Source organism: Polistes canadensis, unplaced genomic scaffold (genome assembly GCF_001313835.1).
Source record: "Polistes canadensis isolate GaletaPanama2010 unplaced genomic scaffold, ASM131383v1 scaffold_4, whole genome shotgun sequence".
NCBI lineage: Eukaryota > Metazoa > Arthropoda > Insecta > Hymenoptera > Vespidae > Polistes > Polistes canadensis.
In genome coordinates this window covers 1,611,522-1,678,514 of record NW_014569551.1, presented here as the reverse complement: position 1 = coordinate 1,678,514, position 66,993 = coordinate 1,611,522, and the positions used below count along the sequence as shown (strand labels likewise).

General features: G+C 31.6%; 8 protein-coding genes and 1 long non-coding RNA gene across 9 annotated transcripts in view; 5 read left to right on the top strand and 4 right to left on the bottom strand.

Moving 5' to 3' along the window:
* Window positions 1–13,073: 13,073 nt before the first annotated feature.
* LOC106787426 (ATP synthase mitochondrial F1 complex assembly factor 1) lies at window positions 13,074–14,702 on the bottom strand. Its single transcript, XM_014749771.1, has 2 exons — window positions 14,217–14,702; window positions 13,074–14,024 (listed from the first exon to the last, which is right to left on the bottom strand). The coding sequence occupies exons 1-2, from the start codon at window positions 14,452–14,454 to the stop codon at window positions 13,423–13,425; spliced, it is 840 nt and encodes a 279-aa protein (XP_014605257.1). The 5' UTR covers window positions 14,455–14,702; the 3' UTR covers window positions 13,074–13,422.
* A 32-nt stretch (window positions 14,703–14,734) lies between these two features.
* Window positions 14,735–19,900, top strand: LOC106787403 (probable ATP-dependent RNA helicase DHX34). The gene is made up of 15 exons (XM_014749738.1): window positions 14,735–15,766; window positions 15,833–15,999; window positions 16,110–16,316; window positions 16,404–16,536; window positions 16,634–16,782; window positions 16,866–17,098; window positions 17,161–17,347; window positions 17,434–17,628; window positions 17,694–17,903; window positions 17,990–18,358; window positions 18,438–18,613; window positions 18,806–18,916; window positions 19,005–19,126; window positions 19,193–19,448; window positions 19,534–19,900. The coding sequence occupies exons 1-15, from the start codon at window positions 15,034–15,036 to the stop codon at window positions 19,820–19,822; spliced, it is 3,537 nt and encodes a 1,178-aa protein (XP_014605224.1). The 5' UTR covers window positions 14,735–15,033; the 3' UTR covers window positions 19,823–19,900.
* On the bottom strand, window positions 19,866–22,155 carry LOC106787410 (GPI mannosyltransferase 2). The gene is made up of 2 exons (XM_014749750.1): window positions 22,067–22,155; window positions 19,866–21,626 (listed from the first exon to the last, which is right to left on the bottom strand). The coding sequence occupies exon 2, from the start codon at window positions 21,459–21,461 to the stop codon at window positions 19,962–19,964; it is 1,500 nt and encodes a 499-aa protein (XP_014605236.1). The 5' UTR covers window positions 21,462–21,626; window positions 22,067–22,155; the 3' UTR covers window positions 19,866–19,961.
* LOC106787395 (dual oxidase 2-like) lies at window positions 21,826–30,090 on the top strand. The gene is made up of 26 exons (XM_014749725.1): window positions 21,826–21,909; window positions 22,006–22,353; window positions 22,449–22,615; window positions 22,726–22,972; window positions 24,130–24,357; window positions 24,481–24,564; window positions 24,739–24,830; window positions 24,909–25,205; window positions 25,284–25,456; window positions 25,564–25,685; window positions 25,760–25,978; window positions 26,073–26,189; window positions 26,257–26,396; window positions 26,480–26,731; window positions 26,823–26,963; window positions 27,021–27,196; window positions 27,287–27,795; window positions 27,933–28,163; window positions 28,277–28,370; window positions 28,439–28,649; window positions 28,748–28,868; window positions 28,948–29,177; window positions 29,272–29,430; window positions 29,505–29,660; window positions 29,753–29,881; window positions 29,962–30,090. Exons 1-26 carry the CDS (start codon window positions 21,894–21,896, stop codon window positions 30,088–30,090), a joined length of 4,788 nt encoding a protein of 1,595 aa, XP_014605211.1. The 5' UTR covers window positions 21,826–21,893.
* Window positions 22,971–24,107, bottom strand: LOC106787417 (pyruvate dehydrogenase E1 component subunit beta, mitochondrial-like). The gene has a single exon (XM_014749762.1). The coding sequence runs from the start codon at window positions 24,080–24,082 to the stop codon at window positions 23,009–23,011; it is 1,074 nt and encodes a 357-aa protein (XP_014605248.1). The 5' UTR covers window positions 24,083–24,107; the 3' UTR covers window positions 22,971–23,008.
* A 1,708-nt stretch (window positions 30,091–31,798) lies between the features above and the next one.
* On the bottom strand, window positions 31,799–34,565 carry LOC106787624 (MATH and LRR domain-containing protein PFE0570w). The gene is made up of 4 exons (XM_014750163.1): window positions 34,280–34,565; window positions 34,032–34,202; window positions 33,742–33,874; window positions 31,799–33,535 (listed from the first exon to the last, which is right to left on the bottom strand). Exons 1-4 carry the CDS (start codon window positions 34,313–34,315, stop codon window positions 31,872–31,874), a joined length of 2,004 nt encoding a protein of 667 aa, XP_014605649.1. The 5' UTR covers window positions 34,316–34,565; the 3' UTR covers window positions 31,799–31,871.
* Window positions 34,566–35,217: 652 nt separating this feature from the next.
* LOC106787629 (protein phosphatase 1H) lies at window positions 35,218–37,783 on the top strand. Its single transcript, XM_014750175.1, has 7 exons — window positions 35,218–35,461; window positions 35,564–35,973; window positions 36,076–36,333; window positions 36,418–36,635; window positions 36,714–36,984; window positions 37,069–37,328; window positions 37,411–37,783. Exons 2-7 carry the CDS (start codon window positions 35,788–35,790, stop codon window positions 37,667–37,669), a joined length of 1,452 nt encoding a protein of 483 aa, XP_014605661.1. The 5' UTR covers window positions 35,218–35,461; window positions 35,564–35,787; the 3' UTR covers window positions 37,670–37,783.
* An 8,936-nt stretch (window positions 37,784–46,719) lies between these two features.
* LOC106787637 (probable salivary secreted peptide) lies at window positions 46,720–47,525 on the top strand. Its single transcript, XM_014750187.1, has one exon. The coding sequence runs from the start codon at window positions 46,873–46,875 to the stop codon at window positions 47,263–47,265; it is 393 nt and encodes a 130-aa protein (XP_014605673.1). The 5' UTR covers window positions 46,720–46,872; the 3' UTR covers window positions 47,266–47,525.
* Window positions 47,526–57,295: 9,770 nt separating this feature from the next.
* The window catches only part of LOC106787384, a 463,752-nt gene continuing 454,054 nt past the window's right edge, over window positions 57,296–66,993 (top strand). The window contains exons 1-2 of the long non-coding RNA XR_001381771.1: window positions 57,296–59,549; window positions 63,050–63,229. This is a non-coding gene — a long non-coding RNA (uncharacterized LOC106787384). The remainder of the gene's footprint in view (window positions 59,550–63,049; window positions 63,230–66,993) is intronic.

Below are 66,993 nucleotides of genomic sequence, written 5' to 3'. Positions count from 1 at the left end.
TTTTTTTCTGAAGAAAACACATTAAAGGATCATTAATTTGATATAAACAATTTTCCAAAGAACGTGGAATTAGTGAAAAAAAAAAAAAAAAAAAACAAACAAAAACAAAAAATAATAAAGAAATCTTTCTTCAAAATCAAATTACTCATTGCGATACGTAAGACTCACGTTGTAAATCACGATTGTATTATTTTCTTAAGATAAATTTAAATATCCACGAATAAAATTCGACTGTTCTATCTACTGCGACAGATGATCATCTGTAATTATAAAAATGAAATTATATACTTTTTAAATCTCGATTTTCCTCTAATATACCTTTCTTATAAATTTAATTGTTTTTTTTTTTTTCTTTTTGTTAATAAGATTTAATCGAGACAGAAAGAAAACGAATAAATGTAAGTAAATTCTAAAATGAAAGATTATATTGTAATAATAATAATAATAATAATAAAAAAAGAGAAAAAAAGTATTAATTGTTAATCGTTGAAACGATATTAAAAGGAAACATAATATACAAAAGAATTGACAAAGAATTTATCTCTATTTACTGTAGCTTACAACAAGTCGTTTCTGTTATACGGACCGTTCGTAGTAGCCTCGTTGAAATACCTTCCGGCGTACCAGGATACGGTACGCCGGTACTCTAGGTATCCAATAGAACCAATATCGTTATTCTCTGCTATACTCCTTCAACTTAACTCTCTTTCTCTCTCTCTCCCTCTTTCTCTTTCTATTTCTTTCCCTGAAATATAGAAAGCAATTATTACGATGAAAGACAAACGGGAATACGTTGGTTCCACCCCCACCCCCACCCCGGTCCCCGTCCCCATCCCCTTTTCACTACGAGATCTTACATAATATTTTCAAATATCACAACTTATCTTGAAACTTAATCTTTCAATTTCTACTACCCTCCCCCAACCCCTCCCTTCGAATTTTCAATTTTCCCTAGTTTCGTTATATCAATGTGTATGTGTATGTTCTTAATAATAAAATATATGCATGGTGCTATAATAAAGAAAAAAGAAGAACAAGATAGATAGAAAAAGAGAAAAAAGGTACAAAAAATGTAATAACGTTTATATTTTAGTATAACAATAAAACGAACTAGTAGCGTACTCGTTAAACTTCCCTCGACGAATGTTATTGAAAATACGTTTGTAAAATGAAATCGTATATCCGGCATCATATTCATTAAATACGACAGAATATCTCTCCGAAAAAGGTGTTTCAGTTTGATCCTCCAATCTAAAATCTAATTCATATAATAAAAATACAAAAAACAAACAAAAAAAAAAAAAAAAAAAAAAAAAAAAAAAGAAAAAGAATCCTTACCGTTATCTAGAATTCTAGAATTATCCGTGCAAAAGAAAAAAAAAGAAAAAGTAAAAACAAAAATATGTCGCATATATTTTTATATTCTATTTCTTTCGTTAATTAATATTATATAATACATTTCCGGTAAACGTTGATTTTCGTTATAAACATTATCAAAGGTTTCACGCTAAGAAAGATACACATTAAATTCCGAGTATTTTTTCCACGATGCTTCACGGTAATTGGAGGTTCGAAATAGTTTCCTTTCTTTCTACCTTTTTCTGTTTCTTTCTTTCGTTTGTTACTCTTGATGAACGCAACTAATCCAAGTGAATTTCGTAGTAAACGAAAGGTTCAATTTTCAACTAATTCTCCTTTTGAGAAAAACGAAGCTTCTCTCTCTGTCTCTCTCTCTCTCTCTTGTTCTTTCTTTCTTTCTTTCTTTCTGAACGCGTCACCTTTTATTGTATTACTGAAGTAGAGCTATATTAGCGAAATGCTTTGTTGTTCTGACATGCGTCTATTACTTTAGAAAAAAAAAAAAAATTAAAAAAATAAAAAGAAAAATCCGAGATTGAAGAAAAAGATAAAGGAGAAAGAGAGAGAGAGAGAGAGAGAGAAAGAAAGAGAGAGCTCTTTTACCAGGACGAATGAAAAATTTTTATGCGTTCAGGTTTATTCGCATTTTTTTATTGTGCGTTAAATATTAAGAAAAAGAATAATTTGTAAGAAAATAAAAAAAAAAGAAAAACGCGTGTGTGAGACCTCGCACCCTTCACACGAGCTCGAAGTTAAACACTTCTTCGAGAATTTTTATAATATTGTTAATTTTATTAGAATGATTAGATTATTAATAATGTTGTTGTCTTTTCGTTTATACTCAGTTCGCTTTATAAAAATATTTTCATTTGTTTTCCGCATACGCGTATTAAAAACTATTAATATTTTGTATTTTATTTTATTGATATAATATGTTTCCCATTTTTAAAAGAAAAGATTGAATCGTAAAAAAGTGTGAAATAAATATTTCGATCGACTCCGATTCAATTGAATTTAATTTTTCTGTACAAATTTGATTCATTTGCTATCTATTATTGTTATTCTAATAAAACATGCTTTCTTTTATTTTTTGTTCAATCATCTCGTTATCAATTTTCGTGTCTTTAAAAAAACATTAAATTGTTTCTGCTGTCCGGTATTTCCCCTTAACATGTCAAGCAAGTATAAAGCTCCCCCCCCCGCCACCGATCGATATTTCCTGGTTTCTCATCCACTATTTAAATAACGCGCTTCCATCAAAAACCTTTCACTTTTTCGTGTCGCTTGAAGCATCATCGATAGATACCCCCTACCAAAAACGATTTCGTTTGAAGAAAAAAAAAAAGAAAGAAAAAGAAACTTTAATAATGCGTAAACATTATTAAAGAACTAACGTAAAAACAGGTGCGAAATGAAGAAAAAAACAAAGAATAAAGATAAATCAAAAAGAAGGAAGAAAATCTTAAATATTCTTGCATATAATACACACACACACACATATATATATATATATATATATATATATAATACAATACATAAACGAAAATATTGTAAAAAAAACGTTTTCTTTTTTGCTGCGAACAGCGCCTTTAGGCGTTCAACTATATAAACGCTTCTCCTGACCGAACAGCGCCTATAGGCGCCGTGCATTTGTTTTGCATTTTTTGCTATTAATAATTGCAAAATAATGGCCATTAAATTCGTTTGTCTTCGATGCATTAGCTGCATACGCTTCTTGTGCAGAAATTTTTTTTTTCGTTTAATCAAATAATTTTATTCATAATTGACTCGGCACACCGTTTTAAAAACGACCACTCACGTATCGTGTTATCCGTGCGAACAATCTTTTACTATCGTGCACGCACACATGTTGCGGAGAAAACAATTCTTTTCTGAGCATTCCGCAGCGAAAGGGTTAAAATTGCATACATCCGTCCATCCATGCATCTATGCATGCGTGCGTGCATGCATGCATACATGTTCGGAAAGATACGTACGCGTATTCACCACCAACTTCTATTGTGTAAGATAGTATAGGGAAAAAAACTTGGGTTAAGTTATAACGAAAGTGCTTTTACGCTTGATCGAATACTTTGAAATATTCCATACGATATGAATAAGGACATAATCTATCGAAAAAAAAGAAACAAAAAAAAAGTAATAACTAGATGGAGAGAGAAAACGAAAAAAAAAGGAGAGACCAGAGTCTTTTCAAAAATAATTTCGAAGATCCGCGTATCGCAAACGGGGGGTGGGGATTGGGAAAAGAATTAAAATACGTCAGAGAGATAGAACATCCCCCTTTTTTTCTTTATTGTCCCATTACCTTAACGTACGTGTAGAACGGTTTTTAGTTACAACGAAAGCGACGCGACGATGCCCCGTTAGTTCTTTTTTTAAAAAGAAAAAAGAAAAAAGAGAAAAAACTCGTCACGGTGATGAATTGTTTGATAGACTCTACTGCATTGCTATTCGGGGGTTGTTTTTTTTTTATTTTCGAATACTCTTACGAATATTAACGAAAATACAAAAGCTCGTATTAAAAGGGGAGGGGATAGAGAAGGGGGGAGGGAATGAATTTCCTACGAACAATTTTTATTCTATGAAATATCTTTTACGAAATATCTTTTGCGCAATATATCGTTTACGTTTTCTTTCCTTTTTCTTTTCTTTTCTTTTCTTTTCTTTTATTTTATTTTATTTTCATGGTAGACCAAATTCTATCGTCGTCGTAGTCGTAATAGTTAAATTGAATTCAACCTTAAACTAATCAAGCGCAACTTGATTCGTTAATAAATCAGAAACGAAAATGTTGCTTTCGATGATACGTTTTAAAAAAAAATAGGAACAAAAAGAATAATATTTCTTTTTTTATTTATTATTTCCATTTTCTAATATTTCGAGAAAATTAAAGGTTAACATATCTATTAATTAAAAAATTTAGACAAATTATTTGAAGTCTGGCAATGTTTTTACTGTTTAATTAATATGTAATTTGATTATATAAATTTTTTTTAGGCGTATTTTACCAAACTGATGTATACTTACAGGCTGCACATGGACTTACACCACTTTCAAAATTAGACAATTGTGAAAATCGTTTAATTTCAATTTTGAAAAATCAAATATCACTTAAAATATACTTCATTATAATCCAATTTTGTTTACAAATAATGACATGATATATAAAATAGAAATAGTATTTTAAATTTTAATGTTCTCCATTAGTGTTTTTCCTTATCTGTTTTTTCATTGCGTCTTTTTCAAAAATGAACTTACACCACTTTCAAAATAAATGGTCCATATAAAACAATATAAACTCGTATAAAATAATATAAACTCGTATAAAAAACAATATATATATATATATATATATATATATAAATTTTTTATATCAAAGAGTTATCATTATCGTATAGACGACGGTTATACGTAAACTGTCGCAAAAGTTTAATGTTAAACATTAATTCATAATGTTCGTTCTCTTGGAACGATCGTAAACGTTTAAATTGAATCGATAGAACGAGTAAACGAATAGTTCTTTCTCTCTGTTTTTAACGAGAGAAGTATCAATTCCGTGATATCCCCCTTTTCTTTCTGATATTTTCCTTTTGTTCTTTCCTACGAACGAAAGAACGAACGAATGAATGAAAGATAAGAGATTCCTCGAATAAAAGTTTTACTGCTCGTGTCTAGATCAACGTACTTTCCAACGAACCAATTACCGTTCCTCGTTTTCTAACGAAACTATCTCAGATCGAAGAATAAAGTGTCACGAGTTTATAAAACGAGAAACATATTACCTTTATTCCTATTATATATATATATATATATATATATATATATACACACACACACACTTTTATTTCTACCTATTAAATTCTCCAATTATTTTTCATTTCTTATATCATTCATACGATTATTTATTTATATTTAATATCAATTTTTTGTAAAACGATGAAACATGTAACTTATCTTATAAGAAATATACGAAAATGCTTTCCCATGTATTCCAATTATTTTTAATCGTTTGTCGTTGATATATCTTGTTATTTATTATTAATATTATATAATAAAACGTACAATCAAATAAGAGCCAATGTGTTAGAAGTTTTTCTTATATAATATGTACTTCTAATTATATCTAAATGCGGTCAACTTTGTATTAATTTATTTTTTGGTAGGGGAGGGGGCCAAATAGCTATTAATAAAATAAATGTAAAATAATAATATTATATTGATCAATAATATCAATCTTAAATTAATATTAAATTATTATTTTTAATAAACATGCACAACGAGTATCCCTTAAAATCGTACAGCGTAACACGTTTACTAAATTTAGAAATAAATACATTATTATTATTTAAAATACATTAATTATTATTTTTTTTTAAATACAGTAGTATTATTATATTAAACAATTTCGATCTGAATCTTTTTACGAGAGATAAAAATTATAAATATAAAGTTATCACTGGGTAGGAACGTTAAAAAATATGTATATTTGTTTAAACATATTCGTAAATATTAGTAAAGTATATTAAAATGTTCAACATACCTTGAATAATTGTTAATTAATCGAACGAAATATATATTGTAATTTAAAAGCATGGACTAGATGTTCGATGCACCGTCCTCTTCGAAATCCAATAGTAAACTGAATCATTGTCCTCCATGAAAGTCAGTTAAATTTATTTTCTCAATTGTTGTTTATATGACTTCCCGAAATTTACATATGTACATATGTATGTATAACGAAAATAATATTCGTAATAAATACATTTTAAGAGATTATATACTCATACTTATAATTATTTATTTTAACGTTATATTATATTTATATGTATGTGTATAACATAACTTTAATTTAAAATTAATAATAAACGTTAAAAACAAAATGTTAAAATAAGAAAAAGTATATAATTTCTATTTCTAGTACAATACCACGTATCAATTTTTCAACCCAACACCGAATAACATTATTAACGATATTTTTAATTAAATCATCCAAGAAAGTAATCTTTCTCTTCCTTTTTTTTTCTTTTTCATTGAAAAGAAATTGGTATCGTCAACGATAAATTAAAATAAAGTTTCATTTCATTTCTTCGCGAGTAACGAAAGATAAAATAATATTATTCGTATTACAATCATATCCAACAATTTATTCAATTATTTGATACAAATCAATATAGTATCTAAATAAAAAATGGTATTGATCTATCGTTGAACAAACTCATGCAAATATTCATTGTAATATATTTATAAAGTAATAATACGAAAGAGGAAAGAAAAACATAATAGAAAATTATATTTTTATATGATGTGTGCATCATGCATATAAAATATTTTTCATAATAACATCATTAATATTACTGTATATATATACATATGTATAATATGCGCTCTTGCGTGCATATGAGGTGTGTGTGTGTGTGCATTCATTCGTTTACAATTTTGCACATGATATACGCGAAAGTAATGTCGTACCGGTTCGTACCGTACGGTCTATCATCGAGATCGTATGTTACGCGGAGAATGACGAGAGACATAAACAATTTGAATTACAAATTCGTTCTCGATAACCCAATGAATGTTGCTCGATCGAAAGTTCGATTAACCTAAAAGTTTCAAAGTACTGCAAACATACTATATATATATATATATATATATATATATATAGAAACTCATTTGTCACTTCATAAAAACACGATAGTTTCGAAAAAAAAGGAAAGAAAACAAAAAAAAGAAAAGAAAGAAAAAAAAATTTGCTTTGATTAATCGCTCGTTATAATTATTATTGACAAATTGAAATAAAATTTATATACTAAATCCTTTCGTTTAATGAAACGTAACGTTAAAGGAAAGGGAAGATAAATATTCATTGAAGAAAAAGTGAAAGAATAATGGTGGACGCGTGTAGGGAACATTTTTACGATTCCTGTGTCAAATGATTTACGCGTAGTTGCATTCGCTTCATCAAATTTTCGCTAACATTGTATTATCCTATCTCCGGACGTTTTTTCTATTGCATTCAACTGTCTGAAACATTTGTGTAATTGGAACTTAGCCTAGATCTTTTTTTTCTTTCTTTTTTTTTTTTTTACACAATTACTACAAAGTCAGTCACGTTTAATATTTAAACAAATAGACAAGTATAGTTATTTCAGGGATATAGCTGATCGTTTCACGAATTAACGAATTTAGCAAAGTAACGTCAACATATATATATATATCAACTAAGAGATTAAATTTTCCCAATAGTTCGAATTCGATGTATATAACTCGCTTTGTTACCGAGAAATGTTCGGAAAATCCGCACGCACGGGAGGACTAAAATTCCTACGAAAGGATAACTCGTACAACCCCTCCTCCCTTCCTACCTGGATAGTAATATACTTGATGGTATATACCATTAAAGAGAGAAAGAGAAAGAGAGAAGTTCATTCCTAAGTTAATGCTCGGCCTGAACACAAATGGTTAGCAATACAAGTGGTGAGAGCAGGTATGCGACAGTGCGGTTTAGTTCAACAAAAACTAAATAGCTTTTGTAGCCTATAGATACACCTGCTGTGGTTCAATCGTATATATATATATATATATATATATATAGATACGTAGATATGTACTACGTAGGAAAGACTTAGAAAATAAAAAGAAAATAATTTGTATATTTAATTATATATATATATATATATATATATAACAAACAAAATGTGTTATTCAAGACAGACACGGTCTAACGCAAAACGTGAAATGTGCATATCCACAACGAATCTATTACAATCATCATGGTCTTTCCATAATTACTATTACCGTTAAATTTCGATTAACTAACAAACGGAGAGTTGACAAAACATCCATTTTTTTTTCAAATTCTACACAATTGTAGGGATCCATCAAGATCATACATTGTACGAATAATAAGACCCAATACTCTGTGTATTCTTATATTATTTTTGTGCTTGCAGTTTAATTCGATAAAAAGAAATTATAGAAAAAATATACGCGAATGGATAAAAAAAAAAAGTTTCGGAGCCTAACACGAGGTTGGGGGACGGGGAGGGAGGGGGAGGGTAGGGTAGGTAGACTGAAAAGTTTTGAACCTACTACGAGAAAGACTGAAAAGATTTGAACCTTCCAAGAAGAAGAGAGGCTGTAAAGTTTTGAATCGACCACCGCGGGGAGAGTTAAAAAGTTTTGAGCCTACCACGAGGAGGTGAATGAGTTGGCCATACTAACAATAAGATCTAGAAGAAAAAGCGATAAACCGTTGTTGGTTTACTTGAAAAGAATCCTTCGAGTATTGTAGGCTTTAGATAAATTCTTGAATGTTCGTACACGATTATAAACACAAAAATAAACTATTGTATATTCGTAACTTTTATGACTGGCTCGTAACAAACGGTTATCGTATTTTTTCGAGATAAATTATTTAGGATAACGAATTGAAGTGACGCCTATATTTTTTCTTTTTTTTTGCATCTCTAATGCAATCAAATTCATTCGAAAAATAGTCATACCTGAAGACCTATATTGCGTATAAATTTATTACTTTAGATCTTAACACATAGATGCATTCTGTTCATTATTCTGCATTCTGTTTTCTTATCGTCTAATAGGAACATATATGTACAAACGCAACGTTTATTTTACGTCTAAATTTGTTTTATTATTTTGCTATTGGTTTTTAATAAAATATATTCAAACACAATAACAGGAACGTATTAGAAATAGATTTATTTAATGATAATTTTGAAATCCTTTATTACGAACTATTGTGTACATTACTTATAATCGAAATTACGTCTCGAATTTTTTTTATCGTAATTTTGTTGCTATCGATCAAAATAGAATTTGCCCGAAATTTAACAAGAACACATATATAATGTTAAGGATTAATCCTTTTGATGAGAATTTCATAATCCCTTAGTGATGACGTAGCTCGTAATTTATCGTCAAAATTACGTCCGAATTTTGGATAATCTTACGTGTACGCAGTAAATTTATTAGAAACTCCGATGATTAATCCCCTTTACTCAAAGACCGAACAGATGATGCTAGCTATCGAATCTTGGTAGTTCAAGAATATGTACGCAAATACATCCTTAGAGCTCTTTCTCTCTCTCTCTCTAGTCAATTCAACTCAACTGAACCATTGGTTCTCTCATTCAATTCGAAATCTTTAAACAATGCTCAACGAAAGTGACGAAGGTAACGAGGGTTAACGCACTAAGAAAAGGAAAATAGTTTCGTCAAGAGGATTAACGAGACGTAATTTAAAAGCACCTAACTAGCAGAGAAAGGAATAATTAAAAGGCCGGGGAACAGAGAGAATGAGGGAAATTAGAGAATAAAGAAGATAAAGAAGAAGAAGAAGAAGAAGAAGAAAAAAGAAGAGAAAAGAAGAGAAAATAAAAGAAAAGAAAAAAAGGCTTGAAGAGAAAGAAAGAGAGAGAGAAGAAGAAAAAGAAGGTTTTTGTTGGTGAACAAAACCGACGAAGATTAATACCACCACTTTAGTGGTTAGTTCGTTAGGTTTGACGATTTACTTCAAAACTAAGGGATCTAAAGTCTGCAACAGCTTCGGCTTTGCGTACCTATCTACCTTTTGTCGTTAAATACTAAGACAAACTTCATTAAACTTTGGCTACTACTATCCTTATTACCAAATTACAAAAGGAAAATTAGTTGTTGAGCAAGGAAAATTTGATCTTTCAATCGATCAATCAATTACTATAGATCCTTATTTGTTTCACTCTTTTCTTATAATATCTTACCTTATCTCATCATATTTATTTAACATATTTAATATACGTTTTATCGATAAATATCTAACCCGTAGCGAATAATAATTCACAATTGATTTTCACTATGTACGATTAATAAATCTTGTTAAAACGTAGTAACATAAGTACGTGAGCTTCGAACATAGGGATAATATAATGTGTCGAGCGAATAACGATTTACAAATGGCCAGCAGCTCCAGCCGGCAACCAATAATATAGGAAAATTGGAAGAAGTTAATTACGATAACGAGGACGAACGAGCCAGCCATTCTAGAATGTTGCCAAGCGGGAAGAATAATGACGACAAAAACTGGAACGCTAGATGAGGAGAACTGATTTCCCCCGCCTTTTTAATACCTTCCTATAAAGGATACTGTTCAACGACACCCATCCCGAAAAGACAAATCTAAAAACGTCGTCGTATCTCCTTCTCCTCCTCCTCTTCCTTCTCCTTTTCCTTCTACTTCTCCTTCTCTTCCTCCTCCTCCTCCTCCTCCTCCTCCACCTCCTTCTACTTCTACTCTTTTTTTTATTTCTATTATTAACACTAAACCATATCATTATGACGAATCAAATGATATATCAATTTTCTATTCTAATTATATATATATATATATATCTTAAAATTTATTTAATTTATTATTCGAACCAAATTATATCAGCATTCGATAGTAATAACTATAACTTGAATAAAAAACCACGATAATGTTGAACAACTAGGATGTAAAGATGTGTATAAATAAACTGATAAGTTTAGTATTAATCAAACTAACCAATTAAGAAGCTTTTTTTTTTCTTACAACTTCAGATAGAAGATAGAGATAAAAGAAATAATATAACCGGGTGGCTCAAAGGGTAAGAATGAAAATAGCAAGGGGTAGTGAATGGAGAGAGAATCGAAGGCCGCAGCTTCCATTCTAGCTGTGGCCTTCGAGAACCCCAACCTCCGTGAAAATCAATGTTAGCCACTGTGGTCTCGCGCTACTAGCCGTTCAGATAACGTCTTCCCCTTCACTCGTCCTCCCTCGTTTTATTCTCTCATCCCTCTCTCTGTTTCTCTAAGAAAGTTCCTAAAAATACATCACCTAACTCGTGTATTTACTTACACCTCTAAACACATGTAGTATACAGCTATACATAGATGTACCTGGCACAATCTTTTTTAAACGTGTCACGTCGTATTCTTTCGACCTGTTAAGAACGACGTTCTTAAGAGTATCTATTATTAGATCATTAAATATAGCAACGCGAACCAAATAAACATTCAAAGACTTCTTTTTACAACTTTGCGAAGTGTCATAAGTGAGAAATAATCGAGTAATATTAGTACTAGTATTACTACTCCTTAAAGATATCCCATAAAAAGAGACAAACGAATATACGGTACCGGCATGGCGTACTTACAAACAACAAACCACCTGCTTGTCTACCCTCTATCGAGCCGAGTCCAACCGAAAACAACCGAACGAACCATCATCATCATCATTATTATCATCCATATTAAACGTAATACGAGACATTTTCTTCTCGTTGCATAGGAAAAAAGAAAAATATATATATATATAATGCATCAGTAAAAAGTAAATTTTTACAAAAATTTTTAGAAAACACAGCTAGCAGTATAATAAAGACACTACCACTGTCTTGCAATACTTTGTTGTATTTACATTGACATGAATAAAATATTTATTTTTTTTATTGTACTCTCACAAAAAACAATACTTATTATAAATAAACATAAGAATTTTTCTTATGTTTGCATCTATATCATATATATACATCATATTTTTCTTCCACTACCATCGTATTTTTTTTCCACCTACAATAACGATATTTGACGGGGATGTACTACAAACGATGCGTATAACGCGCTTAACGATCCCCTGTAAACTTCGAACATTTTGTTACTCCTTCCCTAACTATAACGCGATTAAATACATTTTTTTTTTTCTTCTTCTTCTTTTTCTACCCGTTTTTTTTCTTCTTTTTCTTTTTTTTTTCTTTTTTTTTTGTATTGCCACAGACCACGCGCGCGTATACGCTCTTCCTCGTACGAACAAATTATCCTTCGAAACGCTCGCTCTCGTATTTATTTTCCCTCCTCTTTTTTTTTTTTTTGCTCACTTGTCTCTCTACGTAAGTACATTGTGTGTTTTTTTCCTTTTTTGTTTTCACCTCAAATTGCAGAATAAAAAAAAAAAATTGACGCAACGCGAAAGCAATTTTATTCCCCATAACGAGATATCACGTTTTTACATCTCTCTCTTTTTTTATATTTTTAATCTGCTTTCATCTCCATTGTGTATTAATTGAGATAATGTACGTATATAAAATGTATATATATATATAATAGATATAATTGATATAATTTAATAATCTTTCTCTCTCTCTCTCTCTCATTCTCATTCTCATTCTCATTCGTTCACTCACTCACTCACTCACTCACTCTTTCTATTTCAAGCGGGAACGATAACTCAAAATTAGTGCTTCATTCAGTAGATTAAAATAAATAATCCTTTTAATAAGCGAAATTCGACGTAATGTCCGTCATAAATCGCTATTGAATTCTTAATGATACAACGATAGTATAACGTATGACATATTATTATTTTCAATTGTTCTTCTTGGTTCATCTAGCATAGCATGTATATTTCTTTTTTATTATATTCTTTTAATATCTTTAAATCTAAAATCTTTAATTTTAAAAATTTCTTTTTTTTATTTATTTATTTTAAAATCTTAAAAAGAAACAATTAAAGAATTTCTCATTGTTTAATGACTTTATTTCCAATAACAATTACTACTCTTTCAAGAAATATTAGTGAATTCAAAATTAAAATTGAAAAAGTAATATCGAAAGAAGAACAAAAATTTAGTTACAATCGTTAAACCAGGAAAAAGTGCAAAAGAAATATAAAGAACATGTTACGTCCAAGATTTCTATTGTTTATTTGGACATTTATCGGTCTTGCTTGATAATTGTATGATTAATAAAACAAAAAAAATAATTAAAAATACAATACAAACCTTTGCGATGATCCCTATGAATTTTTTTCTTAATTCGACGAAATGTGTTAAAGAAATCAAGAATTTACAAGATATCAGACTTATCTGTTACTACAGGTCTCCAATGTGTTAATAATGAAAACATCATTATTTTATATTAACTTAACTTCTTGAACAATATTTAATATATCTTTTATACTTGCTCTAATAAAAATATACATAAAACATGACTACTCTTGTGTAAAACACCAACTATGTACAAAAACGTTTAAAAAGATATTTTTTCCAACTGATTTATAAGATCGTTGTACTTGAAATTATTAGGATTATTATTAAACGTTTCCAATAATTCCAGCCTCTGTGAATTTTTACCAATGTAATATAACTGTAGTTCATTGGTTAAACACTGTGCCTCTTGACAATTTAAGAAATTTAAATCGAATTCACCACGCATCAATACTATTCCCATGCTATCCTTGAATTCTGTATAATGCGTTAGGGTTAAACACTCTGGTGCATTCTCCTTGTGAGTCTGATACCATAACAGGGACGTCATGTAAACTTTATTCCCTTGGAATTGACTTAAGAAAAATTCGTAGCCCTGTTTCCTTGGTAATGGTAAGAGAAATAAAGGATATTTACTTCCATAACCAAGTATCTTTTCATATTGCTCCGATTCTATTATCGCACAAATATAATCTTTCTGCTTATGATACTCCATCCAAATTTCACCAATTTCTTCTTTAGTTTTTCCCTTTATCATCTCTATGTTCATAATATCACTGAGACATGCTTCTTTGATAGGTGATGGTTGTAACACTTCTGTTTTGGCTTTAGCTTGATATAAATTACGCTCTTGTTCTTGTGTTTCTACAATACAGAAAGATACAAAAGACCTACATGTGAAATAAATTAATCCATTAAAATAATAGATAGGTGGTAACATGCTTAAACCAGAATGTCTGTGTGATGAATTAAAATTATTTTGTCATATCTCAACGAACACTATTTGCGATAACAAAAATAGAAATAATTAAAACTACATGAAAGTAGATACGTTACCTTTTTTCTTTTGTATTTTTTTCTCTTGTTCTCCGATACGTTCTTCTAATAATTCTGGATTTATCATTTGAAGTTTTGCTATTTTCTTCGCATACTTATCAAAGTAAGGATTACTTTTCAAGTTTTCTAAAACTCGATCTGTCTTAGTTCGAGATGCCATGAATGTAAAGGATAATGCTACTTTATTTGCTGTAATAAATCGAGAATAACGAAATATTGATGAAAACCATAAGCTCATAATCAACAAATGTTAAACTATTTTTTTCTTATTCAAACTATTTTTAAATATATTAGGCCACGTGTTTATGTAGACAACGCGAACGATCGGAAAAATAAGCGCATATTAATTAGACGAGCGAAGCGTATTAATTAATTTACTTGTCTTAATTAAATTAATTTATATTTCTCGCGTGCATAAATTCGTAAATTATTTTACACGTAAAGGTTTATAACCTACACAAGCTTATGTACCGACTGACACTGTTATGCGTTATGAGGACCACTGTCGTTCACATTTCATTCACGCGCGTCGCTGAAGTCACACGTGTTCGAAAAAAAATGGTGGATAGTTTTAAAGTGACTTTTATATCATTTTTATTTACTTGAATATATAATCAATCTTAAAATTCGTACGTCATTAATTGTATACTCGATGTTATCAATACTTCTGTAATCTGTATATACTTTTGCAAAAATTTATGTGAATCAAGATATATATGTGAAAAAAAAGAACTATAAAAGTATCACAGTTTGTATACCATTTGAAAATATGCATTTTAATAATTATTTCAATTTAAAATCTATTTATTAAAAAATCATGTCGTCTAGTCATCACTCTAATCGCGTTAAAAATGATTCGGACTATAATATAAAAAAAAAAAGATATCACGAAAGAGATGACAATAATGTTGAAAGTAAAAAACACAAGCACAGCTCGTTTGGTCATTCGACCTCGCAAGGATATAAAAATAATGATGAATATAAACAAATGGATTTAACTAATGACCAATATAAGTCCCAACACGATCATAAACATTTTTCTTTTAGCAAATACACAAACGAATTGAATAAAGTATTTACAGCAAATGCTAACTTAATTTCTGATACAAATGACTTTTGGAAATTTGTTCATAAATATGAAATGATAGAAAAAAGAATGAGTAATGCGAATGATGCAGGACCGGTCTATGATTTGAATACGCTTGGGGTACCAAAAGTATATCACAAAGCACACTGTATAAATTTTAAATTAAATTTAACTTTTGGAGAATTGTTTGCCAGAGTTCCTGAAACTAAAGCATTGACTAAAGAACAATTATTAAAATTTAAATATATCATTAATTTATATTTAGATTTTAAACAAAAAGAAAAATTTACTAAATTAAAGAAACTTCGAGAAACGCAGGCCAATCTACCGGTTGCTCAGTATAAGAATGAAATTATTGAAACAATTAAAAAAGAAAGAGTTGTTATTATTGCTGGTGATACTGGTTGCGGAAAGTCAACGCAAGTTCCACAATATTTATATTCTGCTGGTTTCAACAAAATTGGTAAGATATTTTATTTACATTTTTTTATTAAACATTGCACAGAATAATCAATATATTCATTTTTAGTTTGTACACAACCTAGAAGAATAGGGTGTATATCTTTGGCAAAGCGTGTTGCTTTTGAAACATTGACTGAAAATCATAATGAAGTTGGTTATCAGATTCGCTTTGAAAAACAAAAAACGCAAGAAACTAAAATAACTTTTATTACAGAGGGTTTACTTTTAAGACAGGTACAAATTATTCTGATCGGAATGATAATGTATTATAATATACTATAACGTATAATAACGTATTAATCATTTTTTCATATATACAAATTAGAGATTTACTAACTCTGTAGGTATCTGGTGAATCTGGATTATTACCATACGACATTGTTGTATTGGATGAAGTACATGAACGCAATTTACATGGTGACTTCCTATTAGGCGTCATGAAATGTATTATACATCAAGAATCTAATATAAAATTGATACTGATGTCTGCTACCATCAACATACAATTGTTTAGCGATTATTTTTCCAAGGAGAATGCTAAAGTGATACAGGTTAAACAATATAAATATATATTTGTAACATAAAACAATAGTAACGCATACTTATCGTTCATTCAAATTATTCATTGGGATATTTAGGTTCCTGGAAGATTATATCCCATTCAATTATTGTTCCGACCTATTACAATAGAAGATATTAAATATAAGAATAATAGATTTAATCCCAGTCCCTATGTACAAATAATGCAAATGATTGATCATAAATATCCAGGTAAAGATATATTTTATCTAAAAATAATATTACAATTTTTACAAAAATTTTTTGTACAAAAATTATTATTATTAATAATGATTTCATTTATTTTCAGCCGATGAAAAAGGTGATTTATTAATATTTTTGAGCGGAATGAAAGAAATTACTGCAGTCGTAGATGCTGCCAAGGAATATAGCGTGAAAAAAAATAATTGGATTGTTTTACCATTACATAGCTCACTCTCTATTGCTGATCAAGATAAAGTATAAAATGAGATAAAATTTTAAACAAATTTTATAATATTAATTATCGAAAGTATCTCAGAAATGAAATATATATTTTTCAGGTATTCGACTATGCTCCAGATGGAGTGAGAAAATGTATTGTATCTACAAATATTGCTGAAACTTCTATTACCATAGATGGAATTAGATTTGTAGTCGACAGCGGTAAAGTCAAAGAGATGAGTTATGATCCTTTGTGTAAAATGGAACGTCTTAAGGAATTCTGGATCAGTAAGGCTAGTGCAGAACAGAGGAAAGGTCGTGCTGGTAGAACTGGACCTGGTGTATGTTACAGGTATGTTAACATTTCTAAACGGTGTATACTAACAAAAATATTGTAATAACAATTATCTACAGACTTTATTCCGAAGAAGAATACACGGCTCTTGAAGAATATACAACACCTGAGATCCAACGTGTTCCTTTAGACTCTTTACTGTTACAAATGATTGCTATGGGATTACCAGATGCAAGAAAATTTCCATTCATAGAACCTCCGCCATCGGAAAGCGTAGAAAATTCAATATTATCGTTAAAAGAACACGTAAATAATCCATACTTTTAGCCGATTATAAATTTGAATCAACGTTTATCTATTATATGAATTAGCTATCTCCTTTTTCATTTTAGAGAGCATTAACGAATGATGAAAAATTAACATCTATTGGTCAAACATTATCACGTCTCCCAGTTGATATTAGAATAGGAAAGATGTTATTAATGGGTTCTATTTTTCATCAAGTTGAACCAGTATTATCGCTTGCCGCTGCTTTAAGCATACAAACTCCTTTTACCAATAGAGCCTATAAAGATATAGAATGTGAGGTAAGAATGTTAAATTATTTATAATTATTATAGTTGTTTTTAATTATACTTAAAAATTGTTAAAGACGTCTAGGAAAAAGTTAGAATCTGACCATGGTGATCCTATAACGTTATTAAATGCATTTAGAGAATGGTTGGAAGTTAAACAACAAAGTACACACGAATCTAGAGGAAGTGGAAATAACAGTAGAAAATGGTGTAAAAGAAGAGGCTTAGAGGAACAAAGATTTTATGAAATGATCAAATTACGAACGCAATTTAAAGAATTACTTCAAGTTAGTTTAAATAATCCATCAATATTTGACTGGTACATTTCATATCTCAAAAATTAATTGATGAAATCGTTTATTGCGATATACAGGATTGCGGTCTATTAAAAAGTTTAGCTGAACCAAATTCTTCTATGACCAGTGCCGAACGAGCAATACGACATGGTGAATTAAAACTTTTAAAATCACTTAAACAAACCTATAAACAAAGTGCGCCTAGGAAACGTAAACAATTAAAAGTAGACACATTTGATATACAACTAGAAGATAATGATAATAACGATGATGAAATAGACATAAAAGATGTTGAATTTCGGATGAAAAATGATGCAAATCAAGTTCAAAATCTTTTAACTGCGGCTACTGCGTGTAGTTATAAAGATTTAATGATGTTAAAATTAATACTTTGTAGTGGTTTGTATCCACAATTCGCATGTGCTGATGAATTCAATTATTGCAAGGTAAAAAATATTACTTTTTGTAAATTAATGTAACTTATCTATTTATATTATTATTGCCATTTATATTAAAATGTTTCAGTCTACAAGCGAGCAGCTGTTTCATACAAAAACTAAACCATATGTTGCATTACATCCAATGAGTTTCTTTGGTAATTATCCACAAGTTCTGCAACTTGAGGAACATGATATAATATCGATACCGAATTTTAAAAGCAAAACTCCTGTTAGTTCTAAGCATCAATTATTAACATATTTGTAAGTATTTTTTCTATTAAACAATATAAATATAAATGATATTAATTATACAGTGGGTGATTGGTTAATGAAAAAAAATTCGAGTAACAAACATTATCTTTAAATGGATTTTGTTTGTTAACCAATCACCTATTGTATTTTTATTTTTATCTAATTATTTATTAAATATTATATATTATATATAACACACAGATCTCTACTAGAAACTACAAAACCTTATTTGGTAAACACACTTAGAATGCCTGCTGCACAAACATTGTTATTGTTCGCGCAAGAAATTGATACTAATGCTACTTTTTCAATGTAAGTCCATACAAAATTATTGCTAGATTGCATCGATCCATTGATAAATCTGTTACAAACGTATAAATATATTTATTTGAAATTTTAGGATAGTGTGCGATGCATGGCTGCTATTAGAATTTCCTGTGCCTGATACCGGACAAACATTATTGATGAAATCTACTGGGCTACGTCACAAGTGGGAATTTCTTTTAAATGAAAGATTGAAAGGTATAATAAAAAAATAAAGCTGAAAAGAATTTGAAAAAGAATACTAATTGATCCGTTATTTTTTAGAATCAGGGACTGCAAACAATATGTCTAACATTAGTGATATAGAATATGAACTTACTCAAGAATTAATTGACTATATGCATACAACAGTTCCATACGTTATAAAGCGTCTTTTACCTGCTGATTTAAAGATAATATACGTTGGGAATGACGAAAATGCTGTACATATTGATCCTAACCCTTTTAAACTTGATTTCAAGCCCGTATTTAATTCAATAAAAGGAGGAGTGCACTTGACTGAGAATATTACATATAATTGGTATGAAAATATTGGTACAAAATTTGTGCACACACATTGATCAGTTGTAATATAATTTAATAATATTTTTAATTTGGTAATATAGTATAAAGGAAACTGATTGGAGTGACAAAATAGCTGTTGATATGTGTGAAACTACCTGGACTTGTCAACGATGCAATCTAGAAACTATTTTCACTAGTATTGAAAAACTTCAACATCAAAGTACTTGTATGCAATCATCGGTGAAAGAAACTACTAATAAAATAGAACACGTAAAGGTAAAACCCAACAGTCAGACTTACAATTGTCCTGAATGTTCAAAAGCTTTACATCTCACGCCTATCGAAATATTGAAGCATAAGAGACAACATATAAAAGCAAACATGCCGTGAATAGCATGTTATATTGTTAATAAATTGATTTTCAATTTTGTTTCTGCAGAAAAAACAAAAAATATAGATATATAATTATATATATTTGTACATTTTTCTATATATAAATAATATACAAAGATTTCAAATAAAATGTAAATCATGTCCATGGTAAGAAATTTACGAACATAAAACATCCTATGATTGTATATCCTAAAAAATATAATAATATAAGTTTATCTCTTATGGTATAGTTTTGTTTAAATAAAAATAATATTTTCGAATTAAAAAGTAAATTTTGTTCACGTTTGGATATCGAATCACTTGCACTATCGAACTTTAGTACACGAGATAAAGATAATGCACAATACCAATAAACAAGAGGACTAGCAGAACATAATAAACGTGTGCTTACTTGAATATGTACAAAACAAATACAAAATATTGTTAAAAATATTCCATGTATTACGAATACAAACATCTCCGCTGGATATTTTTTTTCTATTTTATTTTTTTCATACTTTATATTTACAAGTCCTAAGGAAAAGAATTGCATTTTATGTTCCGAATAAAATTCTATGATACATTTGATCATAATGTATAATATCGGTAAAGCTAAAATAAAATTAGGAATCTGCTTTAATTTGTAATAATTTAAAAAACCAATATTCCAGTATTTTTCTTGTACGTATGAGTAAGCCATGGGTATTTGTGCATGGCACCATGTAGAAGAAGTACTATTGTATTGCAATATTAAATTATTTTTTGTAGCATAATCTACAATATGAGTTGGTAATATCGGCATATTTAATTCGCTTTTACAAAATGTCGTATAATTATATATTTGTAAGACAATGAATGGAATGAAAGATAAAATGACTATTATCAACAATTGAAACATACTTATAATTAGTATGAATCTTTTCTTTACAATTAAATTACATAATTTTATAATGGAAATATGATCTTTTTTCGAACTGATTTCTAACGTCAACGTATTAAATATACTTCTAAATCTAAAATATATTAAAAAACCGACATTTACAATGCCATTCGATCTTACAAGAGTAGATAATCCTAAGGGAACAACTGTAAATATATTATTTTGTATACTTTCTAGCATGGTATAAAAAGTGAAATATGCAAAAATAGTTTCGGTATATGCGGCAGAAAAAAATATACTGGCCGGGTTTATGCAATATAATATCGCTGCTTTATATGCTATATTAGTATTTTTTAATACTAATTTACTGAGGTCAAAAAAAATAGATACCGATTTAATGAAACATAAATAATTAATTAGTATAGCTGCAAGGATCAAAGAACTGTGAACGTTAAATATAAAAAATATCTTTCTTATTATTATCGCAGTAATTCGAATAATTCCAGGATATAATGGATAAAAAGCAAGCATGTTTTCATAAGTATATCCATACTTTGCTATGTGTATGAAATATTCTGCATCCCATTTTATTAAACCGTCGAATAAAAACCTAATTGTAATGTCATAATTAGAAACATGTTCGTGAATATCAGGAGGACTTTTAAAAGCATCTGCATTGTGATCGGGAAATATAATATTAAAAAGGAATTGTAAAATTAGTAGTGACGTCCGTGAAATTATAGCAAAGCATAGAATCTTCTTCTTCGCTGCGTGCATTTTTCAATTATCTGTAATGCTCGTATAATATTTAACAAGTTGTACTTCTTTCTTCTCTAATTTATATTATATTCAAATTGAATGATCATAAAAATACTTAAATTCTACGTTAAAAAACTTCGATGATTCATATCTTGTGGTTTTCCTGCTTTCCTTTATCATATTCTAAAAGAATTCAAAATTGCATTGTATAAGTAAATCATTCCTTTTAGTAGTCGTTTTTATTATCCTCTAGTTAATTTCATTAAAATATTATAAAACTATAACAAACACAAATAAATAAGATTTAACAAATTAGTTAAAATATTCTATTAAAGTATATTAAAAAAAATGATTTTTTTACTATTATATTTGCCCGTTTTAACTGTTCAATTAAATTTAAATAATGAAGAAACTGTAACTGTAACTGAAACTCCTGTTTTGACAACGCCTATGAAAAAACCAATAAGTAAGTAGAAATAATTCATTATAATTTAAATGTAATACGCATATAAAGAATTTGTATATATGTTTTTTGTTACTTTAATTATATACTTGTTATCAGCTCCTTTTGACAAACCTGACTTGAGTAAAAATAAAGAAAATTTAATTCAATGGCTACTTACTGGATATTGGGAGCCAGATGAACATATTAAACACCCGTTCAAGTACCGTGACCCAGGTTCAATTGAATATCCTGGATATGATGGATGGTACAATAATATTGGTCGACCAGAAGTTGGCGCAGTCGACACACAACTTTTAAGAAGATTGCCTGCAGCTTATAAAGATGGAGTATATAAACCTAATTTGAAAAGTAGACCAAATCCATTGGATATAAGTAGAGAATTATTAAGTGGAGAAATTGGATCTGAATCTGTAAGAAAAAGAAATGTATTGCAAGTATTTTTTGGTATGTGAATAAATCTTTTAACAATCATGTGAATAGTGATGATTATTAAATTAAATATAAATATGAATAGGATAACTGATTAACATATTATGTAGGTCAACAAGTTGTGGAAGAAATATTGGATGCCCAAAGACCAGCATGTCCTCCTGAATATATTAACATAGAAATGACAAAACCTGAAGGTAAAATTAAGCAAATGCCTGTACTGCGTACACGTTATGACCAATCTACAGGTACTTCTCCAAATAATCCACGGCAACAGGTTCAGTTATTTTAAACTTTTATTAAAAAAAAAAACAAAATAATAATAACACTTGATAAATAATTTGTTGAATTGTTATTTTATTTATATAAAATTTTGTTATTCTGTAGTTAAATGAAATAACACCATATATAGATGGAGGATTAATTTATGGTACTACTAAAGCATGGTCAAATATATTAAGGACATATGCTAATGGAACTATTGATACAAATGGTTTACTTGCAACCTCTAAAGATTCGTATCAGTATCCAGAAATAAACACAATTAGATTACCAATGGCAAATCCACCACCTCCGATCAGACATGATAAATACGTTTCCCGACATTATACGGAGAATGTTAATAGATACTTCAGTAAGTATAATTTTACTTGCACGATGATGAAAATATTCAAATTTTTAATCCACAAACTTTCTTAGCAAATTTAGCAATATGATGATCTTTTGGGGTACATTCGTATTCAATTGGTTCTGAATAAGGCATCGGAACGTCTATTCCAGTACAACGAATTGCTGGTGCATCCAGTTCAAAGAAAATAGGATTTTCCATAATAGTCGCAACTATTTCAGAACCTACTCCGCACCTAGGCCAACCTAATTCGACTGTCATTACTCTATGTGTTTTACTGATAGATTTAAAAATCATTTCCCAATCAAGAGGTCTAAGAGAGCGTAGATTAATAACTTCAGCCTCAATTCCCTGTCCTGCTAAAATATCGGCTGCTTGCATAGTATATACTGTCGCTTGACCATGAGTAATTAACGTAATATGCTTTCCAGATTTTTCTATTTTTGCTTTACCTATTGGTATAACAAAATCTTTGTCCATAGCTTGATCCGATAGAGGAAATTCAAAATTATAAAGAATTTCACTTTCCAAAATTAAGACAGGATCTGGATCCCTTACAGCAGCTTTCAAACTACCTCTATAATCTTCGCAACTTGTAGGAGACATAACTTTTAAGCCAGGAACACTCATATACCAAGCTCCAAAACATTGTGAATGCTGAGCCGCTAATCCTTTAGCATTACCATTTGGACCACGAAATACTATAGATACAGGATATCTTCCTGCACTCATATAACAACTTTTAGCAGCTGCATTTATTATTCGATCCATGGCTTGCATAGAAAAATTAAATGTCATAAATTCACAAATTGGTTTTAATCCAGCTAATGCAGCTCCAATGGTTATACCACAGAAACCTGCCTCGGTTATTGGTGTATCAATTAATCTTTTATCTCCATACTTTTTCCAAAGTCCTCGTGTTATTTTATATGCTCCATCAAATTCTGCAACTTCTTCTCCCATAATAAATACTTTTTCATCTCGTTCTAATTCTTCGTCAAGAGCCAAATTCAATGCGTCTCTTACAGTCATTTTGGTAATGGATCTAAGAGATCTTTTTTGTACGAAATGAGATATTGATAATAGTGATCGTCTCAAGAAATAAATGGTTAACATTTTTAAGGAAATATTTAATAATTTGTGTGCATTAATCTTTGTTTTAGAATTAGGAAATCCAAGGGGGAATGAAAATCCGTTTCTTTTGACATTTGGAATAATTTGGTTCAGATGGCACAACTATATTGCGAGATTCATAAAGAGTCAACATAAAAATTGGACGAGTGAAAAAATTTACAATGAAGCTCGTAAATGGGTAATTGCGACGCAACAGCATATAATTACCAATGAATGGATAAAAGAGTGGCTAGGAAAGAAATTACCACCATACGAACGTAAGAATAAAAATACCAATGATCACTATTAAAACAAAATCTGAATGATATGTTACACAAAACGATTATCTTATATATTTAAAATTAAAAAGAGCTTTATCAAATGTTATATATTTATTATAGGCTATGATCCTAATATCGATCCACAAATAGATCAGTTTTTTCAAGCTGCTGCCTTTCGTTATGGCCACACTTTAGTACCAGCTGGTAGGTTCAAAAAATTATACACGAAATAATGAATTTAATTCATGGCCTACTTAAAAAGAAATAATTGAAATTCTATTTAAAAACACAAGTTGTGATATTTAATTTTATGAATGTATTTATATATGTGTATTTAAACATATAAATTGCATTAATCACACATTCGCATCAAAACAGGTGTTTATTTACGAAATTATGCAAGACATGAATGTAAGTTAGAACTTAATGCACGAGCTATTAGAACATGTAACAATTATTGGATGCCAAAGGTATTGCTCTATAAAAAATCAATTTGTTATCAATTTGTTATATACCAATTTCTTATTTTATTAAAAGTTATTTTCTAGAATTCTTTGTTCCAAAATGAATCAAAATTAAATATTCGTCTCAATATCGATCAGTTAATAATGGGTATGGCTGTGCAATTAAGTGAAAAAGAAGATCATAAAATAATAGAAGATTTACGCGGTCATTTATTTGGACCACTTGAATTTTCAAGAAGAGATTTAATGGCCCTCAATATACAAAGAGGCAGAGATCATGGATTACCTGATTATAATACTGCACGGGTTGAATATAATTTAACTAAAATTAAAAACATTGAAGATTTTAAAACTTTGACATTACATAAGATTAACCCACAGGTACGATAAAAAATTTGTAAATCTCTATTTTCTTCTATATGTTACTAAATAATCTTTCGTATGTTGTCCGGATATTAGATTACCAAATTATTTAAATTATACAATAACTCTGTCGATAATATTGACGTTTGGGTCGGTGGAATATTAGAAACTCGTGATAATCCCGGAGAATTATTTCAAAAAATTATCACCGATCAATTTGTGCGTATACGCGCAGGAGATAGATTTTGGTATAAGAATAAAAAAAATGGGTACGTACAATACTTTTTACACTACATTACAACAATTCTTTAAATCTATGTATTTTGGAAAAAAATAATTAATTAATTATACAGATGTAATATATTCTACTGTTTAGTTTATTTACACAAAGTGAAATACATAGATTAGAAAAGTTATCATTCTATGATATGTTGATATCTGTAACCGATATGGAGTACGATGATATTCCACAAAATCCTTTTTTAATTCCTGCCGATGGTACGTAAAACATTCGCCTATACTATATAGATATCAAAATATAACTTTTTGTAAAATACGTTATTTTTTTTCAGATAATTATATAAGCAAAATCTGTAAAGGTGTATTGAGAAATGATTGTTGTAACTTGATAAAGAAACAAAATAACATTAACGAAAACAAATGTTATTGTGCTCCATCGGTTAATGTAACAAACGTCGAAAAATGTACTAATTTAAAAACCTATGATTACTTTAACAATAGCGAAATATCTTTTGTACTTACATTTACAGGATTAACTGGAATTTTTTTCGGTATATATTATGAAAATTATTATATTATTATAAAAATAATTAATATTATATTCCATATATCCTTATATGACTAAAATAATAATTTCCCATATAGGAATAGTTATATTTCTTCTTTACAAGTTACATTTTAAACAAAAGAAACAAATAAATTATCAATCCAAATGCCGTATAACACTTCTTGTGAGAGAAAGTAAAAGGCCGATATGTACAGGTAAGATATTTATTAAATAACTATTTTCTCATAATATTATTTTATGTTAATAATCGTATTTTCACAGCTACCGAATGGCAGGGCCGAAGATTGGAAACAAAACTTGTATTTGTTATTTTCGATAGAGAAAAAAAGCTACTTGAATTACAAAATGTTGTTGGAAAGATAACGAGGGTCATTGATTTTACGCATGACAACGTAGTAAAAGTACTTATGATTAATATTAAATCTTTTTATTAAAAATATATTTTTTATCTCGGATATATAGAAAAGATTGATCTTATTTTTAGATATATGTTCCATCTGACAGCAATCATATTATGATTCAAGTTCAACACAATTATGATTTAGTACTCAAATTTGATTCATTCCATTCAAAAACTTCATTTCTCAAAACATTTGAAAAATTTATTTCTGATATTTTTATAAAATCTTTGAAAAAAATTACAAATATTAATAGCGCGGAAATGTTGAAGAAAGCTACTACGAAGAAAGATCGTCAAGATAAATTAGAAAAATTTTTTCGTGTTGTCTTTGCACAGGTATAATTCTATAACGAATTAAAATTAAATTTTATTACATGAAATTCTTGATTTTCTTTTGTAACATTTTTTAATATTTACAACATTGCAGGCATTTCATATAGTGCATACTGAAGATGAAATATTGCAAATAGGTTCAAATATTGCAAAAGAAGTGATTTATACGGAATTGACTATTTCCGAATTTGCAGAATCATTAAGTATGCGACCGGATGCAGAATTTGTTAAAAAGGTAATAAATCATAAAATTTAATTATTATGCATCGTAATAACAATTTGATTTTTTTAGATATTTAATTTGGTCGATAAAGATAAAAATGGTTTTATATCGTTCCGTGAATTTGTTGATATGTTGGTAATATTCCTCAAAGGTAGTGCAGAAGAAAAGATGAAATTTATGTTTGATATGTATGATATAAATGGTACAGGAAGACTTACAAAAAAAGATTTTATGATGATGTTAAAGTAATGGTTTGATGCTATTTTTACTTTCTCTCTACTTTGCATGCATACGTGAATCCAAATAAACTCTTGATAATGTGTTTTTGTTGTTAGATCCTTTTTAGAAACTGTCAATACTGATGTAACAAATGATGAATTAGAAAATCTTCTTCATTCAATGATGAACCAAGTTAATATGGCTTCTAAAGAGACTATTAATTTAATAGATTTTAAATATCTACTTAGAGAATTTAATGATAAACTTAACTATATCGAATTAGAATTTAACGTTAATTCTGATGGAAAAACAAGGAAGTTACATGCAGGAATTGGAACTGTCAAATCATCGTTTGTAGGAGAAGTACAAAAAACAGTGGATAGCTTGTATATGGATCTGGATGACTTGGAATCAAGAGTTGAGGGTAAAATTACAAAAAAAAATATGGATTGGAAAAGGGAGAAGGAAACAATCGATAATCAAAAGATCGTAGATGATACCAACGAATATACAGATATTTATTGGTATCCAATAATGAAATATCTTGCCAATAAACGATTACAAATATTTTGGATGTCTCTGTACACTGAGATCTTACTTTTAATATTTATAGAACGCGCATACCGTAAGTATCTTCATTATTTTCATATTTTTTCTTATAACAATATGTAATACGTTCTATATCCCAAACATGAGAAACACTTAAAATTAATTAAAAATAAAAATCACTTTTAAATTAAAATCGTTCAAAATCATTTACAGATTATTCAATAGAACGAGAACATACAGGTTTGAGACAAATTTTAGGATATGGTTTAGCACTTACAAGAGGGGCAGCATCGGCTATGATGTTTGCATATTCATCACTTTTGATTATGACATGTCACAACATCAACACTTTACTAAGAGATACAATTTTACAATATTATATTCCTTTTGATTCTATGATCGACATGCATAAATATATCGCATATTGGGCTCTTATATTTACCGGTATGAATTTTATTATATATTTTTCTTTCATTGATAAAAAGTTTATATATATTGTTCATAAAATATATTTTAACTTCTGCTAATTTAGTTCAGTAATATATGTTATAATGTAGTATTACACGTCATTGGACACGGTTTCAATTTCTATCATATCTCAACACAAACAGCCGATGATCTGACATGTTTGTTCCCTAATTACTTTCATTCGTACGTATTTTATTTCTATATAACGTATGATAAAAAATGATCATATAAAAATAATTGTCTTTATTTAGAACCGACGAACTTCCAAAATTCCATTATTGGATGTTTCAAACATTAACAGGCATAACTGGTGTATTGTTGACTATACTGACTGGTATAATTTTTTTTTTTTCATTGCCTATTGTAAGAAGAAGACTTTATAGTTATTTTTCCTTCACTCATTCTTTATATCCAGTCTTTTATATCCTTATGATTCTACATGGTACAGGAAGATTAGTTCAAGTATTTATCATTTTTATAATATAAAATTAATTACTTGTGTGTGTTTGTTCCTTTTTTTTTAATTTAATAATTAATATAATTATTATGTTTAATAACAGGAACCATATTTCCATTATTTCTTTTTGGGTCCAGCAATACTATTTGTCCTAAACAAAATACTTACAATGACAAGGAAAACGATAGAAATACCAATATTAAAAGCAGGCATTCTACCCTCAGGTAAGACATTAAAATCCATATGAATAATTATTATTATAATTATATTTATGAATGTTATTGTACAATATATGATATATAGGTGTAACATGTATAACTTTTGCAAAACCTCAAAATTTTCAATACAAATGTGGACAATGGATAAGAATTGCATGTCCAGCATTAGGAACAAACGAATTTCATCCATTTACTCTTTCTTCTGCACCTCATGAACATAACTTAATGACACATATCAGAGCAGTTGGACCATGGACTAAAAATATTAGAAGTCGATTACAGTTTTCGATGTCCATTAATAAAACGTTACCAAAGGTAAAAATAATATGTTTTATTACGAAATTGATATAATCTAACAATATTCATTTTGCAATATATATATATATATATATTTGATATTTTGTTATAGATTCATATAGATGGGCCGTATGGCGAAGCCCATCAAGATTGGAATAAATATCACGTAGCGATAATGGTGGGAGCTGGAATAGGCGTAACACCTTTTGCATCTATATTAAAAGATATAGTTTTTAAATTTAATCACAATTTTCCTTTAGGTTGCAGAAAGGTAATAATAATTGATATACTTATTTAATCCTTTCGCTGTGATAGCAGTATTATAATAAAAGTTCATTTTTCTAGGTATACTTTATATGGGTAACAAGAACGCAAAAACAATTTGAATGGATGGTCGACATACTTAGAGAACTAGAAAAATCTGATATAAACAATTCTGTATCTGCACACATTTTTATTACTCAATTCTATCAAAAATTTGATTTGCGTACCATTTTATTGGTAAAACATATCTTTTAAATTAATAATTTTTAGATAATATGCATAATGACTTTTTATAGACATATGTTAATTTAAATTTTCATATCTTTCAGTATATATGCGAACGTCACTTTCAAAGAATATACAACAAGTCTCTTTTTACTGGTTTAATGGCAATCACACATTTTGGAAGACCTAAATTTTCTCAGTTTTTTCAATCAATTCAAAAATTACATCCTAATGTAAATACATATATAATAAACAAATTTTTTAAATATTAAATTATTATAATAATTTTATCTATAATTTTTGTTTGTTTTAGGTCAATAAAATTGGTGTATTTAGTTGTGGTTCGCCATCAATTGTTCATTCAATCGATAAGGCTTGTAAAGCACTTAATTTAAAAGAATGTAATCACACTTTGTTTCAACATAAATATAAAAGTTTTTAAATCTTTTTAATATATATTTAGATATATTATATATTATATATTATATATATATGATATAAAATAATATAACTTATCAATAAATGATGTAAAATCTAGTACTTATTTTAATATCTAATGTGTAGGAAAAATTCAATTCTATATCACTAAAAATAAAATAATTGATATTATATGAAAATTACCTGACCAAAGAGGAAGTAAACGAATCCCAGTAATCATGAATCTGTGATTATTAAATGTTATTAACTTGAATATACAAATATTCTCACTTTAATCACACCAATAAAACAATAACACATAACAGCAGCCATCTTTACACGTATTAATTGGTAGGAATGATTTAATATGTGAAATCGATATGGTAGGAATTGAGCTTATATCAGTTGGTAAATAGATTACTACTCTATTGATTTACTACTCTGTCGACAAATTTGGTTCGGTAACCAAAGAATACAGAAGTACATAGAAACTCACAAGTCCACTTTTCGCGTAACCACATTCAAAGAATACAGTATTCTTTGATAGTATAATATAATAATATATAAAATTGTGTCCTACGATTTAAAATAGACACGTCAAACTGTATTACTATTTTAAAATAATATTACGAATAATAAATTTATAATAAATTTGGTATCTATATAATTATTTTCTTATTAATTCATTTTGTCATGTGAAATACTTTGAATATTGATCTAAGTTCTTATCTTAAATTTTATTAATTAGGTGTATTATTCCCTTTATACACATGCGCAACGTTCGGAAAGTCATATAAACAACTTTCAATAAAAGTATTTTCACAGATGAGGAAGTGCCAGTCTCAAGGTGCATCTCAAGGAAGACGGTTGACAGAACATATCCTCGGAGCTTTTTAACAAAAAAAGACATTTCTATTGATTATTTAACAATTATTTTTATTCTTTAATACACTCTTCTTATATTTCAGATTGTTTTAACATATATGTATATTGGTTGAAATATTACATTACCTATTAACGTATTTTAAATAGAAAATAATTTTTATATATTTTTCTTTTTTATGTTTTTAGATGACTTTTTTAAACTTAATTTCGTTACTGAGCCAACATATATACATAAAATTTTCCGATACATACATTGTTTTATATCAGTTTTTTTTTAGATTTCGACGTAAACGTATTACTTGCGAATAGGTGAAACTCTTAGGGTGGGGCCTAAGAGTTAGATTTCTTAAAAAACATTCTCAGTTAAATAATTTTTTTTCGTTTCATTTCTTTCGGATGTGGACATCTTCAGGATGCACATCCCTCGTGGGTCTTCGGAAGCGGCTACCTCCTCGTGGTTAGACCCGGGCAATGGTATTTTACTTTCAGTGTAATGTTTAACATATTTTATATGCTATACATTCCATTGCAAGCGAAATCCAGCTAAAGACCGCTTACCATAAACATTATAATGATAATTATATTAATAATTTGACAAATAGTTTATATACTTTGAGAGTGAAAGGAGAGACGTTGACAAAAATACGGGATAAAAATAATCTAAGAGAATATACTGATCGTTAAAAATGAGTATATTAAATTAAAATCTTTAATATCGTAAACCAAATAACTTGGTTTTGTAATATACATTTACGAAATTACATTTTAATATATATACACTGTAACAAAAATAGTAATATCGTTTAAAAATGAAAAAGGGTATACATATATACATAATTATTATTATAAAATTATATGTCTGAGGGTATTTTATAATTTATTATAAAAAGAATTATATTTCTTATGAATTAAATGAATAATTTATATATCATTATTTACAGTAATTGCAGTAGATTTGTTTACATTTTCTTCATTTACAGAAGCCACTATTTTTTCATCTTTTGCATCTTCTACATTTTGTTCATTGCATGTATTTATATACTTATCTTTTTCTTGCATACTAACCGAATTATCGCTAACGTCACTACCTGCATTCACATTCGATTGCGTTGCTTGTTTCAAAGCTAAATATTCTTCAACCGAACCAGTTGGTTTTCTTTCTTCTTTATCGTTATTAACTTCTGTAACGCGAGATGGTGAAGAATTTAAATTTGGTGAATTAGTGAGTTTGGAAAGTCTTTGACGTTCTCTTAAACGTTTGCGGATTTCAGATTGTATTTTTGATTCTTTTATAACGTTTTGAACATCGTCTGTTTGATAGTAACGAGTCGCCCATGTTTCGGCTGATTTCAATTTCTGCGAATTGGATAAATTAGAGTCTATCACTTGAGAATTCTTTTGTTCCTTTGTAATATTATTATCTTTAATTTTATTTTTTTCTTTATCTTTATTTTTATTCTTATCATTGTCACAATTTTCCAAGTCATCCATATCATCAGAATAATTATCCAAATCGATTATTTCCTCAAAGTCAGCCAATTTATCCTCATCGGAAACAACCCTTTCTTTCGAGCGTAAACCAGATGGTACAGGTTCTTTCTCTACTTTCGATAGATTTTCTATTAATGTTTCTTTTTCTTCAAGCACGTTTATTATCTCTTCTTTCTTTTCTAAACATTCATTAGTTTTACTATCTGTATTTGAAGAATTTTCAGATCTTCCTTCACTTTTAGAATGTGACTTCTTTTTAACTTTTTTACGTTTTACAGAATTGTCAGCAACATTTGTAGACGATGATGCAGAGATATTTTTATTATGTGAAGTGTGAAGATTAGATCTTTCTTCGGTAACAATATTAGTTTTTTTATCGTTATCTTTTCCTTTAATTACTCTTGATTCTTTAACCCCTTGTTCTATAGAACTAGCTATTACATTTTTATTATCTAAACTGGTTGTATTTTCTATTTTACGTTCATTTTCTAATTTTTGATTAATTCTTGTTCCAACCTCATCATTTTCATCACTTTCGCTAGATAATAATTCAATGGTTGGTGTAGGTTGAACCACTAACACTACGTCTTCTTCTTCACCATCCATTCGCTGAGAACTTATAATTTTCTCTAATTGCCGTCGGCAATTTTCTTTTGCATTAATCTCATCAAGCCTTGTTTTGTTAACATGATTTTCTTCAACTGCACCATTACTTGCCAATGCCTTGGTTTCATTGGAACTTGGTATTATATCATCTTCTTTACGTATCAAAGCTCTTATCGCCCTCGCACGCATTTCTAATTCTAACAAATCTAACAAACTATCCGCTTCTTTTTCTTTACCTATTTCTTTCTCGTCTTCTTTCTTAATTTTTACTTCCTTATACTTATTATTGCTTCCATCTTTATTAGTAGTCTTTGTTTTTACCCTACCATTTCCTGTATCTTCCTTTTTATTATTACTTTGTGATTTAATTTTATTTGTAGTTTTGTGTTTTTTCACTTTTGTTTTTCCAGACATACTATCTTCTTTCTTAATATTATCATCCTCGGTAAGCCATTCCTCAGTGTCAGATATAATTTCTAAGGAAGGACCTAACATAATAAACATTGGTTAAATTTTAAACAATATTCAATCAATTAAATTTAATATTAATTCCCTGCACTGTAACAATGCGCGAGACCCATGATACACAATAGTTCAAACAAAAAAAACATGATAAATAGCATCAACTTTGGCACGAAGCTCTGCAGATTAAATTATAATGCAGGGTGTTAATTCATATGCAAGATTTAACTACCTGATTCATCTGATTCACTAGTGTCTGATGATTCCAACATTGGTTTTCCGTCCAGAATGCATAACACACGAGTTTTGGACATTCCACTTAACTCACTAGCACACCATTCCTCCAACTCTTCAAAATTCATTTTCTAGGATGTATATTTGTCAAATGTATTAAATTTAAAGAACTCTTATGTGATATCAACTATTGATCTTATATCATTATCAAATCTGATAAACCTTAATGCATCTTTTAAAAATGACTAAATATTTAAAAATGTATATTATTATAAGTATCAATTATACCTTCAATGCTTGTGGTAACATCATACGTATTTTTTCTGGTTTAACAGATTTAAAAAGTTGACGTGCTAATTCTCTACGGTTTGACAGATAATCTTTCATAGGTTTTAAGTCTCTTGCATCTATCTCCTCATCCGATGATACAGATGAAGAAGAATAAGATGAACTAAATTCCTGTAAAATAGTATTTTTATTTAAAAATTCGAAAATGTTTTTACTAATAATTGGTTTAAAAACATAACCTCACTAACTTCGCTGCTGTGTGAATTCTTCTTAGTTTTCGACATCTTTCACATTGGCATTTCTTTTGATATCAATTAAATATTAATTTAAATGTATTAAATTCTATTTAACAACAGATTCAATCTCTTGTGTAATTAATATTAACTTTTCTAATGTTGACAATTTTATACAGTAACATTATTTACTTTTTAACGATAAATTTATCAAATTTAGATACAAACATTAGATTGTGGCGTCCTCTATACACTCACTAAACTCACACATCTTATTACTGTCTGCCTACGCAACAAATCATATTCAAGCAGGCTGACAACCTAAACCCTAACCTACGCAGTATTAGTTGGCATCACTGCTTACACTAAACGCAGTTAACCAGAAAATTAGAAAACACTAGGCTTAGTATTGCGCGCAGCTTTAAACGAGACGTTGTTTTCATCATTTAATTATAAGTTGTGCTTAATTAGTGTGTGATATTAAACCATTAAGGAAGTTTTATGTTGTTACGTATACACGCATTATTATTAAGAGGTTATGTAAAGTTATATCTATGAAGATTCACCCACGGATGCAATGCCGGATTTTCTTTACAGAATTCTTATTGATATTGTAGGGAAAGTTTTAATTTACGTTGAAAGAACAGAAATCTATTATTGACACATAATAACTAACAGATTGTTAAACAGGAGTCTATTTATTTTTAATACACAAAATTTGTATGCCTACCTTATTAAAGACAAAAAGAAATATAATTTTTTGTTTTTTGTACAAAAATATGAAATTAATTTTATTTATGTTTATTTCGATAAATAAATTCAACGAATAATTTATGAAATAGGTAAAAAAGCTTACATGTACAACATTAATATATTTTTAATTGTTTCGATGAAAATATAAAATAAATTAATTTCCGTATAAATATGTTCTCTTCTCAGGTAATCTTAAAAATAAAGTTAAGTACGGTGTGCTGCTATTGGTCACTTGATTGCCGTGATTGGTCGTGTGATTAGTCACTCCGTTGCATCTTTTGGTTGTATGCGTTTAACTACCAATTTACAGATGGCGCTTTTACAAAGTGCATACTCGCTTACTCGTGTTAGAATCACTATCAAGTTATAACCTATCATATTGTTGACAATAGATTGTCAACAAAATGTCTATATTTTAAAATAATCTTATAATTATGTTTAACTGTGAGTATATATATAAAGTATTTTTTTTTCTAGATGTGAAAAATAAAATATAATATATAATTGTCTTTATCCATGATTAATATATTTACAAATTCTTGACAGGTGACAGCTAACCCGTCGCATCAAATATATTGTCTTGTGTGTATATTTAAAAAAAAACTTAAGAATCCCCGCATGATCACATCCCACGATCGGAAGTGCATTAAAACACTTTCGATGGTAGCGGCAAATATTTTGTTGAATATGAATCTTATATGACACAATACTTTATTAAATTAAAAGATTAGGAATTAAGATTCTTAAATAAATAAAAATACAAATTCAAAATGTTAAACCGATTTAAATCAGTATTGATGAATGCTGTAGGAGTAAGTGATCTTGACTTACAGTATCCAAATGAATCGAACAATGATGTGATGATAGATTATGGTAATTCTAATTTTGTGATAGAAGTAGAAAATAAACCTTATAGTCGACCTAGTTTCCTAGGACTTACAGCTGAAGAAACACAGGTATATTATTTTTTCAGTATATTTATCTTTACAATATACTTTTTTAATGATTATTATTTTATTTAGTACATATATACATATACTTACTAAATTTCATGTTAGGTCAGTGCTGACCATAGAGTAAGACCTATAATAGTTCCAAGGGATTTAAGCCGATTACCATGGTGCGCTGGCTATGCCGAATGTATAAATGCTGGAAAAAGTGTTTGGAACGAGGATCAAGCATCTGCAACCCGAGGAGACCTAAAGTTAACTGATCTGAATGCTTCATTGCCTTATGTTATGTTTTCTATGTTTGACGGTCATGCTGGATATCAAGTAGCTCTTACCGCAAGATTACATTTACACAGAATAATTCTTGTTAGTAGGGCACATTTATAAAGTACAATGTTTGTTTCTTAATATTTCATTGGCCATGAAAATATATAAAATTTGTTTTCTTAGGAAAGGCTGATCGCTATACCGAGTACTGTATTATTAAATGAAGATGAAGAAGAATTTATAAAAGGTAAAGATTTAGTTACAGGTGCTATTGAATTAGCTTACAGACAAATGGACCAAATGGTAGAAGCTCAAGCTCAAAATGGTGGTGGAGGCTGTACAGCTATTACTATTTTATTTCTTAATGGTAGATTATATGCAGCTGGTGCGGGTGATTCTAGGTTTGTAATTAACTTATGTACGCGTACATACATACATACATAGAGTACATTATATTTATTTTTATCTTTTTTTAACAGAGCAGTGCTCGTATTAGGAGATAGTCAACGTGCTCTTACTAGGGATCATACTCCTGATTCTGAATCCAATCGTGTAAGAGCTTTAGGACTTTTAAGAAGTCATGAGTTACTGAAAGGTCACTTTACACCATTAGAATTTAAAAGAAGGCCTTTACAGAAAGAATTGGGAACTATGGTCCTATATAGAGAACCTTACATGACCGGTTGGGCATATAAAACGTTATCGCATCCTGATTTAAAGTTACCTCTTATTTCTGGACATGGAAAACGAGTACGTGTCATTTTCACAATGCCTTATATAGCTTTTGTTATAATACGTATATAAGTATATTTAATTTAATAATTAAAATCACAGAGTAGAGTAATGGGTACTATAGGAGTAACAAGGGGTTTTGGTGATCATGGCTTAAAAGCAGCCAATACAGGTGTTAGTATCAAGCCGTTCTTATCCTCTCAGCCTGAAATACAATCCATAAAATTGGAAGATTGCAATCTTACAGAACGAGATTGCATAATCATTGCTACCGATGGATTATGGGATGTTGTTTCTGACACAACGGCAGCTACTATTCTTAGAAAAACACTTGCACCAGATACACCTTCTTTAGAATATAGGTAAACAAAAATTAGTAAATTAATCACACGAAAATAAAACTTGAAATCACGCAACCGAATATCTTATTGATTAATATCTTAGGCTTACAATGGGTGCTCAAGAATTAGTACAAGCTGCTAGAGGTCGATTAATGGGAAGAACATGGGTAGGAAAATCAGAAAATACTAATGAAAACGAAGATAAACTCTCTCTAATGGCTTCGGTTGACGATATAAGTGTAATGGTGGTACCATTGTATCCATATCTTTGCGAACATAAACAATGGTTAAAGTCAATTCAGCAGGAAAGAAAGTATTCTACTGATTCCTCACACATATCTATCAATAATTCGATACAATAATCATTATTAACTAAGTTATTAAAAGTGTGCATAAAAACATTAGTTTCTCTTAGAAAGAGTATAATCTTATGTATATGCAAATAATAGTTATTAGTAATAATTTATCATTGACAAGAAAAAAGATTTTCTTTGTATTTTCATATAATATATAAATTTAATTCATAATTTCATAAAAATGGTAAAAAAAAAGAGAATCCATTGAAAATAATTATTTATTATATATACTGCCACTATAAAATCTAAATATTTTAATTAGATTTTCTGTTTTTAAATATATGAAGTATAAAAACTATATTGTAGTGTTATATTAATCATATATAGGTATATATTTATTTAAAAGAACATTCCATTATTAATATGTTAATGTAGTTATATTTTTTTAACAATCTTCAATTGTAAAAGTAGATGAATCTCCTGAGTTTTTATTGTATGGTTTTATCTCTTGTATAGTTCTTTATCAAATTTTTTAAAATCGAAAAATTATACGAACGGTGGTAAGATTATAAAAATCGAAAAAAAATTTAGAAAATTACGTTTCTATTTTTGGATGGTATTAAATTATTATCAACGACGTTATATTATTATTTCTATATAATCATAGCACTTGTATTTGTAAACTGGTACAAATTGATCGATTTAGCTAATATTATTGATTAAATTGTACATAACAGAATCAAAGTGCATTGCTCTGAGCGTAGTATGTAACAATTATAGATTTTATTATCTTACTCTGTATAATATCTTTTTTTTAGCATATTACATTGTAATTATTGTATAAAATAAATCTAATGCACTTAAATCGGATATCATATTTAATTACGAACGTTTTCAGTGCATAAAGCTCATTATTAAAAGAATTCCTTGCTTTTCTATAGACAACGAATGCTGATTAATTCCATTTGATAAATTCTTCATTAGATTGACTTTATAAAGAATTTTTATCTCATGAAAACATGTTTTTTAGATCATAACTCTGACCACGATGCAAAGTTAAAATAACGAAGAATGAAAGTTCTTTAATTTTGAATAATGGATTTACGTTCCACCGTATTACTTTTTCCTCTGTAATACAGCCTGCAAAATCGTAATGACAATAATAATATTCACGCAAGCGTATTCGTAGAGAGAATTTACTTACATTATTCCTACGCCGAATAATGGAAGAGCCAGAGAAAATAGTAATGTGGTACGACCTATCAAATTTCGTGCGTGAAGAATCCAATTAAAAAATTTCTCGTATGGTGTTTCGCGTTGTTTACCATATATTAAAAATTTGTATTCTTGATTAATCATTTTATAAAAATTTATAAGCGAAGACATGTTTGCCACTCGAGATTGACGAAATTTCAGAACACACAATCATTTACATTTTTATCTGCAAAAAGCGTTAAACTAAAAGCAATTTATTTTAATTACAACGTTGAACATGGCGTAAGAAAACGCTTACAGTGATCTTTCCTCTTTCCTTTAATAGGAAAATATGTGTGGTGGTCTTGAGTGCCAAACTTAGCAAAAGTTTCTACGAGTCTCGTGAAAGTTCACGAGAGTAAGATTACGACGATTGATTTATTACTTCGAGCAAAAGGATGAGTAGAATGAAGAAGAAAGGTCTTGTTTTGTCGGTTAATGAAAACAAAAGTAGGTTACAAACATGTCACGATCGTAAAGCTCAATTTTCGATAGTATACGTAGCAGCTCTCTTCGCTTGCTTGATATCTAATTATTCTGTTGTGTAAATTTATATTCGAAATAACGCCGATATTGATTGCATTCGACAAAGGCAAAAGAAGATAACAATTTTATAGCTAATTGTAAGTCATAGGTGACACGTTAGCAATAAATTAATTTGAAAAATTTATTAACACTTAATGTATCTATTTCCACCGTAACGGATTAAATAACCCGTTTTCAAAAAGTCATATATTTCACGATGTATGTATAGTATAAAATATACTATTTATACAATAAAAATTTTTGATTCACAAAATAATACTGTAACTTGTAAGAAATTTTTCCAAATATTTTAAAAAGAGTCGTTTGACCTGTTGTAGGTTTAGTCTCGAGAAACGATGAATTCATCCCCTATTTTTGTCTTGCGCGAAAGCCATTTAAATCTCTCTAAAAACATCGTTTTAGTATCGTTTATCGAGCCGAATATACACATACTTAAAACATATTAACGAGAAGCTATTACCGACAAAAAATCTTTCACATCTCTATCAGGCAACTAACGACAACAAAAATAAGACGAAAAAGTCGCTTGATCCAGACATCTTTTTGCTCGCGATGAAGGTTAATTTATAAAATGCTTAGATCGATGTCCAGGCATTTTGCAAACGCAGTTTACTTCTTCCCTCGAAGTTACGTGTCAAAAAATGAAAGACGTCACTTTTTCAAACGGTGTCATATCGCGGAAACGTTTTTCATGACGAGTTATAACGGAACGATCAGTCACGGTCATCTAGGTGACTAACGCGAAGGGTTGCGGCGTACCTAATGCTTCCTTCCAGGCCAAGATGAAGAAGGGAAAAGAAAAGGAGGGTGGAAACGAGAGGAAAAGTCTTTAGGCCTTATCGGAACGATCGAGACGGAAGGCTGTTCATCACTCCAGCATAAAAGTGTCTAAAACAGCGTTTCAGTCGTACTAATTGTACCGAGCATAATTCTAAACCGATCTTGATGAACAAGTTCTTATTTGAAGGATGAAGGTTCAAACGTTTTATCGTTTTTTTTTTTTCAAATTTTTGAAAAGCTTTATTTGTACATATTACGCATAAACTAGAAACAATATTTTTGAAAGCAATTTTGTTAACAGAAGAGAAACCTTAAAGCTTCACCACTTACCTCAATATATCATCGTTAAGAAAGTTTCGACGGAATCCAGGTTCTAACACCTATGACCTTCTATCGATAAATCGTATATCGATGTGCCATTATCTGATAAAAAATCTTTCTACTTCTGTACTTTTTATTTCTTTATTAAAAAAAAGAATAAAGTTTGGCGATCTTTAAACGATTCATAAATAGTTTTAAACTCACGCAAAAGTTTCTCTTCGGTTTATTGTTATAAATAAGAGTAATCATAATGATCGTTGGATGCATTGTAACGTATTGCCTTTCTAAGATCTACTCTTATTGTTAGTTACCAAATTTCAAAGCGAACTTTCATCTATTACACAGTAGAATGAGACTACATTTTGACTGGGCTTCCTACATCCACAAGTTCTAAAGTTTCGTGAAAAGCTTAATGAGAAGATCTAACAGTGGTACCTCTCGCACCTTCTCCGAGGTTTACATCGCTGACTTCTCCTCGTTAGTCTACTGCCTGACTCGTGTCCGTTGTCAACTCTCTTAGCTTTCTCCAACCTAATGTCCTTCTCCTGGAAACTAACGCCTGGTTGCCGAACGTGATGCAATGGATAATGCGACAAGTTTGTTCCTGGTAAAATTATATGACCAACTCTCTCTCTCTTCTCTCTTTCTCTTTCTCTTTCTCTCTCTCAGTTTTCTCCTAATCTTTTATGTCCTACTGCAGATCCGTAGTTGTTATTTCAGTTGCGAGGAAAACCAGAATCCTCAGCGAATCTATTACAACAGTAATTGTTCCGTTCATCAACTAAAGACATCGAATAATTATTTCCTAATAGGAAATGAAAAACAGGATTGATTAAATGAATAAAAAGTGCAAAATTATCCTTCTTTCTTTCTTTTTCTTTTTTTATTCATTTCTTTCTCCTGTCTCGCATACTTCACAAGTTCTAGCTAGCTACCATTAACTTTATTTTTCTTTCAAGATAATGGTGGCTCGACTACGACGTCGGCAGATTATGAAACGAGTCGAGTGAACAGCACGAACAAGCAGGATTTTTAAAAAATGTGTATCCACTGAAAACGAAAAGACAGAAACGATTATCCGCATGTCGTCTCTATTCATATAAGGTTACACGTGTCTCTATCGGGAAAAAACGGCTTGCGCTAAATTAACGTCTTTTTTTGAGCAACCTTTATGCGATGTCACGAACATAGACTCCTGTGAATTCTTTAAAAAGTTATTCTCATATATTCCACACTGACAAAATGGAGATGAATTTCCAACGTAATACGAATCGCGAAATAAATTACCACACATCATTGACGACGGGTTAAAGCAACGTAATATTTTTCATATCCTCTATATATTCTTATATCTTTTCACGTGTAAAGATAAATGACACAAACCAGTAATTTCCAACTAAATTCGTTTTAACGTCGGAGATATATAATAAATTACGAACATAGATAATATTAAATTTTGCTTAAAGAGTAAGAAACAGAAGATCAACTGATACGCGTAACTTCATTTAAAATAAATTACGATGACTATCGAATCTCCTACGCGCTCCTCCATCTGGGAAATATTACTTCTCCTTAATATAATTTAACAACAACTTGATAACAAATAATTTTTATTAAAAATATTTGTTCTTATTACTAACATTATAGACATTATTTAAATGGTCGATCTTAGTTAACTCGTCCTATATTATTTATATGCCTAATTGCCAGCTGTTTCTAGATAAAGTTCTTAGAAAGATAAGAGTCAAGTGGTATTCCGTAATGGATTTAAATTATATCGCGATTGCTTTCGCGTCGATAATTTCGTGAAATATTTTTATCTTTTATTAATAATAAGAAACTCTTAATTTCAGTTTTGTTATTTTATATAATCTCGAAAATTTTACCCATGTTATTTCATATGTGTATATGTGTGCGTAAATTCTGTGTGATTCTCTTTCGAGAATCTTCGCATGATCGATCAGCCGTTCGTTCCACCGGTTAAAGTGACAAATAGCGTTAGGTGTTACCTAAGCTAGTTACAGATCCTTCGGTAAATATAGACGGACAAACGTTTCCTAATTGTAGTGGGAATTGTTTACGCTACGCTTGCCACTCCTTCCCATTTTCTCTCATTCCTTCTCTTTCTCTTCCTCTTCCTCTTCCTCTTCCTCTTTCACGATTATTCCATGTTTACCTACACCGTTTCTTGCCTGGCTCTGTCATCTCTTCCGGAAGAACGGAAGACGGTAGAGGCAAAATTCTTGGTATGGACTCGGGCTACAGGTTCTAATTAAGATCTTAATGTTTACCGTTGGAGTAAAAATCGTTGCCAGAGTCTCGATAAATTAGCGAACGAAAGAACAAGAAATAATAGTAGAAAAAAAAAAACGGTCGTTGAACGAGCTCATTTACCCCGAGCAGTCAGTTTTGATTATGAAAACAAATAAAATAGGGGTTTGTTAGGCTATAGCACCTTCAATTTTATGAGATCTGTTATGTCTACCAGGGTAACTAAAGAAAAGAAATGGAAAATTATTCGAGAGTGCCAATTAACTTTACTTGACGTTCATGATTCGTTATAAAGTGTCAGAACAAAAGAATATTTTGTTTAGGAGGAAGAGAGAATGAGATAGCTAGAGAGAGAGAGAGAGAGGAATGAAAAGTGAGTATATGAATTGCGGTAAAACGTAATAACGAATGTGTGAGTATTCAAGCGGTCAAAAGCGTAGAAGTTTGGGCTCATAATCGACTAACGGTCGATTGTTCGACTTTATCGTGAACGCAAGTGACATGTACGCATTCTACCTCGATCATGGTTACAGCAACTGTGGCACTCAGCTATGTGGTGGCGATCGAAGTGCCATAAACCAAAACTATCGTGCTCTTCCTCCTACTGATAACAGATTTCTATTCATAATGTATCCTCGACAAATAGCGAGCTTATGATGCTCGTGATTCGAGCTAAGCGTATTACCGATTAGCTATATTAAAACGAGGATACACGTATATGCATCATAGATAGACGCTTTTACAGAGTCATAACGTTTATTCGTATGTACTTACGTATATACATACGTATGTATATAGAAGATATTACGAATAAGTAAGTAAACTTGTAACTTTCATACATCATAATATAAATTCAGATTTTTAATCCGTCTAACACAAAAATCATCATTACTAACTAGATTATCTTGGATAAATTATATATTCAATTTTAATATTGTATTTTGACATTTCTCTATAGGTAATCCATTATAATATGGTACGATATTCATTATACTTATCGAAGTGATCTTCAATCGTATACGATATTCATTCGCACTCGTTCAGAATCTAATCTCATCGACATTTTGTCAAAAACTTTATCGAACGTTAATTTCTTTCTCTATCAACGTAGAAAATATTTGGTCGATGTTTAATTTATTTTTTCTCTCTATATTTTATATTTATCTGTTATAAAAGAGCGACGAATCACTTAAAAACTTAACATATCGACGATATTTATCTATCAGGTCAACTGTTAATATATGTTAATTCGTGAAAATAAGTTAAAGACTTTAAGTAATGGAGAAAACTAGTAACTGTCATTCCGAGTCTTCTAGGGACGGTCAGCAAGCTGCGGGGGCTGCGATGGAAGTTTTCTGTTCGTCTAATTGTCCTAACGAGTGACCTCGCAGTTCGGTTGCCCTTTCCTCTCACCCTTTTATTGCTTTCAGCCCTTTGCACGTGCTCGTTATTTTATGTGATAGAATTTAGACGATTAAATTTATTCGAAAGACATGTAGTAAATAAAAGATATACAAAACGTAATGGACGATATATCGGAAAAGGGTATCAATGGGGAGGATTGATTAATTAATTATTAGCGAGGAAATAACATCTTTGTATGTAATAGATATTGAAAGGTATGAGGAGTGGTATTAAACCGTAAGACAAAATTAGTCGCAATCCGCATTGTTCTTGGCATTTCGCCGACGGCTTGTCCGCCTAACGCGATGAAGGAAGAGCCAACTAAATTTTCCATTCCGGAATATCGTACCTTCTCGAGTGAGCTCGTTAAGCTCGTTGAAATCAAGTTACTATTCTGTCCAGTGTTTCCAAAGTATATCCGTGGATAATTAATTGTTAAAGCATTGAGATACGGCGATTGTGCGAGCGCATCTCCTTGTGGCCGCCGTGTTCGCGACAGGTGGCAGGAATCGAGTAGTCTGACCAGTCGAGAGCTTCGTCCATCGAATGAATAATGCGAGCGTTCTTGGTTTGTATGCACTGATCTTAGTTGGAAGAGACCAAGGGAAAGAGAAAAAGAACTATAAGAGAAAGGAAGAAAGAAAAACAGGAAGAACGAACAGAAAGAGAAGAGAGAATCAGTGGTCTTGCTCGAAGGACGATTTCCAAGTCGGCATTTCGTTAATTATACGCGTGGAATGACATATATACTTATTTCGAATAGCAAGAGATACCGAATACAGGCAAATATAGATACTCTCTATGGTTTCATAGGCATAAACTTCTCCCATATACCAAAGTTTCAAATCGGACCCAAGCGAGCTCCCATTCATCGTCCATCGGACTGCTTCGTAACATCAGCAGTCCCATTCACGACGGTGAAACGTGCTTTGCAGTAAATTAACGTTACGCCAGACGCGCGTCTGCTCATTGCCAAGTGATATACCCACACATTTGCGAGAATTGCGTACTACCTTGTTAATTGAAACCTCGTAAGACTAAGTTCTGCTTTCAAAATGATTTTACGACCAGAGGAGCTCGGCTCGTTTTATAAAAAGATAACACGCAAGTGAAACTTTGGATTAATGAAGGCTTATTGTTTGCCGCCTGAATAATAATTAATCGGAATTTGTAATCAGATCGTTGGATGATCCAAAGTTTGCTTTTCGCTTGCTACTTTTTTTTCGTTTATTTATTCGTTTACTTTTTATCCCATCTTCGTTTATATGTACTCCTTTTGTTATCGATAAATCTGTTCAAGTCTGATCAAATTTCATGCCTGTTAGAAGCGATATTGCGTTGACATGTATCCAGCAATTGACTTAATGATTCGAGGGAATCTAGTCTCGCTGCAAACCTAAGTGCATACACGAACTACATATTGAACGGTTACATGGTTAGCAAGCGGCTGAGCAAACTGCAGACAACGGTCTTGACAATGAGAAAGCTAATCTCTCTCAAGTAGTAAATGATAAATTCTTAGAGAAATCGTGTCTTATGAAAAATATGCAGTTTTCTTTTATTAATTTCGAAATAATTCAATTATTAATTTAAATTCATGATATATATAATCATGAACAAATACCTATTTCGTAAAAAAGATTTATAACGAGGAAATATTTCGTGTAACGTTAAATCTAATTAAATTCAATAAACCATTATAAGCTTGAATATTTAAGCTTGAAACGAAAAATGATAACAATGTCTGTATATATATATCGATTAAACTATGTAGTACGGTTATAGAGGGTTAATGTTCCCTGCTGAGTGCTTCGCACGTGTACGCGCACCTACACATATAAATCGATGATGGCACGTATATAGCAACCGAGAACGCCAGCAAGTATAGTAGGTATGTTTGTGATGAACAGTGTACACATAGCAAGGTCGTTGAATTAGATGGAGATGACTTGCTCATGAATTACGGAGGTCATCGTTTATTCTGAAATCGAGGTCAAACATCTAACTGATGATCCAAGTCCATCTTTGGCAATTATTATAACTTGGTTTTATTCGGAAGAAAATATTGAACGATTTTCAAGAAATTGATTTATTATTACGTTTCTCGCAATTCTAGGAAAGTAAGGAAATAAACATATCTAGTATAGATATCTCTCTTGTTTTGCACTTAACGAACATTGCAAATATTTGCTTCGTCGTATCAATAAATCTATAATCATTTTATTTTCTTATTACTTTTATATGAGTCAAATATTAAAAATAGAATTCTCAAGCGGGTACTGTTTTCCAGCTAACATTAGTAACGAAAAAAATGTTTTCTATACTTTCTTCGGTTAATCTTCTTATTTTTCTGTAAATTATTATTAATTGAGTACTTGTGAGGATTATCTGTTTTGATCTATATTATCTTTCGCTTTATCTTAAATTAGGTATTACTCATGTAATACTGAAAATATAACAATAGAAAAGATTGAAAACACTAGATTAACAGTATAATGTATCACAAGAGCATGGAGTTCTTCGAAAAAGAATTTCCAGAAATGTACTGTAAATCGATACAGATAACTCGCGATAACAGAGATAAGAAACTCTTGATGTGTATTTAAGCGGAGCGTTGACGTACTTTCAGCATAGTCGAGCTAATTCTTTCTTGAGTAAAGGTAGAACAGTGCTAGAATAAAGATAGAATCAAGATGTTTGCGCAAAAGTTTGTAATCTTCATGGCTGTGATGGTGGCCGCAGTAGTAGCGGTGGAATACGTTCCAAGAGCTTATTTCGAACCATTTGCCGCCAACAAAGCTCACAATCTTACCATTGGATACAGAGTACCAGGAGACAGGCTTGTCCTTAGATCAAACATCTCAAAAAAATCTTCATGGTTGCAAGTCGTGACTACTGAAACAACCCTTAACGTAAGCAGATACGATCGCATCACTATGGTCGGTGCATACGATCAAAAATCCGATGGTACGGGAGCTTACGCTAGTCTACTGAAGGGTGGCCCTGGATACGCAAACGTCACTTTGCGTTTCAAGAGTCAAAGGAATCATGGCATCAACTTCGTCGTCGAAGTTTACGCAAAATAATAAGAAGGACAGGATGTTACTGCTGGACCCGTAAATTTATGATGTCACTGCAACAGTACTATCTTTCAACGCATAATATTCTCTCGACAATTCTATATTCATAATATATAACAACATTTATATAACATTTTTCTGTTAATTGTATAACATCATTATTGAAATTGTCTGTTTCGTATTATGCGATATTGGAGAATAAATAATAAGAGCTAAGCTCTGATCATCTTACAATTTTAATTGGAAATAAATATCAATATACGTTTGATATCTTGACAAGATTAATTGGAAATAGCCCTTTTGTAAATTTATACGATCTTGTTGTAATTTATCCTCCTGAGATGGAAAATGCATCGGGGATTTCTGAATCTCTCCTTTTTTTTCTTTTCTTCCTTCCTTCTTTCCTTCCTTCGTTACTTTCGAGAAATGAGAGACATTTACGCTCTAGGTAGCATCGATAATAATGCGATTAACGCGAAAGGACAGAGATCCGGGAGAAAAACAGAACGAGAAGAATTCGCTAGTGGAATGCCTTTCTTGTACGCGCTAATGAAGGAGCCTGCTCCTTATTGAGTCTCTCAATAATTCCTTGCTATTTTTCTCTTCTCTTTTTTCATACTATTCTCTCTTTCTCTTATTTTCTATTTTTTGTTTTTCGTGCCTATCGAGTAAACACAACGAACTTGTTCCCCGTTCATGCTGTTTTTAAAAAAGAAAAAAAGAGTCGAGTTAGTGAGAGTGAGAAAGAGTGACCTTTCTTCGAAAAGGTTCACACAATATAATACAAGTTTTCATGTAACTATGTATATTCAGAATATTGAACACGAAGTAGGAAAAACCAGCTTGGAAATTGTTGCCATTCTGTGCTTGCTTTCATAGTGTCCAGTTGTAGAGCAATATTGTGAATCGTATCAAAATCATCAAAATTGTACAAGAAAATATCTTCGAGCTCGCCATACGACTTTTTTTTTATCTCAATCTAGTTATTTTATCTTTTTTCTTTCTCTCTCTCTCTCTCTCCCTTCTTACAGTACACCTACGGTCGCACGTAAAAACATTTGTTCTTATTTTCCATCTAAAAGGTAAACGAAAAATCTTATTCAATATAACAAATGGTATAAAGACTCTATAGATTTACATTGATTAAATTAAATTATTTTTTAACGTATTCTCAAGAGAAAAGTGATTAGAATTGGATCGAAAAATAAACATCGAGCGTTACTATCGAAATTGGTGTACATTGATTTATTTATCCATCCCTATCTCACTCATTCCTGCGATAAAAATATTGCATAGTTTGCATACTCACGACTACAATAATTCATAATTTTTTCTCTATTACTTTCTCTAAACAACACAATATATCTCTTATTTATCAGATTTATAAAAAACTTTATATCCATTATCTTAGCATTATAAGTAATAAGATAAATAAGATGGTAATCTTTTGAAATTTATAAGCAATACATTTCGAATATAGTTAATTGCAGTGATATATTTCGACAAATTTTGAAATTAAATTGCTTGGTCCGAAAATAGTTATTCAATATCATTGATTTATCGTTAATTCATAACTGTATAAAAATATAAAAGCCCGTTTTATGTTTATTCGTGATATATTTTCGATCTAAATCTGTATCGTTATCGATCTTTTTAAACATTGGTCGAGTATATCTGCGTATTAGTGATAATAATCTTTTAATGTTCATTAGAAATACATACATTCGATCACAGAAATATCTCTACAGTCATATTACTTAAATTAAATACACAGAGGACTCTACTTACTCTAAAAACACTTATTTGATTTTTATTATAGACTGTAGATACTATATACGAATATAGAAAGACTAAGTTCTGCTATTTGTGTTCTTTTTACATCGGAATATTCTAAACTAGACTTTTGAAGTTATTGTTAGAATTGATAATGACTTATCTAGAAACTCGTAAGAAGTTGAGAGTTACTTTTAAGTTTATTTTATTTTTTTCTTTAGACAGGTGGAAAGCCAGATCACATATCGCGCATACATTGATCCGAATATCGCAGGTATATTTTTCTTTTCTTTCTTCGTAATCATAAATCGAGGTACTTGTAGTTATATGTGAACAATAACACACATAAAGCATGTTATTTCTATCCATAGTATATACAGGTTTTCGAACTTTCTCAGTTATTGTCGCGTTCTATTCTTTGCAAACGTTACGAAGAGACGTAATAATATCCACGATCGTTTATTCTTAGTAAAGAGAAATTGAGGTCCAAGGTGCTATATGCGAGTGATAAAGTTTACAGATCGACTTGCCTTTGTGAATGGTAGCATGTGTTCTCATAGCTGAAATAGTAACGTCATTCATTATGCATCATAAGATTGTATAAAAATAAGAATTCTTCTATTACCGTGCTATGTTCCTCCGTTGACATTATTGTGACCTATGTCTACAACATTATCGATGTTACTAAAGTTCTATTTTAAAAGACGAATGAATTCTTAGACTTTATGATATTCTTATACTTTACTTTGATGAAATAGGTTATTATAATTATTTTTATATACATAGGTACTCTATTTCTTAATTTATTCTTTTCCAGAATGTGTGTATCAATATTTTATAGAAAATGATTTATTTAATAAGAGTTACAAATATTTCTAATTTTGTTTTTTTTTTTTTTATAGAGAGATACGAGAAACAAATTCATTGGATTTGATGATATATATTTCTAAAAATACAAAAGAGAAACAAAGTACCTCTTAAAAGGATAACTCGGGATGAGAAATTGCATACTCTTTGCGTTTGTTGGTAGTCATAGGAAAAGCCACGACTATAAAATATACTGCGGTCATAAAAAGAAAATTCAAGTCGTAGCAATTTGACCGAAAGTAGAAGGAAGATTTTCTGCGAAGAAAAAACGCGCAAAGAGTAACGCGTACGATCATAAACCCGTAACAACATGCATTCGTTCGGTTATCGTTTTTAAAGTCGTGATACCGAAAAATGTACATATCTATATATAATATTATACATACAGCTATGAAAACGATGCTGGATAAGTAGATTAACGTCCTGATGACGGAATCATGCAGGAATGTGAGATTAAAAAAGAACAGACACACTCGTGTTAAGTTTTGTACTCTTACGAAAGAATTGTACGTCAATTTTTATAACAGCGGCAGGTATTCGTTATTTGATAATTCGAAAAGTAACATAATCATTTCTATTTATTATTGTGAAAAAATAACTTTACTCTAACGACATTACCACCACCTTCTAACTTTTCTTATCTTTTTTTTTAACGCGTGAAGTAGACAATAAATACTCGACGTGTAATTTTGATGAAACATTTTGCATATTATTTGACACGAATGACGTTAATACAAATGCCATTCAAGATACGCCCGCAATGGTTTTCTAAACTTGAATCCCTAGTTAAATGTTTCATTGACATAAAAGTAATAGAAAGGGATAGAAGTATAGAAATAAGCGACAAGTACGAATATGAAGTGTGCATTATGCATCAACGATGAAATCGCAAGTATTACGCAGCAAAGTCCCGAGTAAAATGCTTTTAATGGATTGACTGTCTGACTTGCAAGTTCTGTTAGAACGTTAACATAGCATAACTCGCTTGGATTTTTGTCGAGTTCACTCCATATTGCTGGTCAAAATGTTCAATCTATCGTTCTCTTCTTGGATGAAATCGGGAACGTTTATTTTTACTTGTCGCTACGAGAGTGCTTCTTTTATAGATATATTTTGATAGAGAAGTACCATATATTGGTATAGTAGTGTATCGCTCATTGGTACTTATGGTATTGACGATCATGATCTTGTGAGAGTTCAGATATCAGATCCTCGATCCTTTGATGCTAATCCTGCCTGTTGATTGGCCGCAAATGCAAGATCAGAGACTGGACATTGACAGGGTTTCCACGTGGATCAACTGTGGCGACCATGTGGTCAGCTCGTTAACTGATATGAACTGTACATCCACATAGGGTAATTGACGTTTGTGTATATGTGATGAGCGTTTGCTAATATCCTTTGACAGGATTACTCGAGAAGGAACTGAATCGACATGATTATCGTATTGGAAAGAAAAGATCCCGACGTATTTGATCGAAGTTGCTTTAGGATGCATCTGTCGATGAAAATTACAATAGAAAAAAGTCTGATAGATTTGGACGTTCTATTTCGTACAGCGTGACCTTTCGTTTATGAAAAAAAAAAAAGAAAAAAAAAAAAAAGAGTTACATCCTTGATGAACTATGAGATTAATTATTTCTTCTACGATAATATGACATTAGCATATTAGCTGAATTGCAGTGTACGTTGCACTCTAGAAAATGGCGTGACATATCGGGCGAGACTCGAGAGAAGGCAAAGGACGCAAAGTGGTGGGCGTTTAGACAGGTAGATAAACTATGAACGATGGTAATAGCCGACGGAGGCATAAGGGTTTTACGTCAATGAATACTACCCTGACATTTCGGTGCCTTTGCGTCTATCGATTTCGTTCTACCTCGACATCTCGCGTAATTCCTAGTAGAATAAGAAGCTTACCGAGTATTGACATATCGCGACACTCTTGTCTCCTCTCATTATCGATTATTTCATTTCACCTTACCTTTCGTGATTGAATCGAAACGATTCTGCGAAAATAGATTGTACGCGGGTTACTCCCGATAATAATCAAATTTACATATCGAAGCGTCAAAATAATCTACATTATGATAGAATCGTTATAAAGATGTTCATACCGACGTTATATGCTATTTTTGTAAAGCGAGTTTCCCCTCGATACTCTGGAAGTTTACATCTGTCCGCAAAAAGGTTTAGAACGGATTGCGAATGACGTAGAAAACACGAGTATGTTTGCATACGAGAAACACGGAGGGACATTTCGGAGCCAACTCGTAGTTTCTCGTTCTGGTCAGTGGAAAAGGCTCGTATATGCCAGTTGGATAACTTATGTCACGGAGCGTGGGTATACGGAACGGTATCGATCCTAGCATTAAATATTTAATCGTAGAAAGAAAGTTCAATACACGTACGATGAGGACGGTTGTCTTCCCAAGATAGGCCTGTATTCTTGAAACGAATACTATTATAGGAACGAACTAGCACGTGACTATGCTTTGTTCGTTCGACGTTTACTAAGAGACAGAAAAACTTTTATTACTTATTGTTAGAATCGTACCTACGACTTTTGTTGACGTTCGAAACAGATAAAAAGAGTAAGTACTTTTCTCTTTAAGGACAAAAAAAAAACAAACAAATTTCGTGTTAATCTTAAAACGATTCCATTGTAGACATATAGATTTGCGCAGATAAATATTTACAAATCCCATTTTCGTCGAATAAAATAGAATTCAGCTATATAGTTATCTCGATTACTCTTCGCTAACGAGCTCACAGCTCGATTCCGGATCGAGTCGTTGAACCTAGCAGGGTAGTTGCGTTCGATCGTAAAAATTGATCTTGATGTGTCGCACTGTGATTGATTACCGTATCTCGTGTTGTAGCTATGCGCGTGTATCGCTTCTTTTTTGTTTAGGGTTACATACTAAGCGTTGGTATTCCCTTTTTTTTTTATTTCTCTCTTCACACGTTCAACTTGAGATTACTGAAAATATAAAACGTAGAAATCTCCCGGCCACAAAAAAGAAAAATATAATTGTAAGATTCGTGAGAAAAAATGGAGTCGCTGGACTGACTGGACCGGGACTCGAACACAGAATTTTTCGCTTTTCAGGTAACTGATCTATCCATTGAGCTATCCATCCAGTGCTCACGGATCAACTTTCTCACGAATCCATATTAATGTATAATATTTGGCATAGAGGCGTTAGATTCTGCATAACTTATACCGAAACGTGCTGATAAAACTGATAATATCGGAAATTCATGGATTTGATCTGATGCGAGAAGAAAAAAGCTTGATATTTTTCAGACACATGTTATGCAATTTTGAATGCACACGTCCGTATATTGCAAATCTCAAAATAAGCAGGAAATGTCTAGTCGATGTTTAAGAACGAACACGACGGAAGATTTAACACAAATAATGTCAGAATTATTCCTATTTTCGTTGATTTAATTTTTGAATGACGGAAATTCTCCGTGAAATCAGACCTCTGCTTTTATAACTAGTTATGCATGTTCCAGTTAATAATTACAGGAAATATCTAAGGCATATTTTGTTATGAATTTTCTTAAATATACCATTACGATCAGCTAACAATACCGTATTCATTGGGATCTAAACGAACAATCGTTAAAATTTCATCTCATGATATTACTTCGGAAGCGAACCGCGTATAAAATGTGCGTTCATTGCCGCGAATTTCACTTTGATTTTATTGATATCGACATTGACGTCAAAATCGTTATAACGAATCGCACGAAATTATCTACATATGGATATCTATTACATAGATAGTTATATCTGTGTATCTATATGTGTTTTTATCGTAACAGATGCAATTCTTTGATTTAATGTCGAACCGTGTATTTGTGAAATAGAGAGGCGACGGACGCGAGTTGGCGTTTCGAAATTAAATGGTTTAATTCTCCAGTAGAGTTATTTACGCGGTTGCTCATCATTTTTGTATAATATTGATGGGAAGTTACATTAACAAGAGAATAGATTTATATAAAAATATTGTTAATTAAATTATTATGAAGAAAATTATTGTATGAAAGCAGATTCCTCCAACATGGATTCCTCTGGTAATTGGAATAGGCTGGTGATGAGGAAAGCAAGGGTTTAATTAAAAAAGTAAATAAGAACGTTGTTGAGCCCCTCAATAGATCAGCTCACATTAGATAAAAGATTTACGTCATAAAAATCCTTGATTCATTATATAAGAATATAAGAATGAACAGTATCCAACCAAAATGTCAGACACGTGTCTCACTTCTCAATTACTTCGTCGCTTCTCAAAGTTTTACCTTTCTAGTATAAAGGGTTTATAGGTGGTACCTCTATCCTGTTCGTCCTGTCGTTTCGATACTTCCCTCAATGCGAACTCACTCTCTTGTCTTGTCTTACCACTTCCTAGGTACGCAGATTCCTCCATTCTGGAGTCTTCTGGTAATTGGGGTAAGGATGGATTGGATATAACACTTATGCGTTGAATTCGTCTTGCTGGCTACAAAGTGTCTTTGTGTGGCGATAACAATGAAATGATCCTGCTTCCAATCAAAGATATGTTCTTCTGAGTGTCTGGCAGAAGAATTGAGCGAACGCTTTTGGGTGCTGGCCTAATAGGCCTCGCTACAATTCCGTGAAGTGTAAAGATGCGGGGAAAATTAGCGTTTCAGAAAATTTTGGAAAAATTGACACACATGATTTTGAAATATACATTAAGAATATCGTAGAAGTATACTTTTAATAAATAACAATAATTTATCTGCCAACACATCTTATTTAATTTTACGCTCGTCAATGATCAAGACAATTTAAGCGAGTCGATGAAATTCATTATGAATGAAAGATTTAACGAGACTTTATGCTTAATGAGAGAAAGATAAAGAAAATGAGGACGATAAATAGGATGCTGATAGGATCTTTCGAGAGTCAGCGTAACCAGCAAGTTTTTTGCGTGGTTCCTCCGTGATCTTCCTTCTTTCGTGTTACACTTTTAAAAGTGTTTTTAGATAAGGAGACTTTAATATCCCAAGAGCTCGCGTTTTGCTGTTGGCTTTCCCGTATAGGCGTCATGCAATCCTCGGTGCTCCGATTCTACCAGATGTAATACTATTTATTTGTTAATTCGATGGAAAACAATTTTGAAAGAATGAAATACAATTTTAAAACGTAATCATTATTTAGGATTTTTAATCGAATCGAAATTAATTGAAAGTATATAAAGGACATGATAAATACTTAAGGATCTATTGTAAGAGAAATAAAGAAATCGGTTTTTGAATAAAGAAATGAATACTGGACGAGAGCGATGTGTGTGTCTCTTTAAAATATAGATACTAGAGAGATATCGCGCAACCTGGAATTGTAGTGCGCTGGCTGAAATTAAAACAGTAATGATTTTCCGGGCGTTAATTACGCGACACATGCACGAGTCTTGCAAACCCCCTAATGAGAGGGGTTGTGTCGCGCCGTCTAGCTCGCGAAAAATACTCTTTCTCCTTCCCCAACGCTCGTTGCGAAGTGAAGAATATTTCATACGTTCCTTTCTCTCACACACCCACACACACCCTCTCTCTCTCTCTCTCTCTCTCTCTCTCTCTCTTTCTATTTATATATCTAACTCTTTCTGTCTCTGCATTTTTTTGTGTATACCACCCGTGAAGAGTACTTAACATACAAATTTATCTCGCATACGTCTTAGAGACAAAAGGGACGAGGGTGTCGCTAGGAGACATTCCGGAAGCTTTAAAAAAGAAAACGTAGCTTGCTCTTTCGATCGTCCGAACTCGGAGAAAACGCAGGGAGAACGTGTCGAGATTACGCTTGGCGACAACAGATACGAATCGTGAAATTTGAAAAGGCTTTGTCGTGATCCGTTACGTTGGGTGCGGGTATAACCTACATTTATGGTGTGAGAGAGAGAGGTGCAAAGCTCTTTTGAGAGTACGCGAAAGTACAAAAAATGTGTGGATACAGCATACACCCACGCACGCACGCACGCACGCACGCACGCACATACAAGCCTACATACAGTTCTTGCACTCTCGCGTTTCGAAATAAATATGAAACTACAAAATTAAGGAATATGGATGAACGGGTCCTTTGATGTTACTGAATCGTTTTATAATATTTCTGAATATAAGGGAAAGTTTAACAGATAAATATTTTAATGCACTTTGTTTTCGAATATAATATAAAAAGCAAGAATCAAAAGGTGATATTTTTATTTGGTTATCCGTTATGAATACGTACGGGAATACATACCGCTATGAATATTTTCCAATTTATGCAAAACAGAATTGGGGTCGTTAAATAAACTATCAGTGTTTAAAATAAAAATATATTTACATATCTACATGTGTGTGTATTCCATAAAAACCAGTTGAAAGTTAGCTACATTTTCATGTCTATCATCAATTGTTTGACAAACTTTTCCTATGAATTGACCTCTTTCGATAACCGTCAGGTTTATTATACGTACTAACATCAAACAAGTGATAATACGGTGGTCACCCACTGTATAAAAACGATCTTTCTCCTTTGATCTCTTTCAAAAACCAAAAGTAACAAAATTCAAATACATACGGTTCCTATCAACCAATCATATATTTATCAGCAGATACTTACATATTTACGATTGGTAAAACGAAAGTAAGAATTTATTTTATCGAATGCGAAAAGGAAAAAAGCTGTCATTTAATGTCGTATACGCTTTGATTGGAGAGAAAAAGATCGAAAAAGATAAAAAGAGAGAGAGAGATGTATCTATACAAGGATTGGAAAGACAGACCAATTGGTGGAAAAAAAAAGAGGAAAAAATAGAGAAATATATATAGTATCTTAGCTTCGTCTAAGCGTATTTCGCGTCATGGAAGGAATCCTATCGCAACCCTATATTCGAAGGTGGCAGTGCGAGGGTTGAAGAAGAGACAGAAACAAGGAAGAAAAGAGAGAGAGGGAGAGAGAAGAAGGATAGGTATTCGTTCGTTCGCTTCCTCCTCACCGTACGGAAGTCTACGCTCGCAGGGGGTGCTTTTACCGGCTCGCGGATAGTACCGGTAAGTATATACTGGTGTGTGTGAGCGCTTGCGCGCGTCGCTATCTTTCTCTTTCTCTTTCTAGCACATAAACATGCGCCCGCGCGTTACGTGGTGGTGTGGTGGTGGTGGTGGTGCGACTACCCCAGACGAAGTGCAAGAGAGAGAAAGAGAAAGAGAAAGAGAGAGAGAGAGAGAGAGTGACAAAGCGGTACTGGTGGTGTACGTGCGAGAAAGAGAAAGAAAGAAAGGGAGAGAGTGAGTGAGAGTGAGAGAGAGAGAGAGAGAGATGAAAGGAGAAGAGCGTCGCGTGGGGAACGATCGCGGCTCGTCATTCGAAGCCCGCCAACGGACGAGCGAGCAACCACGGAACGGGACCCCGCGATCCTTTTTTGACACGACGAGAAAGGATAAGAGGAAGGAAAAAAGAGTTGCATAGCGTAAACACGCACGATACACGTGTAGAATTTTTTTCTTACGATTTAATACCATCGATATTAACACCCTCGTGAGTGAGTTTCAGAGTGAGAGGGGTACAGAGAGAGAAACAGTGCCATATCTCAATTCGTCGTCGTTAATTCAACAACAACAAAAACAACAACAACAACAACAACAGATCTTTGTTGCATTAATATTTTCCTTCGTCCCTCTGTTCGACGAAATTTAACCGAAAATCGTTGTTTTTGACATTTGACAACTTGGGTTACCAGTTTGCCTATTGATACGGATATCTTGTTTGTTGTTCGGCTGCTACTACATCGTCGAAAAAAGTGTGAAAACAGTGACGTAGAGGAGAAGAGAGAGATATTTTATTGATAGAAAAATACGAGGAGAGGTGTTGTCCGTAAGAGGAAAAGAAACATTAGAGGTTTTATTTATTTGTCACTCTGATGACAGTATACAGCGTTCTTTTTCTCTCTTACTCTCTATCTCTTTCTCTCCTTGTATGTATGTATCGAGCTCTTTAAAAGTAGTAAAGAAGTATAACAAGGTCTTTCGAAACGAAGGATAGAGAGAAAGTTAACGCAGCTGGTGGTGTTGTTAGAAAAAATCTTCACTACTTGCTTTCTCCCCGAGTCCTTATCGGCTGGTGAGAATCACAAAAGAGTTTAAACATCGACTGCTACTATTACTACTATTACTACTACTACTACTACTATTACTACTTATTTTTTTCGAAACGTATTGCCGACCAATCGGGCAAGGTATTTCACGTGCGTTTATCAGCGCCACCAACGAGGAAAATCGAGCAGTGCTTAAGGATCGTTCGAACGTGTCGTGTCGTGTGTTTTGAAAGATCTATTAAAAACGTGTTTACCGTCAATAAAAGAAGATTTTGTGTTCGTTCGTTCGTTCGTTAAGAAAAACTCGCCACGCGACGCGAACGCGAGTGCATCGTGTCAACCGATTCTTTTCATCGGGAAGATAAGAAACGAGAAAGAAAAAGAAAAAGAATACTATCCTCCAACAGGATACCTCAGAGCATTATCTCGCTATCAACTCAAATTCCAACGCTTGTGCAGTGATTCCATATTATTATTACGAATAACCAATCGATAATTCATACGCGATATTTCTTCCTCGACATTTCGTTAGAAATTTGAAGACAATCGGATTAACGGTAATCGCGCGACACCTGATTTTTCCATCACTTGGTTTGTGGTATTGTCCCAAGGATATTTTCATTTGATCACGTGTAATCAAAGTTTTGTGTGTCGTAGTTAAAACGAGAAAAAGTTTTGGCATATGGTATAATAATCGTGATAAACGACGAGTGACGTTTCGAATAATTATATAGTGGAAAAAGTGGAAGGAAGAAAGAAATAAAGAAAGAAATAATAAATCGTCGTGTTGTTGTTGTTCGAACAATAATATAATTATCATTGTTTATACAAGTACATCGAATTTCGTGTTAAATAACAGTTAAACGTGATCCTCGCGAGTGTGCCAACAATTTAGGAAAAGAAGATCTTGGATAAGATACGTCGTCTCTTCTTTTTATCTCTTTTTCTCTCTCTCTCTCACTGTCTCTCGCTCTGTCTCTCTCTCTTTCTCTCTCTCTTTTCTCTCTCTACCTCATCTTGATTCTTTTCGAAATATCAAGTGGGTATTTATTTACGCTTGGTGCACGCCGGTTTACAGAAGGAAACAACCGTAGCAATCGATTTGTAATCCGTTAAATCTACGTCCTTATTCACGTGTGTGCTTTTCTGTGTGCGTGTTGATCGTTTTGTCGTTCGATACATCGTTATAATTTCACGCTCGCTCGTTGTCCGTGTTAACGATCGATAGCTCGTTCGTAATTATCGTCGAGCCGCGCTAGCCGGAACATCTGGTGCACCTCTCCGTCTATCATCGTGTCTTCGAAAACACCGGCAACCGAACGCAACGTAAAGTGAACGAACGAACGAACGAGCGAGCGAACTAACGGGCATACATTTATTTTATTCGAATTTGCAAATTCAAGATTAACGCTTACCCTCGCCGAATTTCTAACGCGCTACGCGAGTGCAGTGTGCTACGAAATTAGACGCGAATCGGTTCGAATTCAGAAGTCATCGGGACGAATACCTGGACATTGTCTCATCGGTCACTCGCCAAAGGTAAGAATCTTTTTTCTATTATAAATATTATTTTTACAGGAATTTGGACTTTTTGAAGTTATACTTCTTTTGGCGCGTTTTGGAAAATGAATTTAGATGCGACCGATAAATCGACACCACGAAGTTATATATATATATTAATTCAAACCTTTATCAATGGTATTTAATATCTTCATTTTATTTTATCATATTATCGTTTTTTCGACAAATGTAGAGTATTATATTGGTACGCGAGATAATTGAAGTTATTTTTGAGGTTATTTTGGTTATGTTCGTTTTGGTTCGTACGTAAGTACACACACCAGTTTTTTTTTTTAATTAACACATTCCATGCCAAAAATTGATTTTCAATATTGTTGCGTATTAAATATTATCACACGCGTATTGTCTCGATCTAACACTTAAATCTCATATATATATATATATATATATATGATTTACACTTTATCTCTGTCCATTATGTACGTCAAATTAATACACATTGGTGTAGTATATACTAGTATACATCGGATAAAAATAAGAAATGAAGCTATACAGATAAAATGATTTTCTTCAAATCGTAATTAAATTCACATATAAAAATCGTAACAACAATTTCGAATTGTTCGAAACGAAAAGTTTAGATTGGGACACGTATGCGAATAATGCGGTATATAACGTGTTAATAAGAATTACTTATGTTTATACAGGATCTAGCGAAAATAAGTTTTCCATATAAATTTAAAAATGTTTCCGAACCTACGTTGATTTCCATAAATTATTTTTACTCTTTACGTATGAAAAATCCGTTTCTAACGGTTCAGCCGTGTATTTGTGTTGCATCCTATATATTAGAAAAAGTTCTACACTTGTATCTGTATTTGTTTTAATTTTATTTACTTTTAAATATCATGTTATATTATAGAAACACACCGGTTACATAAATAATCTTTTAATAATTATATATATATATTATATAAACATAGATTTGTTTCTTTTCCATGTATTTCTCACGTACAAGTTAAATTTCCCCAAGCAATTACTTCTCTCTTTTTCTCTCTCTCTCTCTCTCTCTCTCTCTCTCTCTCTCTCTGAGGGAAGATTAGCTCCTAAGGAAGGAGTTCGCGATGATGTCGTTAAATTAATCGTCTTCGTTCGACGTTACCGCCCTTACGAATTTGTATGTTCGTAACTATCTACTACATGATAGTAAAATGAATTGGTGTAAAGTGATTAGCGAGTCAAAACTATCGGTCCTACGCGTTATCGGGTAAGTTGCACAAACTCGATCGAAGGAGACCTTGATAACCGAAGGAGAAGTTTACGTTTTATCAAACGAGTTGAGGTACGACCATCTTAGGAAGTTAATTCCGTGAAACGACAGTGAGAAGTCCGCGAGAAACGAAGAAAATGAAACACGAACGAGAAAATGACGACGTGGTAGAAAAGGAAGAAGGATACTGGAAAGATCTCAGCACAGTATACCCTTAATGGTCTTTTTCTTTCACGGATATATACAGTTTTATGTTTCACGTTTGTCTCCTCCACGTCCTTTTCTCGAACGATTCTCTTTCATAAACGTACTTTTCACAACAAAGAAAACGATAAACTTTCCTGATCGTTCCCCTCTTGATAGAAATAAGCTTTGTATCGTGCTGGATAATATTATAAAGTGGAAATATTCGGTTAAAGAAAAATACGAGAGAAAATATTTCTACATTATTTCTATGTTATTTACTTTTTTTTTTACTAATTCTCGAAAATTCTCCAAATAAGCCGTTTAAGTAAAACAAATGACCATTAGGGAAATTCGCCGAAATGTTTTAGTTTAAAAAAGATGCAAAAAATAAAATAGGATTTTGTAAATGTGTCTATAAACGGGAGTAACGTATATATATATATATATATATATATATATATATATATAGAATAATTGTTATTATAACTGCTAATTATTTTGACTGAACGTTAAATGGTCCATATGTATGTTTATTATTTATAATGAATATGTATCTCTATCTAATATTAATATATTATATTTATGGATATAAATGAATATTATAATTCTATCATATAAACTTGTCTAACAATGAGTTCACTCTTCACACATGATTCCCTCAAATTTAATAGCATTTAAATCTGTTTAAGAATATATGATTAATTATTCATTTAATTTATAAAAAGTTTATTATTGTCTTATATATTTTAAATCGAAATAACGATAATTATTAAAAAATGTAGAATTCATTATTCTTTCGTATTTTCATTCCCCACAAAATAAATTGATAAGATAATTCAAAAAAGGAAATTAAATTGAGTCAAATTAATGCGATAACTGAATAAGAAATAGGTATGGAGAGTAAAAAATATAACCGTTTTACCGCAAAATGTCGTGACTAGAGACACAAACGTGACTGCAATAACCGCATTTTAGCGTCGTTTAAGTTGCGTTGTTCTCTTTCGATCGACACTTTTATCGGCTTACTCCTTCGTAGGATCGACGCTTAACACGGCTTATTACTATCGATACGCTCTTCGTTATAGTTAACTGAATCGAACTTCTCCCTATCTATCCTTCGCGTTTCTCAATTATTGTCTCGGTGAATCCATTAGAATTCCCAGCTCGTATCCGCTACCTGGGAGCGGCTGACTTCGAAGCTATACGAAGTTTGTTTCTTTTCTTTTGTTGTTGTTGTTGTTGTTGTTCTTCTTCTTCTTCTTCTTCCTCCTCTCATCGTTCTCTTTCTCTTCTCTTCTCTTCTCGTCGTTTTAGTTTTATTGTTTGGTAGCGACTTACAGATTTGCCACCCTTCTCGTTCATTCTTTCACAATCATTTCTCTTCCCAACCTGTCTCTCATTCTTTTTCTATTTTTCTCTTTCTTTCTTATTCCCTTTCCTAAGTTCTTTTCCGTAATCCATTCGTTCAGGGAGATCTTACCCGCCTTTATTTTCGTACTCCTCTTAGATAGAAGGACTCTTAACCTTCGTTAGTACCAGTTGCCACTTTTCCCGTTGCAATATACCCGTACCCTATCTTCTACCCTCCCCCCTTCATTAGTCTTTCTCTCTCTCTCTCTCTTAGTCAGCTTTCTAGTTCCAGCTCTTACCAGTTGAGGTCCCGGACCCGTTAATCCATTTTTAGATTATCGAGGTACCTTTAAACGCGAGTGCTTTCGAAGCGGTAAAGTTAAAAGCGTGAAGATTAAGTTTAGAACCGGGTAGGTTAGCGGAAACGAAGTTTTCGCCTCCTTCGAACGTATTAGAGATCGAGTTTACGACTCGCGATCTCGCGTGAGTAGAGACGCGAACCTAACCGCCCTGTTTGCTTTTGATCTAACTGTTTTGCACGAAAACATCTTATACTTTTCCTCAAACTAACAGCATGTGATGGATGCGTCGACTTGTCTCGGGAGTTTTTTTTGACTTTGTTAGAAGCAAAATGATGGGGAACGAAGTTATTTATACCCTTAACTTAACTTTCTTTCATTTCATCTAATTTGTGTGGGTTTAAATTTTGCAGGTGACCGACAGGACGCAGACTTTTTTCTTGGAAGCGGTACGCAAACGGTCTCAAGATTCAGCTCGACACGATGCCTTGGTTCATCCTATTTCTCCTGCTGTTGGCTGTGATGGAGGCCTTCCCTCGGGAGGCCACCTGTTCCCACCTGCCGGACATCTATTGGAACTCCACCAATCCAATGTAAGTCACGATTCTTTTCTTTTTCTTTTTCTTATTTTTTTTTTTTTCTTTTTTACTTTTAGCATATATCCAACATTTCGACCTGTCAAAGCCAAAGAAAGTTGGCTTTGTTCTTAATTCGCTATACCACGAGATAGAATATGCGAGATGATGCGAAACGAATCGTTGTCATTCGAAGAAAACAATAAAAAGATAGAAGGAAGAAAGATTGCAGGGTGGGAGGGAGAAAGGTGACAGAAAAGGAGTAAGGAAAGGAGGGTATTAAGAAGTTTGTTAAATAGAAAACGGAAGAAAAAACGCATTGCAGTGTCTTGCAGTGACGCACGATTAATCAAAGCTCGCTTACAAATTTTTAACGCAATCGTATACCTTTAAGTGTATTTTTTATACTAAAAGTGAATAGATTTTAATGAAACTTATATTAAATTAAAGTACACTCTTTTGTCTACACGTAGCATACTTTGTCGAGTTATAAATTGATATGCAATTAATTTTTTAATTAATAATTAATTTAATATAAAAATCATTGAAATCTATTTGCGAAAAGTATAAAAAATATTTACCGAAACTTTTCAAAGAAATTGCAAAGATGCACAATTTACAGCATTGCATTCTCTGACATTTTTTGAAGTTTACATGCTAAATTTATAACTCGATATAGTATTCTACGCTTAGACAAAAGAGTGTATTTTAATTTAATATAAGTTTCATTAAAATTTATTCACTTTTAGTATAAAAAATATTTACCGATACTTTTCAAAGAAATAGTAAAGTTGTACAATTTACAGCATTGCAATCTGTGATTTGATTTTCTCCACTGATTGGGAGGGGTTGCGTATGGCTGTTTGTGTCTGTGCCCGAGAATTTATTCTTTTCAACGTTGTTTAAATAGTAATTWGATATTCTATAGAATATCAAAGTATTATGTTCAATGCCTAGTAAAAACTSKMMRAAWWKTYTTATTTCCGACTTCGTTTGAAGACTCTTTACATTCATAGTAATGCCGATGAATTACTAGCAATGACTGATTTCCGGCTTTGACGATAACATATATATACTATTTGATTAACTATATACTCTTTAATAACATTATATCTATATATTTATTTATTTATGGATATATTAGAAAAAAATATTCAAGAGAAAATATATGATAGTTTTTCATTTAAAACTACAATAGATAGGAATAATATTTTTCGTTTGTATCGTTTAGCGGTTATATCAGGATTATTTTCTTGTTGGTTACATCGAAACGCTGTGCTTATCTCGGCGCGTTTATCTTAACATAGGTAACTACAAACACATGCACAAGTACTCGTGCATATCATATAGAAGATGGTAGGAAACCGTTTTCGAACAAGATTGGACTTAGATTTTAGAAGCAAGAATAGACGTCGCGAAATGGTAGCAACAAATTCGAACGGCAGGGATGATTGCTTTGTTGGTGACTTTTCGTTGCATAGAATATAAGGGAGGTAGGGGAGAGTGGAAATTGAGAAAAAGAAAGAAAAGGAAAGGAGGAGTAGTGGGGTGGGGTGGGGAGGAGTCGAGAGAAAGAAACATTGTATTTACCGAAAGCGTTCTTCCGCATTGCATCGTGCAACGAAGAATGCAAGCTTCGTTTAATCTCATCCGAGATATTACTGTGGATGTCCTTGTTCCGGGGAGGTAGACGACCGCGTTTTCAAGCTGAGACATTCCACGAATGGTAACGTTCTCCGCAAGCTTCTTCCTTCGATCTAACCCCTACCTTTTCTATCTCTTTCTACTTCCCTTTTCACCCAGTGTACGTAGATTGGACTTTCGTTGGCGGAAGTAGAATGAAACCATTCTCTTCTACGGCAAACATCTATCGCGAAACATTTCCGGCGTTGCTTCACTCGAATCTTTGGGGTTTCTTTTCTTGGCGATAAATCGACGCGTCTTTGCTGTGATCGCGGATTCTCTCACGTACATCTCTCTTTTCTTTTCTCGTCTTACCATTTCTATAGTTCTTTCTTGTTCTCTCTCTCTCTTTATCTCTCTCTCTCTCTATCTCTATCTTTTTATTTTCCGTTTATTTTTGCTTTTATTTTATATCATACCCTCTCTCACAGTTGTTTATATATGTAGTAGCACTATCCGAGAATCATCGAACTAGGTTCAGAATTCTTGGATGTTAGGACGCGTTTGAAGGAGCCTCGAAAAGGTTTTTACTTTTTCCATCCGATCGACTTCCGTTTCTTTCTTCGAGAGATAGAGAAAGGGTACGGGAGACCCGGTGGAATTGAAAAGCTGAACGGAAAAAAGTCCGAGATGCGTTCACGCCTTCGGTTCGCGCGCGCTTCCAAGTAAAGAAAGAGTAAAAATAAAGGAGAAGGAACAAGAGAGTAAGGAGGAGTAAGGGGAAGGAGAATTGAGGAGAAGGAGGAAGGTAAGGTGTACGTGACTTGCCTCGGGCAATTCTCTAAGCTTGTAGTGCATTATACATTGAAAATTATTATATATAATATTTTCATTTTTTACAACTCTTATATCGATCATATCACTCGATAAAATTTGATCCTAGTTAATTAACTCTGCGAATTTAAACTTTTTAATAATGATAAATATCCGATATTTATTTCTTAATATTTTTGTGCAGAGTTTTTCTTTACGACGATTGTAGAACGTTTAGGTGTTATTAAATTTATTTTAAGAATATATATTATAATATAAAAGAAATGAAAAAATGTGGGAAATAAAAATTTAAGTTAACGAGCATCTTTCTCGAGTTTAGAATAAAGAAATCGAATTTCATTAGAAATAGAAATCGATTTCAGTTTTCTAGCTCATTCCTTTCTCCGGAGTGAGTGTGTCTTCTCCTTGATAGAATCGAGAATATGTCTACCAAGCGTAGTCGAAGCGCCAGTTTGCGGTGCCGCACCGAAATCGATTTGTTCAGCCACGGTTTGTGCCAAGGGTCAAGTGCATCCTCGGAACCCGATTCGTTGTTACGGTATGCGTTTTGTTCGCGCAAACACACCAACGCGTTTGGATGTAAGTTGTTACTATTACACGTACCTACTATAGGTTGAGATAGGTGAACACGTGGCCAAATTTGCGTTTACTTTGTAAAGAGAAAGATAGAAAAAGATATGGAAAGGGAAGCTTTACGAGCGTTAAAGTCGAATCTACGTCGCAAAGATCGATCTGTCCTCGAGTTTTGTCGGATGGTTGACTAATGCCATTGAAAGAGGATGGTCTACGGATCGGTAAAGGAAGAGGAAGAGGGTGGTGTGTAGGGTGAGCTCGGTTAACGGGCAAAAACCAATTCGTTGTCGACGCGGGATTGAATGTCGAGCATTGTCGTCGTTCACGTTTTATCGTTCAAATCGATGGGCCACTCTCGTGGTTCGAACTCGCGATCGTTTTCATCCTGATTCCTCTTATCTTTACGAATGACTCGACACGCTGGAAATCGTCCAGTGGAGAAAAAGAAGCCCCCTTTTTTTTCCTTTTTTTTTTTTATCCTTTATAACGTTACGTTGAAAAGAGAAAGTAACTTTTTGTCCGAAATTGTTTTTTTTTTCTTTAATTTAAAACTTATCGACACATTTTTATCGAAAATCGATATCAGAAATATTTCTTGTTCGTTTATTTTAAAGGTAAGACTCTTATTTGTATGCGATAGAAATAGAAAGTCGACTATACCTATTCGCTAGTATTATCATTGAATGACCGGCAGGTTGGTTTGATAAGAATACATAGAACTGTTTAAGTGTATAAGACGATAGTACGCGAGA

Excerpts from the sequence above, each read along its gene's own strand:
- LOC106787426 (XM_014749771.1), bottom strand. The coding sequence starts at position 14,454 with ATGAGCTTATGGTTTTCATCAATATTTCGTTATTCTCGATTTATTACA. Across the intron at positions 14,025-14,216 it reads AAAAATACAAAAGAAAAAAG|AAACACAAGAACAAGAGCGT; the intron begins GTAACGTATCTA and ends TCTGTATTGTAG.
- LOC106787624 (XM_014750163.1), bottom strand. The coding sequence starts at position 34,315 with ATGTCGAAAACTAAGAAGAATTCACACAGCAGCGAA. Across the intron at positions 33,875-34,031 it reads TGTTACCACAAGCATTGAAG|AAAATGAATTTTGAAGAGTT; the intron begins GTATAATTGATA and ends TATACATCCTAG. Across the intron at positions 33,536-33,741 it reads TAGTGAATCAGATGAATCAG|GTCCTTCCTTAGAAATTATA; the intron begins GTAGTTAAATCT and ends TTATTATGTTAG.
- LOC106787395 (XM_014749725.1), top strand. Across the intron at positions 22,616-22,725 it reads CAAATAATCCACGGCAACAG|TTAAATGAAATAACACCATA; the intron begins GTTCAGTTATTT and ends GTTATTCTGTAG. Across the intron at positions 24,831-24,908 it reads ACAATTATTGGATGCCAAAG|AATTCTTTGTTCCAAAATGA; the intron begins GTATTGCTCTAT and ends GTTATTTTCTAG.
- LOC106787410 (XM_014749750.1), bottom strand. The coding sequence starts at position 21,461 with ATGCACGCAGCGAAGAAGAAGATTCTATGCTTTGCTATAATTTCACGG.
- LOC106787417 (XM_014749762.1), bottom strand. The coding sequence starts at position 24,082 with ATGTTAACCATTTATTTCTTGAGACGATCACTATTATCAATATCTCAT.
- LOC106787629 (XM_014750175.1), top strand. The coding sequence starts at position 35,788 with ATGTTAAACCGATTTAAATCAGTATTGATGAATGCTGTAGGAGTAAGT. Across the intron at positions 36,334-36,417 it reads ATTTACACAGAATAATTCTT|GAAAGGCTGATCGCTATACC; the intron begins GTTAGTAGGGCA and ends TTGTTTTCTTAG. Across the intron at positions 36,985-37,068 it reads TTTCTGGACATGGAAAACGA|AGTAGAGTAATGGGTACTAT; the intron begins GTACGTGTCATT and ends TTAAAATCACAG.
- LOC106787403 (XM_014749738.1), top strand. The coding sequence starts at position 15,034 with ATGTCGTCTAGTCATCACTCTAATCGCGTTAAAAATGATTCGGACTAT. Across the intron at positions 16,783-16,865 it reads CTATTGCTGATCAAGATAAA|GTATTCGACTATGCTCCAGA; the intron begins GTATAAAATGAG and ends TATATTTTTCAG. Across the intron at positions 19,449-19,533 it reads GAGAATATTACATATAATTG|TATAAAGGAAACTGATTGGA; the intron begins GTATGAAAATAT and ends TTGGTAATATAG.
- LOC106787637 (XM_014750187.1), top strand. The coding sequence starts at position 46,873 with ATGTTTGCGCAAAAGTTTGTAATCTTCATGGCTGTGATGGTGGCCGCA.